Here is a 62361-nt window from a genome sequence, read left to right as displayed (position 1 = left end):
CTATAAAATGCCTGACCAGTCCTCTTCAGAATGTTAAAAGTCATCAAAGACAAAGAAAGTCTGGGAAACTGTTGCAGCCCAGAGGAATCTTAGGAGATGTGATGACCAAGTGTACTTGGGAATTGTGGATGGGATCCTGGGCAGAAAAAAGATATATGAGAGGAAAAGCAAAGAAATCTGAATCAACTGTGGGATTTAGTTAAAATAATATATCAGTATTGGTTCATGAGTTGTATAGCAAGGTACTACACTAATGTAAGATGTTAAAAATAGAAAAATGGTGTGCATGGAAGTATATAAAAAAAAAACCTATATTCTCTTTTCAGTTGTCTTGTAAACCAAAAACTGTTCTTAAAAATAAAGCAATAAAAATTGCTTCAGTGGAAGGATGCTGTAGCCAAGGAAGGGATTCTAAGTGTCAAAAGTTCAAGCAGTGGACTTGTAAACTCCTAGCTTCCAAGGTGATCTCACCAGGGCATACAAGATGATGTCAATTAGATGTAAATGTTTAAATTTAGTACACCCATGCTCACAGCAGCCCTACTCAATGTATCCTACAAATGGAAGGGTTAACAATGACTCATTAAACAAGAGAAATATCATTGAAATTAAGAGCTAGCTCTTTGAAAAGTAAACAAAATACTTGCAGCTAGATTCACCAGGAAAAAGAGAGAGAGAGAGAGAGAAGACTAAAATAAATAACATCAGAAATGTAAGAGGAGCCATTACAACAGGTTCCACAGAAATACAAAGGATCATAAAAGGGCTCAAAAACAACTTACCCCATGCTGATGGATTGGAAAAATTAATATTATTAAAATTTCCACATTACCCAAAGCCATTTATAGACTCAGTGCACTCCCTATCAAAATTACAATGGTATTTTTCAAAGAAATATAAAAAATAATTCTAAAATTTGTATGGAACCACAAAAGACCCCACATAACCAAAGAAATCTCAAGAAAAGAAAAAGAACAGGGGCGCCTGGGTGGCGCAGTCGGTTAAGCGTCCGACTTCAGCCAGGTCACGATCTCGCGGTCCGTGAGTTCGAGCCCCGCGTCAGGCTCTGGGCTGATGGCTCAGAGCCTGGAGCCTGTTTCGGATTCTGTGTCTCCCTCTCTCTCTGCCCCTCCCCCGTTCACGCTCTGTCTCTCTCTGTCCCAAAAATAAATAAACGTTGGAAAAAAAAAAAAAGAAAAAGAACAATGCTGCAGGCATCATACTTCCTGATTTCAAACTATATTACAAAGCTATAGCCAACAAAACAGTAAGGTATTGGCATGAAAACAGACACATCAATCAATGGAACAGAATAGTGTCCAGAAAAACATCCATGCGTATGGATTAACATGAATTAATCCATGATGAATGAGTCAAAAATATGCAATGCAGAAAAGACAATTGGTTTTGAGAAAACTGGACAGCCATGTGCAAAAGAATAAAACTGGACCTCTGTCTTATACCATACACAAAATCAACTCCAAATGGGTTAAAGACTGTTAAAGACCTGAAACCATAAAACTCCTAAAATAAAACATAGGGAATAAACTACTTGACACTGGTCTTAGCAGGAATTTTTGGATTTGCAGCTTTTAAAATTTTTCCGAAAGTAAAACATGCCCAGTGGAAAAAAATCCCAACAGGGCAGAAGAATATAAAGTAAAATAAAACAACAACAACAATAAAAGCCTGATATTTTCCCTCCCTTGAACTACCTTTTAAAAGGACCACTGTTGGCCATTTGGCAATATATCCTTCCAGATTGCTTGCTAGTATATCTGAGTTTCAAGAGGACAGCACAGCTGAGTATGGGAAGGATAGCCATTCTGACAGGTGTGAGGGGTATCTCTGGTGGTTTTGATTTTGATTTCCCTGATGATGAGTGATGTTGAGCATCTTTTACATACCTACTGACTACCTGTATGTTTTCTTTGGCAAAATGTCTAGTCAGGTTTTCTGCCCATATTTTAATTGGATTACTTCTTGTTTTCACTGTTGAGTTGTATGAGTTCTTTATATATTTTGAATATTAATCCTTTCAGATATATAGTTTACAAGTATTTTTCTCCCATTTGCTAGGTTGCCATTTCATTTTTGTTGATGGTTTCCTTTTCTGTGCAGAAGCTTTTTACCTTGAGATAGTCCCATTGGCTTCCTTTTGCTTTTGTTGCCTTTGCCTTTGGTGGCAACTGTTCAAGGTTTTAATCTATTTTGAGTTGATTTTTGTGTATGGTTGCAGGTTACGGGCCCAGTTTCATTCTTTTGGCCCAGCAAGACCCATCTCAGACGCTGACTTTCAGAACCATAAGATTGCAAACTTATGTTGTTTTATGCCACAAGGTTGGTGATTATTCATTACAGCAACCCTAGAAAACCATACATGTCCTCTCCTTTGCCATAATGGTTGGGATTCCACTTTCTCACTAGCTCCTGCTCCCCTCCCCCCTTGGCTCCCTTCTCTGATCTGACTCCCTTGTCTCAAAATTCTGCTGACTCCATGGGGAGCCTGGGTGGTTCATTCTGTTGGGCATCCAACTCTTGGTTTCAGCTCACCTCATGATCTTGAAGTTCATGAGATCAAGTTCTCTGTCAGTCTCTGGGCTGGCAGCACAGAGCCTGCTTGGGATTCTCTCCTCTCTTTCTACCACTACCCTGCTCATGCTCTCTCTCAAAATAAATAAATGAACATTTAAAGTTACAACATTCATCTCTTGCACTTTCCACCTCTTAAAAAAAAAAAAAAATTCTGCTGGTTCTATCATGCAGAGTACCTGAATTCTGCCCTTATTGATATCCAGGGAACTTTATATTGCTCAACAATCACCAAAGACTATATAACAGGACTCGTCAAGAGGTTTTCATAAACAAAGACATTGTCATCCACTTTCGGAAAGGAATTGTATCACTCTAACTTGAAAGCTCATGTCAGGACATGAGCCCCATGATGGCAGATATAGAAAGGGCTCTTAATGTATTGTGAACTAGAAAATGAGGCTAGAAGCAAGTTAGGCAGATCTTTGAATACCAGGCTAAGAACTAAGGATTTATTGCCTCAGCAAGAGGGAATAATTGAAGAGGCACCTGACTGAACTTGCAGTTTTAAGAGATCATTCCAGGAACCTTCTACACAATCTTCCCCACCCCAAGACTAGATCACATTCTCTCCTTCTGCACCCCTGGTACTTTCCTTCACCGTGCTGTCCACAAATAACAGCTATCCATGGGGAGATTGGCTGACTCTCCATCAGGACCAGGGTAGCCTTGTTTACTTCAGGCATTAGAGTATCTGTGGTTTGGCAGGCAAATAAGGATAATAATGATAGGGAAAAAAAGGTAAATATTGGTGGGGCGCCTGGGTGGCTCAGTCGGTTAAGCGTCCGACTTCGGCTCAGGTCATGATCTCACGGTCCGTGAGTTCGAGCCCCGCGTCGGACTCTGGGCTGATGGCTCAGAGCCTGGAGCCTGCTTCCGATTCTGTGTCTCCCTCTCTCTCTGCCCCTCCCCCATTCATGCTCTGTCTCTCTCTGTCTCAAAAATAAATAAAAACGTTAAAAAAAATTTAAAAAAAAAAGGATAAGTATTGGTGAAAGAAAAGAAAAAAGGAAGACTCAACATCATTAGTTGTGAGGGAAGTATGAATCGTGACCACAATGAGAGAGCACTACACACCCCCAGGATGGCTGTAATCAAAAAGGCAGACAATAAAAAATGCTGGCAAGGATGGAGGGCAATTGGAACCAGGATGTTTAACTTCAGGTGTCCACATGACCCACACACCTGGTTAGGCATGAGGTCAGGGTATGTCTGTGAGGGTGTTTCTGGAAGAGCTTAACATTTGAATTTGTAAACTCAGAAGAAAGCACTACCCTCCCTGATGAGGGTGGGCCTCATCCAACCCACCAAGGGCCTGAATAGACCGAAAGCAGAGAAGGGGAGCTAGGACATTGAGCTGGGACACTGGTCTTCTCCTGCCCTTGGACTGTGATGTCCATCAGCTCCCCTGGTTCTCAAGCCTTTGACTTGGACTCGAATTACACCAACTCACCAAGCTCTCTTCGGCCTCAAGCATGTGCACAGGTGGCAGATCGGGGGACATACACTTGTGAGCCAATTCCTCATACTCTACCTCTTTACAGATGTGTATCTCCTGTTGGCTGTTTCTCTGGAGAACCCTGACCTTGACTAACAAAGGAACCCTCATACATCGCTGGTGGGATTCTAAAACGGGTTAGCGTCCGGGGGAAAACTGCCCAGCCGTTCCTCAAAAAGTAACATAGAGCTGCCACATGACCTAGCAGTTTCACTCCTAGGTATGTACCCAACAGAAATAAAAACATACATCCTCACAAAGCTTGTACACAGATGTTCACTACAACATTATTCAAAATAGCCCCAAGTTGAAACAACCCAAACGTCCATCAACAGACGAATGGATAAACAAATGTGGTATTGATATGATGGAATATTATTTGGCAGTTAAGGAATGAAACACTGATACATGTTACACCATGAATGAACCTTAGAAAGACCACACAAAGTGAGAGAAGTCAGACGCAAAATGATTCTACTTTGTGATTCCATTTTATGGGATTCTGTTTCTATGAAATATCCATGATAGAAAAACATGTAGAGACAGAAAATAGATTAGTGGTTGCATTAGTAACCATTCTTCAGAGAAACAGAATCAATGGGATGCACAAAAATGGAGAGATTTATTATGAGGAATTAGCTTACGTAATCGTGGCGTTGCACAAGTCTTAAGAGCTGCAGTGGGCAAGCTGGAGACCACGGAGTATCAATGGTATAAAATAGTCCAAAGTCCCACAGGCTCACACCCATCCAAAGAACCAGGCTTCCTGTTTGAGTATGAAGGCATGAACAAAAACATCCAGGCTCAAAGGCAGTCATGCAGGAGGAATTTCTTTTTCCTCCATCTTTCTGTTCTACTCAGGTTTTAACTGATTGGCTGAGGCCCATCCACATTAGGAAGTCATGACTCCAGCATTCTCTGTGGTGGTGGTGGTGATGGTGGTTGTCAACATTTTGTTTCTAAGTAAAATCTCTACACCCAACGTGGGCCTTGAACTCCCAATCCCGAGATCCAGTCATGTGTTCCCCCAGCCGAGCCAGCCAGGAGTCCCGGATTTCAACATTCTCTGTGTGCCCCTTCGGACGGAGGATGACAAAAGCCAGAGAGTCTGTCAATCTGAGAAGGAAAACCTGTATCTTTTTCAAATTCCCCAAATACTGACTCAAAGACCATGCCAGTTTGGGCGTCTAACCTGAATTTCCCCCAGACCTCATCAGCCCTAGGACCTAAATGAAACTATTTGAACAAAGATAGCTCAGATTTCCCCCTTGGGGCAACCACATCCTTCAGTATGATGCAAGACACCAGAGTCCCACATTCTGCATTTCTTTGCATCTGGGGGTTTGGCATGTGTTCGGGGACCGAAATGCACCTGTGACACTATCAGTTTCTTGGTGAGCACATCAAGGTCCAGAGGCATTAAGACCTTTAACTAAAGCCCCTGAGGCTTAAATCTATCAGACAGTGAGATCTCCCCCACAACACTGGGTTCTAGGAGAAGGTGGCAGGCTTGTTCAGCCTTAGCAAAAACTGATCCGTTAATTTCTTTTTTCACTCTCCACCTGTTCCCCATTGGGATCACACAAGACCCCAGAGAAGGCAAAAATCCATGCTGGCAGATCTGGGGCAGACACTTCTTTTCTCCTACCCCAAGATCACATTCCAGTTGTATGGTTCTTTTCTCCCTTAAAATCACCTCTATACTGGAAGGACTCTTCATTATTGTTATGCAAATAGGCCTAGATAGATGGTGCTCCGTGACTCTGGAGACAAGCCCAGACATGCCTGGGCTTTCTTTAGCTTGAACTGCCATCTGGACTCCCAGGCTCAAACACAAACTGAAAACACACATAACATCCACACCCTCCTCCTCATATGCATATAGCCTTTCATAAGGCCCTGGGAGGGCTCCAACCCTATAAGGTTTGATGCTTGCCTAATATAGATATGTAACAAAAATTGTCAGCAAGAAAAATAACTTAAGATGATGGTTAACTTTGTTTAATTTTGTTTTAAGTTTTTATTTATTTAAGTCATCTCCACACTCAACGTGGGGCCAAATTCAGGACGCAGAGATCAAGAGTCACATGCTCCACCAACTGAGCCAGCCCGCAGCCCCAGCTTTGTTCAATGTTTAATGAAGTTTCGGTAAGTCATCTAAACATAATTGTTAAGAACAACTGAATTAAAGAAATGTGAGATGAAAGTTTATAAATGAACTTTTCAACAATGATTATGTTTAATAAGTGTGTGTACTTGAAATTTTTTTAATGTTTATTAATTTTTGAGAGAGAGAGAGAGAGAAAAAAAAAAAGCATGAGTGGGGGAGGGCCAGAGAGAGAGAGAGGGAGACACAGAATCTGACGCAGACTCCAGGCCCTGGAAGCTGTCAGCAGAGCCCGATGGGGGGGCTCAAACACACAAATAGTGAGATCATGACCTGAGCCAAAGTCAGACGCTCAACCAACTGAGCCACCCAAGCACCCCTAAAGTGTGTCCACTTTAAAATAGTTTCCAAAATATTTTTGGTACCTTTAAATCTTACAGTTCTACCAAGTAAAAGTGGAATGATTGGGGTGCCTGGGTGGCTCAGTCGGCTAAGCATGGCTAAGCATCCGACTTTGGCTCAGGTCATGATCTCATGGCTTGTGAGTTCAAGCCCCATGTCAGGCTCTGTGCTGGCAGCTTGGAGCCTGGAGCCTGCTTTGGATTCTGTGTCTCCCTCTCTCTCTGCTCCTCCCCTGCTCAAGCTCTGTTTCTCTCTCCTTCAAAAATAAATAAACATTTAAAAAAAAATTTTAAGTGAAACGATGGGTATTAATTGAATATCTAGATTATTTACAAATCAGTACCTGCTTTTGGCTTTCTATTTAAATGAAAGAATTTTGGAGTCTGTTAGTAAACATGTCTTGTGCCACATTGAAAATTGTGGAAAATAGATGCTTCTAGAAATAATGAAATAGTATATTCATGAATTTGCCAATCAATAAGATGTTGGTATATAACAGTTCATAACTGCTTGCTTTTTAGTTTTCACTAAGAAAGTAAGATTTCTAAGAGATAAGAATTCCAACTAATGTATATAATTAAAACTACTAGTAATAATTCCCCAAACAGGGTAGAGCAATTGTTTCCTCCCCTGCACCATGTATGTCCGGCCATTACTCTGTCCAATAAAAAGCAAATCCAGACTCAGTAAGGAGAGACTTTATTCAAAAGGAGTCTTACAAGGGGGCAGGGAAAGATACTTGAAATTGGTCAGGGGGACTGTTGCAAGAAGAGAACACCATGAGTATAAAGTCTTCAAGCATCTCAAGATTTAAGGGGGAAATTTTTTTTTCTTTTGTAGAAAGGAATAAACAATGCTAGAAAGAACTGAGCTTTCTAGCACTGGGAAGGTGGGATGAAAAGGCAGTGAAAGGGGATAATGGATCAGAGGAAGTTTTACTCTAGAGGAGCTTAACCAAAGTTTGGTTAACAAGCATTGTGCTTCAATGGATCAGCCGGGACAAGCAGTTCAGCTGAGCACTTCTGAGGCAAAGAACGAGGGTTTGGAGGGTCTGTGTCTGGCCTTACTATAGATAAATGAGGGGGACATCTGTGAGTCTTATCTATGTCATATGGTGAGGGGTTGCTCCTTGCAGTAAGCAATTTTCTGAAACAGAAAGGTATAGGGATTTCTTAACCTACAGTTAATCAACATTGCCAATTCATAGCAGCAGATACATAAGAAACCTTTAAGAACCTGCAACTTGAGTGCCTGAATGTGTCTTTTGGTTTCTTCATTCTACAAAGGTCTAATGAGGACCTGCTATGTACTACTATGTATCTGCCGGGGATACAGGAAACTATATCCCATAATGCTCCCTGCCTCTACAGTATCAGTCAGGTCCGGCCTGAAAACAAATAGCACACTCACTGTGATCGGTAAAGGGACCATGTTCAACAATGTAGAGAGGGTCAGGGGAACCCACCAGGAAAGATGTGGATCCCCAGGGCTAGCCACAGCTCTCACAGGCCAGAGGAGGAAGCAATTACAGGAACCCAGAAGGATAACCCTAGTTGTTAGCCAAAGGCTACAGAAAACCTCTGGCCTTTAGTGAAGTTCAAAAAATATAAACCACAGTCTTTATGCAAATAAAATGAACATGTGCCAAAGAGTTTATTCAGTTCATTCACTAAGGAAAGAATTGGTAAGATAGTAGGGCAGGTTCAAATTCAGGAAACATAACTTATATAGTCAGTCAAAGAACATCTGAAGTGAATTTGCTAATATATACGAAACTGATTAATGCTTTCATACAGATGTCTGTAGCAGATTGTTCATAATAACCAAAAAGTGGAAATAATCCAACACCCATCAATTGATGAATGGACAGACAAAATGTGCTACATCCACACAGTGTAAAATTCTCAGGACAAGTGACCCCAATCAACAGGTTCACCACATAGAAATAAGTAGGTTTATTAGTCACCTAGAGCTATATAATGAATTGCCACAAACTTAGTGGTTTAAAACAACACTCATTTATTAACTCATGGTGTCCGTAGAGGGGGCAGTCCAGACAAGGCTCTGTGGGATTCTGTGCTCAGCGTTTCACAATGGAGGTGTTAACAAGCTGTGTTCTCACCTGGAGGCTGGACTAGAGAAGAATCATGTCCAAGTTCATTTGTGTTGTTGGCACAATTTAGTTCCTTGCAGTTGGAGGATTGAGGTCTCCACTTTCTCACTTATTATTGGCCAGGAGTCACTCTCAGCTCGAAGATGTGCGCAGGCTCTTGCCACAGGATTCCCTCCATCTTCAAAGCCAGCAAGGACAGGTTGACTCCTTCTCCAGTTGTGAATCTCTGGCCTCTAACGTTCTCCACCTCTCACTTCTAGATCCAGAGTTAGAGTTTGTGTAGGGACGCCTGGGGTGGCTCAGTCAGTTAAGCATCCAACTTTGGCTCAGGTCATGATCTCACAGTTTGTGGGTTCAAGCCCCACATTGGGCTCTGTGCTGACAGCTTGAATCCTGGAGCCTGCTTCAGATTCTGTGTCTCCTTCTCTCTCTGCCCCTCCCCCGCTCACACTCTTTCTTTCTCTCAAAAATAAACATTTAAAATTTTTTTAAAAAAAGAAGAGTTTGTATAAAAAGCCCAGGCCCACCCGAATAATCTCTTTTGATTAACTCAAAGTCAACTAGGCAAAACCTGCAAAATCCCTTTTGCTGTATAACATAATCATGGAAGTGATATCCTGTCCTTTTCACAGGGAAGGAAGTTATATAAGGGCAGGGGTCATTGGAGTTAGTCTTCAATTCTGCCAACCATATACCAATATTGTTAAAATACATATTATTGGGCCTCACATCTAGAAATTCCAATGCAGTCAGTCTCAGATGGTCCTAAGGCTCAGTGTTATTTAAAGCTTTTGAGATGATGCTGAGAAACAGCCCCCTTGCAGGTATGTCTCACAAACCTGGAATAGTTATAACACGTGTTCAATTTTCTCCAGAACATCTGAATCAGAGATAGGACAGGTGAAAGAGAAAAAACAAAAAATGGACAGAATATGTTAGAGTTCTGGGGGTGCCTGGGTGGCTCAGTCGATTAAGCATCTAACTCTTGATCTCTGGTCGGGTCTTGACCCCAAGGTCTTGAGTTCATGCCCCGCGTTGGGCTCTGCACTGGGCATGAAGCCTACTTAAAAAAAGAGAAAGAGGGAGATAAACTTACAGAGAAGTGCTGAAAAGGAAAAAAGAGAGAGTTCCAAAAAAACACTCAAAAAGAAAAAAAGCTGTTCAAAATCACTTTCAGGCTTTCACAGTTTCTAGGTCATTCCCAGAAAGTTCATGCTACCAGAAAAAGAAATATAAATGCGAAGGGGGGCAGAATTAAAACAGTCCTGCGGTGGGAATGCAAACTGGTGCAGCCACTCTGGAAAACAGTATGGAGGTTCCTCAAAAAACTAAAAATAGAACTACCCTACGACCCAGCAGTTGCACTACTAGGCATTTATCCAAGGGATACGGGTGTGCTGTTTTGAAGGGACACATGCACCCCAGTGTTTATAGCAGCCCTATCGGCAATAGCCAAAGTATGGAAAGAGCCCAAATGTCCATCGACGGATGAATGGATAAAGAAGATGTGGTCTGTATATACAATGGAGTATTACTCGGCAATCAAAAAGAATGCAATCTTGCCATTTGCAACTACATGGATGGAACTGGAGGGGATTATGCTTAGCGAAATTAGTCGCTCAGAGAAAGACAAATATCATATGACCTCACTCATATGAGGACTTTAAGACACAGAACAGGGGTGCCTGGGTGGCTCAGTCGGCTAAGCCTCCGACTTCAGCTCAGGTCACAATCTCATAGTTCGTAGGTTCGAGCCCCGCGTCGGGCTCTGTGCTGACAGCTCAGAGCCTGGAGCCTGTTTCAGATTCTGTGTCTCCCTCTCTCTCTGACCCACCCCGTTCATGCTCTATCTCTCTCTATCTCAAAAATAAATAAACGTTAAAAAAAGTTAAAAAAAAAAAAAAAGACACAGAACAGATGAACACAAGGGAAGGGAAGCAAAAATAATATAAAAACAGGATGGGGGACAAAACAGAAGAGACTCATAAATATGGAGAACAAACTGAGGGTTACGGGAGGGGTTGTGGGAGGGGGGATGGGCTAAATGGGTCAGGGGCATTAAGGAATCTACTCCTAAAATCATTGTTGCACTATATGTTAACTAGTTTGGATGTAAATTTCAAAAAATAAAAAATAAAATTAAAAAAAAACAGTCCTGCAGATGAGTAATGGAGAATGGTCACACAACAATGTGAATGTACCTAATGCCCTTGCACTGCACACTTTAACACGATTAAGATGTTAAATATTAGGTACATTTTACAAGATTAAAAAAAAATTTTTTAGCGAGATGTATTGAATTATCATGTGGTTGCATAAAAATGGTAACATATGGGTACCACGTTTTGTAACTGATGTGCAAACACACGTATGTGTTTTCAAGTTTCTGTTTCTATCTTGATTTTTATATTGCTATTTAAAAATATATATATGGTAAGAGCCTTGTAAAATTAAATGTGTACCAACACTGTAACTAATCAGTTCACTTCTAGGTGTTTCCCTGATAACGATGAACATATGTTAACCGACAGGTGCCCAGTGCTGTTTGTAGCCACATTATTCATAATAAGCAAAACCGGGAAACAACCCAAATGTCCGTCAACTAGGGAACAGATTTCTAAAGAACAAAAATTCAATGGAATAAATTTAACAATCCATCAGTTCGGGAGCATCCCTTCCAGAAAATGGCACTCTATGGAACGGTATAAAACAAAGTTTTTCTGAGCGAGAGAGTGGAGCAAAGAAGTTATTACAAAACAAAAGAAAAGACTGTTTCAGGGGCACCTTGGTGACTCAGTCCGTTAAGTGTCTAACTCTTGGTCTCTTGGTTTCTGCTCAGGTCACAATCTCACGGTCGTGGGATCCAGCCCTGCTTGAGACTCTCTCTCTCCCTCTGCCCTTCTTCCTTGTTTGTGGTCTCTTTCTGTAAAAAAAAAAAAAAAAATGTTCAGGCTAAGCCCCATTCATTCTACAGAAGAGGAAGAGGAAACAGAAATGATCTTAGTTCATGCATTACCTCATTAGCACTGATCAGGACCTTTCAGGTTGACTGTTCAAAAATCACGTTTTGGGGAGGTTGAGGCTGCCATCATGTCTTGGCTTGCCATCGTGGGAGCAAATGACTCCATTCAGGGTCGTTGTTTCTTTTCCAACAGGATAAGCAAACTGAGCTCCATTTGTACAATGAAATGTTACTCAACAAAGAAGAAGGAATGAACTGCTGATACACAGAACATGGCTGAACTTCAGAAACCTTATTTTGAGTGAAAGATGCCAGACACCAACAAACACACTCTATATACTTCTACATATCAGACGTTCAGGAACAATTTTATGCCTCGTAATGAGTGTCAGAACAATGGTTACAACAACACGACAATGGTTACAACCCTGTTGTGTTGACTTGGGAAGGACACATAGGACATTTCTGGAGTGATGGAAATGGTCCGAATCTTGGAAGGAATGTGGGTTACCGAGATAAAAGCGTCGGTCAATATCATTGCAATGCTATGCTTGTAATTATGTAAATTCTATGTCCATTAAAAACCCTGTGATTTGGGGGTGCCTGGGTGGCTCAGTCAGTTAAGAGTCCAACTCTTTGTTGTTGTTGTTGTTTGTTGTTGTTAAGCGTCCAACTCTTGATCTCAGCTCAGGTTGTGAGCTCAAGCCCCACGTTGGATGTGAAGCCTACTTAAAAATAAATAAAGAAATAAAAATAAATTAAAGCCCTGGGATTTGGGTTTCATAATTAACATAATTCATCTCACAGGCGCTCACCAATTTTCTGAAATTTCTTGTGTTTAAAATCTTTTTCTTCTGGGGTGCCTGGGTGGCTGTCAGATAAGTGTCTAACTTTGGCTCAGGTCATGATCTCACAGTTCATGGGATCAAGCCCCCATTGGGCTCCAGGCTGACAGAGCAGAGCCTGCTTGGGATTCTGTCTCTCTTTCCCTCTCTCTCTGCCCCTCCCCTGTCTCTCAAAATAAATAAATAAACTTAAAAAAAGTATTTTTCTTCTAACGAATTGGAAGCCAAGTAGTCCCCAAACTATCCTCCTGCACAAGAAATAAAATGGAGAGTCCACTGAGAGGGAAATCATAAACACCAGAAGTAAAAACCACGGGGAGTCATAGGCTAGTAGAACAGCCAGGTAAGAACTTAGCTGAAGCACCAACTGGGGGTTGCGGTACCCATGTTATAGATGGAATGTGTCCCCCAAATTTCTCAAGTTGAAGTCTTATACCCCAATGTAATGGTATTTGGAGATGGGGCCATTGGAAGGTGATATTGCATATAATATATATTTTTATTTATTTATAATATATATTATATATACTATATATACTAAAAATATGTATTTATATAGTTATATATATTTATAATATTGTAAATATAATAATATATATATTTGGTCTTGTCTCCAGTCCCTGACACAGAGCTCCTAGCTCCTAAAATCCTGTAATCTCCTTTCATTATTCATAACAAGCCCCTTTTTAAACTCAACCGTGCCTGAGTTTGTGTTAACGAAGTGACTTTTGGAAAGCCCCTAAGGATGGGGGAGCTGGTTGCCACGGAACGAAAGTAATTTAGAGGGTTCGAACTTTCAGCCCCACCCCCTCATAGTCTACGTGGGAAGAGGGACTGGAAATTGAGCTCAGCACTAATGGCCAATGATTTAACCGTGCCTACATAACGAAAGCTCTGACCCGAAGGCGTTTTCGGAGGGCAGGGTGTCTGTCTGGACAGGGCGCAGAGGCCCGACCCCTCTCCAAACATGGCCCCATGTGTCTCTTCCATCTGGCCATTGCTGACTTGTATCCTCTTATATCAAACAGGTAATCAATCTAGTTAGTAGACTGTTTTCCTGAATTCTGTGACTTTGGGATTGCAAATTATCAACCCGAGGAGTTGTGGAAACCTGCTACTCACAGCCGGTTGGTCAGAGACCCAGACATGGTTGGCACCTGAAAGGGGGGGGGGGGGCAGTCTGGTGGGACCGAGCCCTTAACTGGTGGGATCTCCCACTAACTCCAGATAGATGATGGGGGGATTGAATCATAGGATGCCCAGCTGGGGTCAGAGAATTGGCCAGTGTGGGGGGAAAAACCCACACATACGGTGTCAAAAGTGATCGATGAGGGCACCTTGGTGGCTCAGTCTGTTGAACGTCAGAATCGTGGTTTTGGCTCTGGTTATGATCTCACGGTTGGGGGGTTAGAGCCCCACATAGGGCTCCATGCAGAGAGTGCAGAATCTGCTTGGGATTCTCTCTCTCTCCCTCTTTCTGCCCCTCCCCTCCTCACCTCTCTGTCTCTCTCTCTTTCTCTTTCTCTCCCCAGCCCCCCGCCCACTACCATGTAAGGACACAGCAAAGCAGGATGCAGCTGTTTGCCAGCCAGGAGGAGAGTAGTTGCCAGAACCTGACCCTGCTGGGCCTTACTCTTGGACTTCCCAGCCTCCAGAACTGTGAGAAAATAAAGGTCTGTTGTCTACACTGCCCCCTCCCCGAGTCTGTAGTATTTTATTACGTCAGCTCAAGCTGACTAGGACAGCCTTCCTGGAGCTGGGTGCTACACTTCAGGAAGGGATCTTTACTCCAGACCTGCACGCAGCCAATGCGTGATACAGAGCATCTCGTAAGCAGAATAACCAGACTCTGAGGTCTAGAGAAGGCTTTCCCAGACTCAGTGCTATTGACACTTGGAGCTGGGTGTTTCTCCATGGTGGGGGCATCCTGGGCACTTCGAGGTGTTGAGCAGCATCCCTGCCCACACCCACCTGATGCCAGGAGTTTTCCTCCCACCATGTGATAACCATACATATCTGTAGACATTGCCTGGTGTCCCTGGCAGGGGGCTGGGGGGGCGGGCAGAGTCATCCCCAGTTGAGAACCATTAGTCTAGGTTTGGGGTAAGCACAATAATAAGCCTGGAAATTCAACTGTCTGGGTACAAGCCCTAAGCCCCCCTCCTTAGGTAAATTACTTCAAGCGCTAGCCTCAGCTGCTTTGTTGCTAGAATCAGAATGATACCCCATCACCACCGTTTTGGCTGGAATGGGGCAGCAAGCTGCCCCAAAAAAGTACTGGCTTTTATTTTGCTTAAAATTGTAAGAGTCAGGAATTAAAAAAGGGTTTGTTGGGGTGGTTGCTCTGTGATCCAAGCGGTACCTGCTGGGGCAGCTGGGTCTAGAGAATCCAATTCCGAAGTGACCCCATCACTCACAGGTCTGTGCCCTGGTCCGGTCTCTCCTCAGCCCCCTTGCTCCTTTCCAGCCTCTCCCACCTCACAAGGCACAGCCAAGATTCAGCACATTTATTTACTCAACACACACACACATATATATATATATATTTTTTTTAGGAGAGTACCACAATCACCCTTTATGTAGTCCCAAGGAAAGAAGAGTCCTGAGGTTTGGGATGGAGGGGGCTGTCAGTGGGTAGTTATCCTTTTCTTTACCTTTTTAATGTTTATTTATTGATTTTAAGACAGACAGGGAGAATGCCCGTGCATGATCGGGGGAGGGGCGCAGAGAGAGAGAGAGATCCCAAGCAGACTCCCCAATGTCAGCACAGAGCCCGACGTGGGGCTCCCCCTCATGAACCCTTAGATCATGACCTGAACCAAAACCATGAGCTGAAGAACCACCCAAGTGCCCTGGTAGTTATCTGTTTCTGGACCAAGATTTAGTCGCCTTTTTTATAGTTTTGCTTGCCTTTATGACGGAAAATGATATGGTTTCAGTTGGTTCTCAAAGCCCCATTGAAACAGACATGATGTGGATTACAGGAATTTCATACCTGGTCTCTGCATCGGTACACATCCCTCACACCTGACTTCTTTTGAATCCATTAAGGGGAGCATGTATCTTAAAAGAATAAATTATTTTACATTTATTTACATTTCACAAATTATTTACATTTATATTTACAATGATTTACATTTTTAAAATGTCATTATATTGGAAATCAATATATTTACCTAGACAGACAACGCTGACCAGAACAAAGAAAAAATTGTTTTCTGCTACATCTTTGATCATAAATGGGTTTGTGGGGGCGCCTGGGTGGCGCAGTCGGTTAAGCGTCCGACTTCAGCCAGGTCACAATCTCGCGGTCCGTGAGTTCGAGCCCCGCGTCGGGCTCTGGGCTGATGGCTCAGAGCCTGGAGCCTGTTTCCGATTCTGTGTCTCCCTCTCTCTCTGCCCCTCCCCCGTTCATGCTCTGTCTCTCTCTGTCCCCCAAAAAATAAATAAACGTTGAAAAAAAATTAAAAAAAAATAAAATAAAATAAATGGGTTTGTGAGTAGTTATCAATAGCAGCATATTCTGAAACTCTTTTTCCCCCCAAATATGAAAAAATTCAAAAAGTAAAATTCATCATCTTTGGTAATCTCCAAAATAGCGGCTGACTCCTTTCTTTCCTTTTAAACAAGTTTAGATAATCCCAAATAACAGTTTAAGTGATAGTTTCTGTGGAATCAGTGCCTGTGATCACATCCAAGTACATGATTCTGAGATCAGGAATTAACATCAAGTTTCCGTTTCATAAGATACAATAAACAGTATGCAGCATGCAAATACTTCTGACCAGAAATTTTTAAGTACCAAAATATGGCTTTTTACCTATACAACTAAAAATATTTATAATTCTGATATTTTCCATGGCAAAAACAAGTCAAGTGCATCATGCTATAGATAGCACGAAGAACCAAGAAGCAAACATCATACAAGAGAGAATGGTTGCAGGAAATATTCTAGATGAAAGGCATACCAGATGTATTAACTAAGGGCCACCTGTGCCCCACTGCCACGAGGATATTCAAACCTCACTCCATCCCCCACATTCCTAATCACCTTTTTAGGGAGGGAAGCAGAAATGGAGGCAGGCAGCATGAAATGCCTAATGTCCAAATGAGTAACTGTGTTTAAAGGGACTCACCACCACCACCCCCAGCTTTATTGAGGTATAACTGATAAATACAATTGCATATATTTAAAGTGTACAACATGGGGCGCCTGGGTGGCTCAGTCAGTTGAGCATCTGACTTCCACTCAGGTCATGATCTCACGGTTTGCGTGAGTTTGAGCCCCGCATCCGGCTCTGTACTGACAGCTCAGAACCTGGAGCCTGCTTCGGGTTCTGTGTCTCCCTCTCTCTCTGCCCCTTCCCCACTGGCACTCGCTCTCTCTCTCTCTCTCAAAAATAAAAAAAATATAAAAATATAATAAAATAGAGTGTAAAACGTGATGAGTTGACATAACTATACATTGTGAAAGAATTACCACAATAAAGTCAGTTAACAATAAAGTCATTATACGTAGTTACCTTTTTGTGAGGTGTGGTGAGAAGGCTTAAAATTTACTCTCAACAAATTTCAATTATACAATAAAGTATAGTTACCGTGTTGTACATCAGATCCACAGAACTTGTTCATCCTTCTTTTCAAGTTTATTTATTTTGAGGGGGCGAGGGGCAAAGAGAGAGAGACATAACCCCAAGCAGGTTCTATACCATCGGTGCAGAGCCTGATGCAGGGCTCAAACTCACAAGCCATGAGATCATGACCTGAGCTAAAACCAAGAATCATACGCTTAACCCACTGAGCCACCCAGGTGTCCGAACTTGTTCACCTTATAAGGGAAAGTTTGTACCCTTTGGCCAATATCTCCCCATTTTCTCCACCCTCCAGACCCTGGTAACCATGGTCCTACTCTGTTACTATAAATTTGACCTTTCTTTTCCTGATTCTACTTATAAGGAATATGATACAGTATTTGTCTTTGTCTGGTTTATTTTACTTCAGGTTCATGCACGTTGTAGTAAATGGCAGGATTTCTACTGTTTTATGGCTCAACAATACTAATATATAAAAATACAGGAGCGCCTGAGTGGCTCAGTTGGTTAAGCATCTGAATTCGACTCAGATCATGATCTCACAGTTCATGCGCTTGAGCCCCACATCTGGCTCTGTGCTGACAGCTCAGAGCCTAGAGCCTGCTTCAGATTCTGTCTCCCTCTCTCTCTCGTTGTCCCTCCCAGCACCTCAAAAATAAATAAACATTAACAGAAAACCATCAAAATCCTGCAGGAGAAAACAGGTAACAACCTCTTCGACCTCAGCCACAGCAACTTCTTACTTGACACGTCTCCAAAGGCAAGAGAAATAAAAGCAAAAATGAACTATTGGGACCTCATGAAGATAAAAAGCTTCTGCACAGCAAAGGAAACAATCAACAAAACTAAAAGGCAACCGACAGAACAGAAGAAGATATTTGCAAATGACATATTGGGTAAAGGGTTAGTATCCAAAATCTATAAAGAACTTACCAAACTCAACACCTGAAAACCAAATAATCCAGTGAAGAAATGGGCAGAAGACATGAATAGACACTTTTCCAAAGAAGACATCCAGATGGCCAACAGACACATGAAAAGATGCTCAACGTCACTCCTCATCAGGGAAATACAAATCAAAACCACATTGAGATACCACCGCACACTGGCCAGAGTGGCTAAAATTAACAACTCAGGAAATAACAGATGTTATTGAGGATGAGGAGAAAGGGGAACCCTCTTGCACTGTTGGTGGGAATACAAACTGGTGCAGCCGCTCTGGAAAACAGTATGGAGGTTCCTCAAAAAATTAAAAATAGAACTACCCTACAACCCAGCAATTGTACCACTAGGAATTTATCCAAAGGACACAGGAGTGCTGATTCATAGGGGCACTTGTACCTCAATGTTTATAGCAGCTCTTTCAACAATAGCCAAATTATGGAAAGAGCCCAAATGTCCATCCACTGACGAACAGATAAAGAAGATGCGGTTTATATATACAATGGAATACTACTTGGCAATAAGAAAGAATGAAATCCTGCCATTTACAACAACATGGATGGAACTGGAGGGTATTAATGCTAAGTGAAATAAGTCGGTCAGAGAAAGACAGATATCATATGTTTTCACCCATATGTGGAATTTGAGAAACTTAACAGAAGACCATGGGGGAAGGGAAGGGGAAAAAAATAGTTTCAAACAGAGAGGGAGGCAAACCCATAAGGCACTCTTAAATACAGAGAACAAACTGAGGGTTGATGGGGAGGTGGGGGAGAGGGAATGGGTGATGGGCATTGAGGAGGGCACTTGTTGGGATGAGCACTGGGTGTTGTATGTAAGCGAGGAATCACAGGAATCTACCCCCAAAACCAAGAGCGCACTGTATATAGTGTATGATAGCTAACTTGACAGTAAATTATATATATATATTTTTTTCAACGTTTATTTATTTTTGGGACAGAGAGAGACAGAGCACGAACGGGGGAGGGGCAGAGAGAGAGGGAGACACAGAATCAGAAACAGGCTCCAGGCTCTGAGCCATCAGCCCAGAGCCTGACGCGGGGCTCGAACTCACGGACCGCGAGATCGTGACCTGGCTGAAGTCGGACGCTTAACCGACTGCGCCACCCAGGCGCCCCAATAAATTATATTTTTAAAAAGAAAAATATATATGTATATAATATCAATATATTATCAACATAACATATTAGTATCCATTTATCAATACTAATTAATCTATAATTATATAATTCATACATATTAACATATTAATCACATATTTCATTAAATGATATTATATTTATATATTTATAAATATATCCATTTATATATCATATATAAATAATATATACAACATAAATATCATAATATATAATTCCATATATAATAGCATTCTATTTATAATAAAAGAAGTATATATATAACACATTTTCTTTTTTTAATAGTTTCTATTTTATTTATTTTTTCTTTTTACTTATTTATTTTTTTTAACTTACATCCAATTAGTTAGCATCTAGTGCAACAATGATTTCAGGAGTAGATTCCTTAATGCCCCTTACCCATTTAGCCCATCTCCCCTTCCACAACCCCTCCAGTAACCCTCTGTTTGTTCTCCATATTTAAGAGTCTCTTGTGTTTTGTCCTCCTCCCTGTTTTTATATTATTTTTGCTTCCCTTTCCCTATGTTCATCTGTTTTGTACCTTAAAGTCCTCGTGAGTGAAGTCCTATGATATTTGTCTTTCTCTGACTAATTTTGCTTAGCATAATACCCTCTGGTTCCATCCACGTAGTTGCAAATGGCAAGCTTTCATTCTTTTTGATTGCCGAGTAATGCTCCACTGTATATATACACCACATCTTCTTTATCCATTCATCCGTCGATGGACATTTGGGCTCTCTCCATACTTTGGCTATTGTTGACAGTGCTGCTATAAACATTGGGGTGCATGTGTCCCTTCGAAATAGCATACATGTATCCCTTGGATAAATACCTAGTAGTGCAATTGCTGGGTTGTAGGGTAGTTCTATTTTTAATATTTTGAGGAACCTCCAGACTATTTCCTAGAGTGGCTGCACCAGGTTGCATTTCCACCAGCAGTGCAAAAGAGATCCTCTTTCTCCGCATCCTTGCCAACATCTGTTGTTGCCTGAGTTGTTAATGTAACACATTTTCTTTATCCACACATCTAACAGTGAACACTTAGATGATTTCCACATCTTGCCTATTGTGAGTAATGCTACAATTAACACGAGAGTGCCAATATCTCTTCAAGGCACTGATTTTGTTTTCTTCAGATACATACCAGGAAGTGAGATTGCTGGATCATAAAGTAGTTCTATTTTTTATTTTTTTGAGAAACCCTATATCATTTACCACAATGGCTGCACCAATTTACATTCCCAGCAACAGTGCCTATGGGTTCCCTTTTCTCCGCTTCCTTGCCAACAATTGTTATTTTGGGAGTTTTTTTGATAAAAGCCTTTCTACCAGGTATGAAGTAACATCTATTATGGTTTTGATTTCCATTTCCCTGATGCTGAGTGATGTTGAGCACCTTTTCATGTACCTGTTGGCCATTTGTATCTCTTCTTTGGAAAAGTTTACTTGGGTCCTTTGCTCATTTTTTCTTTGGATTATTTGTTTTTGTTGTTGCTGTGGTTGTTGTTTGTTTGTTTGTTTGTTTGTTTGTTATAGGGTTGTGTGAGTCCCTTATATATTTTGAAGACTAACTCTTTATCAGATAAATGGCTTGCAAATATTTTCTTCCATTCAGTGGGTTGCCTTTTCACTTGGTTGATGGTTTCCTTTGCTGTGCAGAGAAGTTTTTGGGTTTGGCTTGGTCGTGTTTGTTCATGTTTGTTTTTGTTGTCTTTGCTTTTGAAGTTGGTTCCAAAAAATCATCACCAAGATCTATGTCAAGGAGCTTACTGTTTTCTTCTAGAGGTTTTATGGTTTCAGGTCTTACATTCAAGTCTTTAATCCATTTTGAGTTAATTTTTGTGTGTGGTGTAAGATAGGGGTCTAGTTTCGTTCCTTCGCACATGGCCACCCAGTTGTCCCAAAATCAGTTGTTGAAAAGATGGTTATTTTCCCATCATATACTCTTGCTTCATTTGTCATAAATTAATTGCCCATATGCACAGGTCTATTTATGGGCTCTCTATTGTGTTCCACTGATTTGTGTCTGCTTTAATGCCAGTACCGTACTGTTTTCATCACTTGTTATGTCCTTGTCCAGCTTTAGTATCCAGGAAATACTGGCCTCATAAAATGAATTTGGGAGAGTTCTCCCCTCTTTTGTTATTTGGAAGAGTTTGAGGGAGACTGATACTAATTTTTGTTTAAGTGTATGGAAGAATTAACCAGTTAAGCCATCTGGTCCTGGACTTTCGTTTGTTGGGGGACTTTTGATTATTGGTTAAATTTCCTTACTAGTCATTTGTCTGTTCAGATTTTCTATTTCTTCATGATTTAATCTCAGCAGGTTGTAGATTTCTAGGAATTTCTTCTAACTTATCCATTTCTTCTATTTCTTCTAACTTATCCAACTGCTTTGCTACATTGCATAAGTTTGGGTATATAATATTCCCATCTTCATTGGCTCTGTGATGTGTTTTAATTTCCCTTTCGATTTCTTCTTTGCCCCATTGATTGTTCAGGAGTGTATTGATTAATTTCCACATATTCACGAATGTTTCCCTTTCTTTCCTGTTACTGATTTCTGGTTTCACATCACTGTGGTTAGAGAAGATAGTTGGTTTGGTTCCAATCTTCTTAAATTTGTTTTGTAGCCTAACATATGATCTATCCCAAGGAGTGTCCCATGTGTACCAAAAGATGTGTATTCAGCTGGTGTTGGATGAAATGTCCTCTATCCTGTTAGGTCTGTTCAGCCTAAAGGACAGTTCAAGTCCAATGTTTCCTTATTGGGTTTTTTGCCTGGCTAATCTACCCACCATTGAAGTGGGGTATTAAAGTCCTCTATTATTATTACATGACTGTTTATGTCTCCCTTCAGATTTTCTGATGTTTGCATAACATATCCTTGTGTTCCAGTGCTGGAGGTACATATATGTTATATCCTCTTGATGAAGTGACTCCTTTATCGTTATATAATGAACTTGTCTCTTGTTACAGTTTTTATTTAAAGTCTATTTTGTCTGATAAAAGCGTAGTTGCCCCTGCTGTCTTTTGGCTTCCATTGGTATGGAATGTCTTCCTCTATCCCTTCACTTTGAGCCTTTTCGTGTTCTTAAGGCTGATGTGTGCCTCCTGTAGGCAACATATAGTTGTGTCTTGGGCTTTTTTTTAAATCCATTCATCCACTCAATGTTTTTTTTGTTTTGTTTTGTTTTGTTTTGTTTTGTTTTGTTTTGTTTTGAGATGGAGAGAGAGAAACCGTGCAAGCAGGGGAGGGGGCAGACAAAGAGAGAGAGAATCTCAAGTAGACTCCATGCTCAGTGCAGACCCTAACACAGGGTTCAATGTACCCTGACATGAGCCAAAGTCAAGATTCAGATGCTTGACCGACTGAGCCACCTCAGTGCCCCTCCACTCTATGTCTTTTGATTGGAGAATTTAATCCATTCACAGTTGAAGTAACTACTGGTAGGTAAGGACATCCTATTGCCATCTTATCAATTGTTTTCTGGATGTTTGTAACTCCTTTGTTCCTTTCGTTCTTTCTTGCTGCCCTCCTTTTTGATTTGACGATTTTCCATAGCGATATGCTTTGATTCTTTTCTCTTTATCTTTTTTGTATCTACTGTCAGTTTTTGTTCTGTGGACATGAGGCTTATGTAAAACACCCCATAGTTAGAACAGTCTTTTTAAAGCTGATTACAGCTTAATTTCAACCACATAAAATAACTCTACCCTCTTACATCCCCCTCATCATAGTTAAGTTTCTTTGGGTTAATTACTGAAACATTGTGTTTCGTTGGCAGTGTCTTATTTTCTTGATTTTTCATGTTCCTTGAAGTCTTGCATTGCTGTCTTCAGATTTGAAGAATGTTTCGTGTCTTTCAGTCTTTATTGATTGGCTGCAGGAGGGAGATGGCTTCACCAGTCAGCACTACTAGGGATTCTGAGGCTCTCAGACCTTCCCTAGGATGTACCCACTGCACAATTCCTCTTCCCTCTTGGGAAGGCATTCTTAAGATTGTAAGACTTCTATGGATCCTATGAAGCCTGACCAAGTGCTGAGAACCTCCTTTTTGCTTTTCCCCCATGGCGGTGCCCTGAAATGCTCAATTTTGTACGTTTCCTCCTTACTCACCCATGTTTGCTGATTGCCTAATGTATCGGGCACTGTTCTCAATACCTGGAATTCATCAGTAAATTTCAAACTTTTGCTATCATGGAGCTCATACTTTGGCAAATCAAAGCTGGGTCTCTGTCATCTGCACCTCATCCTACGTACTGGACTCTACCATTTCCCGAAACAGGAAGCCTTCTCTCTGGTTGCTAAAGTTGCATCATTTTATTAAATCCTCCTAATAAGCCATCAAAGTGGTGTGGCAGATGGTGTGTTCCAAAGATGAGTGTCCTAACATCTCCCATTCCAATGGGCTTTTATGCAGTTGGAACTTGCACCTCCAAAGTCATTTTCTCTACCTGCTTAAATTTGGGTGGGCTCTAAGGAAAGAATGGCAGATGACACAAGTGACTCTCAGGTATAGTGTTGAATTGTCCTGGCAGCCTCCATTTCTGCACTCCCTGCCTCTTGGAATCCAGCCACCATGTGAGCCTGCCATGCTGCGAGAAGCCCAAGCCACATAGAAAGGACAAGTATAGGGGCGCCTTGGTGGCTCAGGTGGTTAATCAACCAACTTGGGCTCAGGTCATGATCTCACGGTTGGTGGATTCAGGGTCCCATGTCAGACTGTGCCGACAGCTCAGAGCCTAGAGCCTGCTTTGGATTCTGTGTCTCCCTCTCTCTCTCTGCCTCTCCCCCGATCTCTCTCTCTCTCTCTCTGTCTCGCTCTCTCTCTCTCAGAAATAAACATTAAAACAATTTTAAGGAAAGACGAGGGTATGTGCATGGTTTGAGAGTCCCGAATGAACTTTGACAAGCATCCAGAGGATTCTTAATAACCAACTCACGGTTATTTAAGTCATCTCCAACCATTTGAATCTTCCCAGTTGAGCCATAGGCACTGTAGACAGGAAAATAAGTCATTTCCACTACACCCTGCCATGACTGTTGACTCGCTGAAGCCAGGAGTGTAATAAAATGGTTGTTGTTTTGTGCCACTAACTTTGGGGGATTTATTATGCCGTGTTGGATAACAAAATAAAACAGGGTCAATGATAAATAGTGAATTGGCCAGGGGTGCTCTTTTTAATGGAATGTCAGGTAAGGAGATGGCTTTGGATCTGAGCACTGAATGGTGACCAAGAATCTACACGGGAAGACCTGGGAGAGGAGACTTCCAGGCAGAAGGAACAGCCAGAGCAAAGGCCCTGAGGCAGGACTGTGCCTGACGTGCGCGGGAACAGCTAGGAAGCCCACTGTGGCGGGAACAGAGGGGGCAGGTGGACGGTGAGATGCGGGAGGTAACAGGAGCACATTGGGCAGGATCTGATGAGTCAGTGTGAATAGCTGGGGGTTTGGGGTAGTGGTTAATAGAAAGCCACTTGAGGTCACTGAAATAGCACCAAATCCCAGTCAGTGCAGCCTACGCTTCTCCACTTCTATCTAGCTCCACAATCCCCATCCTCGCCCAAGCCAACCCTAGAGGCCTCTGCCAGCTTCCCAGTCACGTTCCTCCTTCCAATTTCTACACCACAATCATAGCTTAAAATCTTCCCCTGACTTTATCCTGAAGACAGAAAAATGTCCAATCCCCAAATGTGCACGGGAGGCCTTCATAATTTCTCTAACCTCATTCCCTACCACTGTCTGCCTCACTAGTCCCCTCCAACCACACTGGTCCTCCCTGGGGTGCAAACACACCTGGACTGTTCCCACCTCGGGGCCTTTTGCACCTGCTGTGCCCTCTGTCTGGAATGTCTTCCTCCCAGATATCCTTGAGGCTGGATTTTTGTTAGCATTCAAATTTCACCACATGTGCTACCTTCTAAGAGAAGATATCCATGACCACCACTTAAAAATAGACACGCCCCCACCAGGGGTGCCTGGGGTGCTCAGTTGGTTAAGTGTCTGACACTTGGTTTCAGTTCAGATCATAATCTCACGGCTCATGAGATGAAGCCTGGCGTTGGGCTCTGCACTGACAGCACAGAGCCTGCTTGGGATTCTCTCTCTCCTTCTCTCTGCCCCTCTCCTGTCCACACTCTCTGCCTCTCAAAATAAATAAATAAAAATTTAAAAAATAGACCCCCCCATTGTCTAGAACATCTCCCACATATTTCTTTCACAACATTTGTAATGGTTAATTTTGTATGTCAACTTGGCTAAGCCACAGTCCCCAGATATTTGGCCACACATCAGTCTAAATTTTGCTGTGAAGGTATTCTTTTAGATGACTCATGTTTAAACTAGTAGCAGATTTTGAACAAAGCATATTGCCCCCCGTAATGTGGTTGGGCCTCATCCAATCAGTTGATGTCCTTCAGGGAAAAAGACTGAAGTTCCTCAGAGGTAGAAGGAATTCTGCCCCAAGAATGCCTTCAGGGCGGCACCTGAGTTGTGTGAGCCATCTCCTCAAAATAAATCTCTCTACACATACATGCTTATCCCATGGGTTCTGTTTCTCTGCAGAACTCTGACTAATATTTAGTTATTTAGAATAATATTTAAATAAAATATTATTTAATTATTATTTATTTAATTTATATTAAATTAATTAATATTTATTTAAATATTTAAATATAATTAATTAATATTTAAATATAATTAATTAATATTATATTAATATTTAAATATAATTAATTAATATTATATTAATATTTAAATATAATTAATTAATATTTATTTAAATATTATTTAATTATTAATTATTTAATATTATTTAAATAATATTTAGTTATTTAGAAGGGAGATGAGTAGTATTTTCTGTAAAGGTCCAGACAATAAATATTTTAGGTTTCATGGGCTATATGGCCTCCGTCACAGCTGCTCAACTCCACTGCTGGGCCATGAGAGCAACTATTCACGATACATAAACAAATGCTCATTCATGGCCATGTTCCAATAAGGCTTCACTTGCAGAAACAGGTGATGGGCTGCCGACCCCTGATCTAGAATACAAGCAGAACCCCAGCCTCTCTTCCTTACCCTGTGTCCCCAGTACCTAGAAACATGCTGACAGATTAAAAACCTCCAGTAAATATTTGTTGAGTAAATAAATGAGCGAATGAAAAGGTGTTGTCCCATCTCACTCTGGTAAGTCTTAACAGCCTAACTTTAATCAGCAACAATGTGTAATCTTTAAGCTTTAATATCTCCCTGAAAGATTGATAATGGAGGGTTTTACTCGATCTGAGGGAGTGTTCTTATAGATTTTATTAGTCATGTATTTAAATATCAAATCAAAAATTTGCTAAAGCCTTTCTAGGGAAATGATTTAGACTAATTCTCGAGTCTTTTGTTTGTTCTCTTAGCTCTGAATCTTTAGGTATTGGTTCTTTTCTGCTGATGTGGAGTTCGGGGTATGTCTCTCATAGCGTTGATTTTTTTGGTCTCATGCCCCGTGATTCTTAGTTGTCTGTTCAGCTTTGAGTTTGAAAATTACAATTCTCCTGGGGCACCTGTGGTCTCAGACAGCGGAGCATTGCAACTCTTGATCTCAGGGTGTCATAAGTCTTGAGTCCTGCGTTGGGAATAGAGACTACTTAAAAATAAATAAATAAATAAACTTAAAAAAAAAAAACAATTCTCCTGCCTGTTCTATTTGCTATAACTTGACTCAGGAGAGGAGTGATAAGTTACATCCACTGATGTAGCCTAAGGATAAATTATATCATTGGGTTTGCTCAGTATGTGGATCAGAAGAGAAGGTAGGGCTAACGCAGCTAGTTTCCATGTGTGTCTTTCTTTCCTTCTTTCTTTCTTTCCTTCTTTCTTTCTTTCTTTCTTTCCTTCTTTCTTTCCTTCTTTCCTTCTTTCTTTGTTTCCTTCCTTCCTTTCTTCCTTCTTTCTTCTTCCTTTCTTCCTCCCTTCCTTCTTTCTTTCTTTCTCTTTCCTTCTTTCTCTTTCCTTCCTTCCTTTCTTCTTCTTTCTCTCTTCTTCCTTCCTTCCTTCCTTTCTTTCTTCTTCCTTCTTTCCTTCCTTCTTTCCTTCCTTTATTCCTTCCTTCCTTCTTTCTTTCTTTCTTTCTTTCTATTCATGCTTTCCTTCCTTCTTTCCCTCCTTCCTTCCTTTCTTTCTTCTTCCTTCTTTCCTTCCTTCTTTCCTTCTTTCTTTCCTTCCTTCCTTTCTTCTTTCTCTTTCTTTCTTTCTTTCTTTCTTCTTCCTTCTTTCTTTCCTTTCTTCCTTCCTTCCTTTCTTTCTCTTTCTTTCTTTCTTCTTCCTTCCTTCCTTCCTTCCTTCTTTCTTTCTCCTTTCTTTTTCTCTTTCTCTTTCTTGAGTATAGTTGACACCCAATGTTACACTAGTTTCAGATGCACAACATAGTGATGCAATAAGTCTGTGTCTTACACTTTGCTCAGCACAAGTGCAGCCACCCCCTGTCAGCATGCAATGCTATCACAACAACATTGACAATATTCTTTATGCTGTGCTTTTCATCCCCACAATTTATTCATTCCATAACTGGAAACCTCCATCTCCCACTGCTCTTCCTCCATTTTGTCCAATCCCCTCACCCTCTTGTGTTTCTTTCTAAGTAATCACCTTGATAAATACCCCAAAACTTCCTCCTATTTCTTGAATCCACTCACACCACATTTGGAATTTCCTAGAACTGCCCCAGCCTTTGGGGTTTTGGTTTCCTCTGGGTTTGTTTCTTAATAATCTTGTTCTTGTCTGACTCATCTTAAATAAATACTTACAGTTTATATTCTCGTATAGGGGCCGGGGTGGGGAGCGAATGGTGAAGAAAATGGGACAAAATGTTAACAACGGATGCATCTGGATGAAGGGTATGTGGTTGTTCTTTCTACCCTTTTTATTCATGTAACTTTTCTTGAAATCTGAAATTATTCCCAAACACTCTTTCTTCTATTATGGAATGCTTCTCGAATTTGCACATCCCCGTTACACAGGCTGCATGCCAGTCTTCTCTGTTTCCTTCCAGTTTTAGTGTCTATGCTGCCAAAGTGAGCTCCAAATACTCACTCCTTTAAATTTTTTAATGTTTATTTACTTTTGAGACAGAGAGAGACAGAGCATGAGCAGGGGAGGGGCAGAGAGAGAAGGAGACACAGAATCCGAAGCAGGCTCCAGGCTCTGAGCTGTCAGCACAGAGCCCGACGCGGGGCTCAAACCCACAAACCGTGAGATCATGACCTGAGCTAAAGTCAGGCACTTAACCGACTGAGCCACCCAGGCGCCCCAAATACTTACTTCTTTAAGAGAAGTTGCCTGTAGAGACCATCTCAAAGTCTTAGCTTGTCACTAATTTCTCAAGCCACTCTGATGCAACTTGATTCATTCATTTATGCCCTTGAGAAGAGTTAACCACTCATGATTTTGATGATTCAAACTCTGGAGGATATTTTTGGTTCTCATCTTAGCGGACTTTTTGCAGTATCAGATATCATTGAGCACAACTTCCTCCTTTGAAGCACATTCCTTGGGATCTTGACTTTCCTCTTTCTTGTCTGGCTGCTCCTCTCGCTGGCTTTTGTGTACATCTGACCACCTACTGAACCATTACATCAAGCACCTCTCAGTGCTTGATCTGAGACCCTCTTTTCTGCCACCTCTTCACTTGTTATTCTAAGACATCTCATCCTTGCCCCGAACATCCTTTATACAAATATACCAACAACTCTTAAATCTCCATCCTAGCCAAAGAGCTTGCATAGCCGCAGAACCAACTTAATATTCCCACATGGCCACCTCAGAGGCACGTGGAAATTCCATTCATCCCAAAGTGAACTAAGAGTTTCCAGGGCCCCCAAATCCCTAAATACCTCTTAGTTGCACGAGCCACAAGTCTTGGCTTCTCTTCCTCCTCCCTCTCGCCCATATTCAAAGCTTTGGCAACTCCTGTTCCTTTCTGTCTCTCTCTTATATGCACACACTCCCTCTCCATCTTCAGACCTAACACTCCATCCCAAACCTCCTGCTCTCTCTCGGCCGAGTAATCCCATGGGCCTCCTTGCCTCTACTCTCTGCTTTTCATTGTAATTTGACATCCCTGCCACAGAGATCTAGTCAAAAAGCTAATCTGACCTCTTGTATTCCTAACAGTCCATTATGCTCAGGGTAAAACTGGCTGGCATCCTCGAGCTGGTATGGTCTAATCCCTTCCCCCCATTTCACACTGTTGTGGTCACTCTCCTACCTCTGGCTTTTGTATATGCTGCCCTGCCCACCTGGAACTCACTTCCTCAAACCTTCTCTTTGCCTGATGCACCTGGGACCTTTGATATCGTCTCTCTGTGACCCAACTGATAATAGCTTCCATATTTTGAGTGAAGTACAAGGCACTATGCTATTAAGCCCATTCACTGACTGAATACTCCCAAATGCCCATGAGACACAAAATGTTTTCCAATTTTACAGGTGAAGACACACTAGGCACAGAGAGGTCAATGCACTTGCACAAGGGTGCACAGCTTAGCCAGCACTGGCAGAATGAGGGCTTGAACTCAGCTCTGTGTGAGTCTAAAAATGCACACTCTGTATGACCCAGCAAGTCCACTTCCTGGTATATATCCAAGAGAGTTGAAATCAGGATTCCCCAAGAAATATCTACAGTCTCATGTTCACCGAAGCATCATTCACAATGGCCAAGATCTGGGAACAACCTAAATGACTCCTGACAGATAATGAAAATGTGGTGTAGCCATATCATGGGATACCACTCAGCCCTAAAAGAGAAGGAGGGGCACCTGGGTGGCTCCACTGGCTAAGCATCTGACTTGGGCTCAGGTCATGATCTCATCGTTTGTGGGTACAAGCCCCGTGTCGGGCTCTGCGCTGAACTGACCGCTCGGAGCCTGGAATCTGCCTCGGATTCTGTGTCTCCCTCTCTCTCTGCCCCTCCATACTCGTACTCTGTCTCTCAAAAAAAAAAAAAAAAAAAAGTTAACAATTTTTTAAAAAGAAAAGGAAACCCTGCCCCTTGCAGCAACACAGATGAACCTGGAAGACGTTATACTAAGTGAAGTAAGACAGACACAGACTGTGAGACAAATACCGAAGATTTTCTTGGTACGTGGTATCTAAAGTCGTCAGATTCGTAGAAATCTGACCCCAGGGGCAACCGGGTAATTGTTCACATTCAGTGGGGGCAGAGGGTCTGTAATGCAAGACGAAGATGTTGTAGACTTCCCCTGTACAATGTTATGCCTGTAGCTGACAAGGGGAAGTGTTGTGCACTTCTGATATTGTTAACAGGGTAGCTCTCACGTTAAGTATTCTGAACATCATTTTCAAAAATGCTCTGTGACCCATCTCTGCTCCTTCCTCACCATACTGCTCCCAGCACATGCACACACACACACACACACACACACACGGGAAGCTGCTGCAAGGCTTCAGGCTTTCCACTCAGCTTCCATCACTGGAAATTCATCCCACAACGCTGCTGGTGGGGAGGTGGGAGGGTGCAGGGTCTCTGCTCAGTGTCTTCAGACCCACACCCATCCTGGGTAGCAGAGGTTTCCTGGCAGACTGAGTCAGAGACTGAGGGAAGCAAGAGAGGGATGAGAAGAGCCTTGACTCTTCGCAGAGAGGTTGGAAACTGCACTTGAAAAGTCTGAGAACCCTCAGCCAGGAAACCCCCCTCCAAAGGGTCCTGCCCCTGGGATGGTGTGGGTGGGCCATCACCACTTTGTACGTCCCACCTCTTGTGAAGGGTCTGGATTTACATCCCACTCTCTCATACAACGCCACAATCCCTGGTCCCAAACCCTAGAAGTCAAATATGTTTTGGAATCCAGTATTTACACTGGTAATAGATAGATAGATAGAGATATAGACAGATATCTAGATATCTATCTCTATATATCTGACCTCACCCCCAACACAGGGCTAGTAAACTCTAGTAAATTCCTAAAATAAAACACTAGCAGCATCTTTGTTCTATGAGGTGACTCCGGGGGGTGGGGGAAGGGGACTCTGATGACTCCTTGCTGGTGGCTGAGAATTGCTTATTGGTGTCAGGAAAAGCCTCCACAGATTTGGTGGCCAGAAGAATCAGCAGTGGTTTTGTGTGAGTAATAAAGCAGACTCGTACCATATATATTACATCATATTAAAGGGGACTCATACAGTATATATTATACATATATTACCACCACATACCACAGGCTTCTGGAACAGCACCCATTAATCAAGCATACTAACATCCCTGTTATAGGAATATTTGAGCTAAGGAATAAGTAAAAATCATAAACACATTCACATGAGTTCAGTCCATTTGGGCTGCTGAAGGAGTTTACGAAGATTTTTCTGTTTGGGGATTTTATAGTTGTGGATGCAGGACTATGAATCCATGGTCGTCTTTTTTTTTGTTTTTTTAGGCTTTTTTATTTTTGTTTTTATTTTATTTTTTGAGAGAGAGAGAGAGAGAGAGAGAGAGAGTAGGGGAGCAGCAGAGGGAGAGAGAGAATCTTAAGCAGGCTCCACACTCAACGCAGAGCCCAACATGGGGCTAGATTGCACAACCAACCAAGAGATCATCAAGACGGGAGCCCTGACTGAGCCACCCAGGCGCCCCTCTGTGGTTGTCTTTGCAACACCACATCTTTCTAGAATTGCCTTTGTAACTTTATAACCCCTATCTTGGCAAGGGTGTCTTTTTGACATCACAGATGTGCCATTGTACCCCCTCTCCTTTGTTGTTTTCTTTTTAAGCTTATTTTTGAAAGAGAGAGAGAGAGAGAGAGAGTAGGGGAGCAGCAGAGGGAGAGAGAGAATCCCAAGCAGGCTCCACACTGTCAGCACAGAGCCCAATGAAGGGGTCTATTTCATGAACCATGAGCTCATGACCTGAGCCGAAATCAAGAGTTGGACGCTTAATGGACTGAGCCACTCAAGCATTCCATTGTTTCTTTGTCACACACCCATATGTCACTGTAGAATGCCATGTGTGAGTTGGTGTGAAATGTATCGAGTGCTTATCAAGAGCCTGGCACTGTGCATTAAGTGTCTCTTAAATGCAACGGAATCCTGTAACCATCTGTATCAGTTGGCTAAGGCTATCACAACAAAGTAGCACAAACTGGGTGTCTTAAACAAAATATGTATTCTCTCACGGTTCCGGAGACCAAAAGTCCAAAATCAAAGTGTGGTCAGGACTGGTTCTCTCTGAGGCTGCAAGGGAGGGGTCTGTCCCAGGCCTTGGTTTATCGATGTGCCTCCTCACCATCACATGGCATTCTCCCTGTGTGTGCGTGTGTCTATCTCCAGACTTCCCCTTTCTACAAGGATGCCAGTCATACTGGATTAGGGCCAGGCCTAATGACCTCCTTTTAACACAATTACCTCTGTAAAGACCCTACCTCCAAATACAGTCACATTCTGAGGTCCTGAGCAGGTAGGGCTTCCACATATGAATGGGGGGGGGAGGGGGAACACTATTCGACCCCAACTTTTCTGTATTCTATGAGGTCACTTGGAAGTGACTAGGGCTCCAGGAAGCCTGGTTCTACAACTCACTCTGTTATTAGCTGTGTGATCTTGGGCTAACCTCCCTCGGCCTTCGTTTCTTTGCCTGTAAAATGAGAATTAAAATAAAATAGTAGCTTCCTGCCAGAGTCTTTGCAAAGCAATTAGTGCCTGGGAACAGTAAGCATTAATAAATGTCAGCTGTAATTACTGTCACTGTTGTCGAATTCCATCTGTATACCTTGGGTATTGGTAACATCCTACGACATTATGCGGCCTAAGTATCCTTGTCGTGGGACACGCCCAGACCCAAAGAACCCAGGAAGTAGGACAGACTCTCAGACCCCAAAACTACCAAGAAAGGCACCAACAACCTTGAAGGCCTGCATCCTCGAGCAGCATGGAACAGAACCCACCCCAGAAGGAAATTCATGGGAGGGCACCCAAGTTTCTCAGGCTGCTAAGGGTAGACACTAAATGTACTAGGTTGAATAATGTCGCCCACCCCCACCCCCGCCGCGGGGTGGGGTGGGGTGGGGTGTGGGGTGTTCGTGTCCTTTCTGGAACCTGAGAGTGTGACCTTATTTGGATATAGGGTCTTTGCAGATATTACCAGTTAAATTAAGATGAGGTTATACTGAAGTAGGAAGTTGGACGCTCTCCATCCAGTAAGAGCAGTGTCCTTATGCAAACAGAAGAGAAACAGGAGACACACAGAAGGGAAACAGTCATGCCACAATGGAGGCAGAGATGAGAGTAACGTCAGTAGCCAGGAAAGGAACGCAAAGGAGGGCCAGCACCCACCAGAAGCTGGAAGAGGCAGGGCTGTTGGAGAGAGCCTGGCCCTGCCAACACCTCGAATTCGGACTTCTGGCCTCCAGGACTGGCAGACAATAATTATCTGGTGCTTTAAGCCACCCAGTTTATGGCACTTTGTTGGAGCAGCCCCAGCAAACTAACGCCACTAGGGTTTCCCCACATCACCTGGAAGAAACAAGTAGGGAACCTAGGTAGCTCCTCTGTCTCTCTAGGGCTCTTTGGTCTCATCTGCGAATCCCCATACATCTTCCTTCCCCCTTTCTGTGTCTGCACGTGGCTCCCTCCATGCTTCTGTCTCACGTACAGCTTCCGATTCCTGATCAATACCCTCGGTAGAGCCAGGCCTGCCCCTGTTCCTGTGCAAGGGGACGTGATTGGCCCAGCTCAAGTCATGTGTCCACTCTGGTCCAATCAGCTTTCCCAGAGGACTTGCGTCACCGGGTGCTACTCAAAATAGGCAACAACCGGGCTTCCAGGGTAGCCTGGACCAAGGGTTCTGGGAACGCCCTTCCTCCAACAACCCTGGAGGTGCACCAAGGGCAAGGTTTTGGACAGCAAGGGCAGAAGTCCAGAGGAAGCATCTAGCAATGGGGGCAGGCGGTAACAGGCATTTGCCAGCGTGTGACCCAGACTAAAGCGATCTTGGACAAACGGCCACAATGATCACTCTGAAGTGCGGCACCACACACACACACACACACACACACACACACACACACACATTCTTTCCCTTTTACTTAACCACACCCTTGAGTATGGGAGGTCCTTGATCGGCTCTGGTGCATGACTCAAACACCCTCCTCCTGAGTGCCCCCCCCCCCCCCCACTGTGGACTCCCAGCCTCCAGCAGGTCTGACAGGAGGTGGGGGTTTCCAGAGCCACTCCAAACGGGCTTCTGCCTGTAAGCCCCCTTAATAAACCCCCTTAATAAACCGTTTCTCATGGAGCTGGACTGGCAGACCTTTTTCTCCCGTCTTAACAGCTCCTTGGGCCTTTAGAGGTCATTTTGCACTTGCTTCCTTTTCACAGAACAATCAATTCGTTTGATAATTTCATTGCCAATATGGGGGGAGGTGGGGGACATTCACAGGTGTCAGCTCAATGCCAGTTCTGTCCACTCAGGAGGGACTCTTTGAGAACGGGTAGAAGTGAGTCAGGCAAACGGCATTCGCCTCCACATCCGCAGCCTCACTGCCCATCCCACAATCCCTGTCTGGCCAGTGCAGGCCACTCTCCCAACTCTGCCTCCCTCATTCCCTTACCTCCTCCTAAGGCCCCTCCAGGTCATCTGCTCTGTGGGGACTTCTCTGCCCACCCCAGCCCCTTTCGTCCTGAATAAGAAGCCAAGATTTAGGGGTGCCTGGGTGGCTCTGTCAGTTAAGCGTCGGACTTCAGCTCAGGTCATGATCTCACAGTTGATGGGTTCAAGCCCCGCATGGGACTCTGTGCTGACAGCTCAGAGCCAGGAGCCTGCTTCAGATTGTGTCTCCCTCTCTGCCCTTCCCCAGCTTGCTCTCTCTCTCTCTCTCTCTCAAAAATAAAGACATTAAAAAAATAAATAAGAAATTTAAAAAAATAAAAAACAAGCCAAGATCCAGCTGGTTTGTGTTGACCAGCAGGCAGACCTACATGGTGGGGACGTTATGGGGCTGGGGGAGCTGGCCTGGCCCGGAGACACTGGTGTGCTAGCAAATGCCTAACAACCAGCTCTCCAGAGGGGGGAAAATGACTATGTGCATTTATTATCAATTTTGTTGGCAAAAATGTGCAGCACAGAATCTGCGAAATACATATATAAAATACTTTTCATTGCAAATTCCATAGTCAATTCTGATTACCTCCCTTGATTTTTCCCACTCCTGTCCCCAGAGCCACCCAGGATTCCAAGTGACAACTGAATATTGGTTGATCCTGTTCCTTTAAAGACGCAGATGGCCTGGGATGACAAAGATGTCCACGCTCACTGGCTTGCCAGTCATGTTGAGCAACATCTTTGCTAAATCCGATAAATGGTCCAAAAACACAAGACTTCCTCAATTTTCCGTGTGCTATTCACAACGCAACAGGCCAAGACAAGACACACTTTTAAGCATAATCTACATGTTTAACATCATTTTCTCCATCGCTGTCTTAAACAGATGATCCACACACAATACATGAAGCCGACCTGAAGCATTTGCAGGCAGATGCCTCTTGGCTGATTTTAAGTTACCAGCGTGAGGTCACGGAACACAGTCGGCAAGCCAGGTCCTGCAGAATGGCGTTCCACGACACCTCCGCCACAGATACAAGAAGTAGGTGACTTCAGGAGCCCAAATAATAAGAAGATGGGAAAGAAATCCCTAAAGTATAGGATAGTTAGGTCTCACAGAAGGTAACTCACGCTGCCTGGCATGCAACAAAGCCTCAATATTTCGTAGTCATTAAGTTTGTAAGTATTGTTTAACCCTGTGCCACGCCCCACCTCACGCCCCCCGCGTGGTCTGGCCATACAGGGTCGCACGCAGTCATGGTTAACAGGGTCAAGCAGGCATACCTGACGGCCAGCTTGGCAAAAGCTGGGCTATCTGGCCTGCTCAGGGCTGTGTCCCCAACATCTCAAACAGTGCCTGACGACACAGGAGATGCTCAAAACAAACTCCATGCGTGAAGGTCACACAGCGTAGTCACACAGACCCCCAAAGACTAGCCCCTCGAAAGCCGCAGCAGGGCTGTGGATGAGTCTTTATTTCTCACATATTGACATAAATAGTTGTTTTTTGTTTTGTTTTGTTTTTTCCTGTTGTTTGCTGCTCTGTCTCCAGCCCTGCACAGGGCCTGGCATATAGAAGATGCTCAATAAATATACATTGAATGGATTAATACAGTGGACTAATATAAAGTACGCCGTTGAGCTCAGGCTCAGAATAAATACCAAAAGTTCGACTTGAGGCAGGAGTGGGAGAGAGTCCCATTGGAGAGTCCTCGAGGAGGGGGTCAGCAGCGGGGACCCCTGCCAAGCCGGGTGAGGTAGAGTGGCCGGGCGTCACCAACAGCCCCGGTGAAAGAAGGCAGCATTCATTCTCTGTCCGGCGGGGGGTACCCGGGCCCAGTGTCAATGGGCCATGGAGGCAGGGAGAGTCCAGCAGGGACTTTGGTGGCCACTCGGAAGAGGCCCAGGATCGTGGCGCCCTGCGCAAGCTGCCAGGCAGGGTGTGCCCCCGCCTCTGCGCGCAGGTGAACGCCCAGGCGCTGGCCTGCGCCCAGGTGCAGCAGGCTGCTTCGGAAACCAGAGGCTGAGTCCGGGGCTTTGGAGGATGGAGGCGGCAGGTCCAAGGTCAGGGCCAGGGCCGCAGCCCCAGCGCCCAGGGGCTGCAGGTGCAGGGCAACGGAGACAGAGCCCGAGCCGAAGCTGGATACCACCCGCTGCAGCTTCAGGTGCAAGAAAACATAGTAGACGCCAGGCTCTGCCACCATCAGCTCCCGCGAGTGCTGGTCGTAGCTCAGGCCGGGCCCCAGGAACACCCCTGCCAGGCCTGGGTCGCTGTACCAGCGCAGGGGCCCTTCAGTCAGCTGTACTGAAGGAGGGAGGAAGAAGAGGGGAGGTTGGCTGAGCACTGCTGGGGGGCAGAGGTGCAGGCCTGGGGAGGGGCGCTGGGGAGGTCTTGGAAGGAAGAGGTTCCCAGAGGGAGGTGAGGCTGGTAAGGGAAGGAAGGGGTTTGGCCAGGGAGGGCGGGGGGATCTGAGGGGCAGGGGGAGGCGCCTCAGAGAGGGAGGAGGTGGAGGGAGAGGTGGTGGGGGGAGGGTCTCAGGAAGCGGGAGAAGACAGAGGGGGAAGGGTGAGGAGGAGAGTCTGAAAGGGGGAGGGGAAAGGGAAGGGGGAGGGAGGGGAGAATAGGGAGGAAGCGTCTGGAAGGGGAAAGAGGTTAGAAGGAGGTCTCCAGAAGCAGCAAAGGGAACCGGGGGCGAAGGAGAGGAAAGTCCGGACCTCGGGGAACCCAGTGGGAGAGACAAGAGCAGGCTGGAGTCTGTGGGATCAAGCCACAGGTGCCAGGGCAGGGGTGGGGGTGGGGGCGTCTGAGGTAGGCACATTTGGAGGTCAGAAGAAGAAAAGCGGCACCCAGAGAGGGTCATGGGAAGGTCAGAAAGACAGAGAAGGTTCAAAGCGGTGAGGGGACAGCTCTTAGAGAGTGGGAGAAAGAGGGCCAGATGGGGGGAGTGGAGGCCTCCCTCTCCCGAGGGTTCCTCAGCCTCGTGGCCACCCCCGGCCCCCACGCCCCCCCCCCAAGGGAATGACGCAGGACACTCACCATCTTGGGCCACCAGCTGCGCGAACACGGCCTGCGAAGAGGAAAGGCGGAAAGTGGGATGCAGGCCCCCCCCTCCCGCTGCCGCAGTCCCGGGAGAGCGGGGGAGGGGGGGTCCCCGGGGTCCGCGCAGGCCTTGAGCCCCCCCGCCCCCGCCCCGCCGCGGGCTCCAAACGTTCAGCAGGAGCGCACACGCACACCCCAGGCTGGTGGCTCAAGCTGGCCCCAAGCCCTCGGGTCTGCCAGGGCAGAACCTCGTGGTTCAGTAAGGAGGAGAGGAACCCTCCGGGGGCCCCCTGGGGAGGGACAGGGGGACACCCCAAGGGTGCGGGAGAAAAACCGAGGTCCTCCGGAAGCTGAGAAAGAACCTCGAGTCCCCTCAGCGGTTCGAGATGACTAGCCCTCGGGGTCCGGGGCCCGGGATGCAGACGGGGTGCCGCCGGGAGGGGCCCTGCATAAGCAAGGGGTGCGCTCGGGGGCCCCGGGGCTGGGGCGCATCTCACCTGCGGAGAGTCGGGGAGGCGGGCGCGGGCGTCGGGCGGCTGCTCGGGGACGCGGGGGAGGCTGGGGCCCGGCGCCGCGGAGGCCGCGGGCGCGACCCAGGCGCTGAGCCAGCAGGCGGCGCAGGTGCCGGCGAGCAGCAGCAGCGCGACGCTGAGGGCCCAGGGCAGCGGGCGGCAGGCGGGGCCGGGGGGCGCGGGCGGCCGCTGGGCCTCGGGGTCCGGGACGGCGTCGGCGCGGGGGCACATGGCCGGCGGCGAGCGGCTGCAGCCGGGCCCGGGGCGCCGCGCTTTATAGCGACCCTCCGGAAGCCGCGTTTTCCGGGGCGGGGCGAGTGGGGATCCCGGCGTCCCGCCCCCCTCGGCCTTCCGTGCGAAGTTTCCCTAACTTTCTCTTCTCTGAATCTCCACTCTCCTTCTCCTTTCTCGCCCTCCGAGGGCCAGCCCACCGTTTCCTCTGCGTCCCTACTTGTCTCCCGTGCCTCCCGGCGATCTCTCTCCGCCTCTCTGTCTCTCTGGGTGTCTCTTAGTACCTCTGCACCGCCTCTTTTCCCTGTGCCTCGCTCGCTCGCTCTTTATCTGACCACTGTCTCCGTAGGAGGTCGCGCGGGATCTTTCCGTCTCTCGGCCTCATTATTTCCGTGCGTCTGCTTCTGTCTCCCCGTGACTCCTCCTGTCTCTCTAGGCCTCTGCCTCTCTGATTTTCTGTTTCTCAGTCTCTGTCTCTTTCCCTTCCTTCTTGCCACTCCCTAGCCCCCCGCCCCGCAGCGCTCCCCTAAATCCAGCATATCTGCGGAGGGGTCAGAGGACAGCCAGGCCTCAGCCCCCTTCGGCCCTCCCCCCCCCCCCAACCCTCCCTCACCTTCCCGGGGAGCCTTGGGCCTTCCCCATCTTGCCCCCACCCACCCACCCACCTGGGCGCTTCCCGGCAGGGGCCCCCTCTGGACCCCACAGGCAGAAGGCTGGAGAGTCCAGGTAGAGAAATCCCCCTTGTAGGGAAGAGCCAGCCCTGGCTAAAGCAGAGGAAACTCAAATTTCCCATTCGCTGTCCCTGGTAGAGGCGGAGGCGGAGGCGGGAGGAGGAGCGGAGCAGGGGCCAAAACTCGGCCCCAAAAGAGGAAGCCACCGTTCATTAAGAGACGGGCGGCCCTGGAAAAGTCCTGAGCTCCTACAAAAGCCCTGCTCTGCCCTGACCGGCCCGGCCGGGTGGCCACGCCAATCCTCTGACCCTCTGCAGGCCTCACTTTCCCTGTGGAAACTGGCGGGGCCCGCAGGACACCTGATCTCGGCCCTGCTTGGGCAGCCAGGAAATGCAGGGGGTGGGAAGGGGGGTTATGTTGGTTCAGCTAAGTATAGGATGGCACGCCCCTGCGTTCTACCTTGTTGTATTGGACCTCCCTGGGGAATTAGGGGAAGAAAACAATGATGACACTGGCCGTTGTTGGTGCACAGGTGCTAAGTGCTTCCGGTGTGAGTGGTTTATAAGGTGTGATACCCGAACCAACAGCAGCAGCAGCACCTGGGGATGTTAGTTATGCAAATTCTAGCACCACAAGCTAGACCTGCTGACGCTCTGGGAGCGTAAACTCTGGAGTCTCTGAGGAGTCTCCGTGGGGATGAGCCCTCCAGGCCACCGCATTGTGCCGGGCACTTGCCGCCCTGAATGTTCTTTCCCCAGACCGGCAGGCAGGGGACACCTTCTTGACGCTCACTTTCCGTTCCAGCGTCACTCTGGGCAGAGATGATGAGCCCAGCACCGGGTACACTGTGCTTTTTCCCGAAACCCCAGCGCGGTCACAGCTAGAGCAGTTGTTTTTGAAAACTGAGCCAAAATTGTCAGCCGGCGGGCTGGGGAGCCAAAATGATCTCTCTGGCACAATGCCGCCATCACCATCCCCCAAGGCACGGTGGTTGGTGGCCACCCCACCCCCCAGGGCTCCGAAAGAGAGTGCGGTGGGTGGCAGCTAAGGTCCAAGAGTCACCCTGGACATCAGAGCGTTAAGTACATCGGTGCCCCTGAATGCAGGAGCTGAAATGTCCCCACCGCAGCCCTCACCACCCCCACTCAGCACCCAGGACTGGGAAGATGCGACAGTAAAAGGCCCATCTCCTAGGAACGTGACCAACCAGGAAGGAAGATACACAGATACCGAGGCCAAAGGGCCCTCTTCTGATGGCATCACTCAGCCAAGAAGCTCACAGGCCATGGGCCAGTCTGGTTTTGTTTCGTTTTTTAAGGTTTTTTTTTAAATGTTGGGTCGCCTCGGTGGCTCAGTCGGTTGAGCATCTGTCTTCGGCTCAGGTCATGATCTCACAGCTCCTGGGTTCAAGCCCTGCATCAGCCTCTGTGCTGACAGCTCAGAGCCTGGAGCCTGCTTCGGATTCTGTGTCTCCCTCTCTCTCTGCCCCTTCCCCATTCACAGCCTCTCTCTCTCTCTCTCTCTCTCAATAAATAAAAACCAAAAGATTTTTTTTAATGTGTTTTATTTATTTTTGAGAGAGGGCACACAAGTGGGGGAGGGAGAGAGAAAATCCCAAGCAGGTTCCACATCGTCAGCACAGAGCCCCATGTAGTGAGAACAAGACTGGGCTGAAATCAAGAGTCAGAAGCTCAACCAACTGAGCCACCGGGGGCCCCTTGGGCCAGTCTGTTTATTATTAAGTCCTACCCCCACAGTAGGCCCACAGCCAAGGATTGCCTCCGCTGACAACAATGGTATTTGGGGGACCACAAGCATCACCTTCTCCAATGACCTGCATGAAAGTGTCCCCCCCTGGGGTCCCGGGTGACACTGCCCCTGCTGAGTTTCCTTGAGAGCATTTCCACCATCTGAAATATTCTTATTTCTTTATTTCCTTGCTGGTTTTGCCTACAAAATTGTTATCTCCTGAAGAGAAGCATTTCATCTGCTTTGTGACCCTTCTGCCTCCAGTGCCCAGAAAATGGCAAGCCTCCGTAATATTCATTGAATGAATGAATGAATGAACGAGTGAAGTCTAGCATGACAGTTACCTACACAGGCTCTAGAGGTCAAGAAACCACAGTCCACGAGCTACAAAATTTTCGTTCCATTTTTTTCCGGTTTTGAGTGGCCGGGGAAAGTCAAAAGAAGAATTATTTCATGGCAAATGTGCAAATTACATGAAAGTCAAATGTGAGTGTCCACAAATAAAGTTCTGTTGGCACGTGGCCACGCCCATTCATTTGAGGGTTGCCTATGACCATATTTCCAATACTACAGCAGAGCTGAGCAGTTGCGACCGAGTCTGGCCCACAAAGCCCAAGGTATTTACTCTCTCTTGTCCATTTCAGGAAAAAAAAAAAAAAAAAAAGTTGCTATCTCTGCTCTTGAGTTTGGAATTTCAGCTCTCAAAGTTCTTGCTGTGTGATCTCAGGCAGCCTGCTTCACCTCCCTGAGCCTCATTTTTCCTATATGTTGAAGGGAATAAAAGTACGTCTCAAAGGCTAGTTGAGAGCTTGCCGTGAGCAGTGCTAGGCACAGAGTAAATGCTCAATAAAGGCGGGCTGGCATATATGATCACTGAATCTCTTACAGCCCCAGTACAACGTCAGCCCCGATATGTAGATGCAGAAACCAAGACTCCAACAGAACATTGAAGTCGATGAGCCTCAGTGACTCACGATGACTGTTCTGAACTCCTCCCTGCACCAAGGCACTTGGAAGAGTCCTATACACTACCCCCCAAGGAGAGGAAACAAAGCCCAGCAGACCGGGGAAGGATCAGGCCACAGCCAGGGAGTGCCATGACGCGCTGCTGTGGTCGGGACATCTGAGCCAGGCAGCCCTGCCCACCGTGAGGCTCTCACCATCACCCTGCTGGCATCCCACGTTCGCTGGAGTAGCACCTCTGTGTTCAGCTGTCTCCCCAAGGCGAGCGTGGGCCCAGTTTTCCTTGCCTTTAGGGGTAGGACCTGACTCCTCACCCTTATCATCACAGCGTTTAAGGGGGGGGGGGGGTGGCGCTGGGCAGGAAGTAGTTGGAGGGAGGAGTACCATGCCTTCCCCCTAGGAAGCCCGGTGAACAGGTACCTCCCCAGGAGGTATGCCTTGATTTTTCTTAGCAAAATTCAGTTCCTGATCTCTGGGTTCTACACTGCTCCCCAGCCCCTGCAGGTGGCCGTCCCCCCAGCCTGTGTCAACTTCTAGCTGGCCTGGATCCTCTGTCTCCCCTAGGGCAGAGGCAAAGCGTAACAGAGACTGTTAGTGATTGATGTCCGCTGAGCAAGTACACGAGGGAGAGAGCAAGCAAATGGGGGGGGGGGGGAGGGGTGTGGTAAACAAGAAGGAGAAAAAAGGGAAGAATCAAATCAAAGAGAGTTGGTCTTGAGCCATGGCAATGTTAACATGTGTGGAAGGAGGAAAGAGACACAGAAGGGGGACTCGTGTTATACAAGTTAGCCAAGTCTCTGGAAAAGCTAGGTTCGGGTCTCTGTAGCCCTAGATAGGACGGAAAAACATAGGGCCCCATACGTGAGCGTGTGTATCTGTGGTGTTGTGTCAGCACTACAATGCATGGTCGTGCAAAGCAATTCAGCCTTGTGGAGTTGGAGTGCGTGACCAGCTACTCCAGAATCATGTGTTTCCAATGTGACGTTGCACACTTAGGAATGAGGAAAGGGTATGGGGGGGAAGGGGGTCCCGTATATGCACAGCTATGTCCCTGCTTGAGAAACAGCACTAGCACACGATCCAAACTGCTCAGCTTCTAAGCCCAGCTCTGCCTCTTGCTAGTTGCATGATCTTGAGCAAATTCCTTCCCCTCTCTGTGCCTCGGTTTTCCCATCTGGGAAGTGTGGCTACCACCAGTGACCACCTCGTAAGATTATTGTCCAGGACTGGGAGCCAGAACAGCGCCCGGCCTGGCATATAAGGTGCTCCACACAGTTAGCCATCATTGTTACCAGTGGGGCTGACAGTCTGGTTCTCCTCGTGAACATACCACCAGGGTCCAAAACCTAGTGTGGACATCTGAACAGAGAGGCAGACAGGCAGGAATGTCTGTTGCAAAAGTGTTGGGATTGCAAACGGCCAAAGCAGCCGTTGAAAAAGAAATGGACAGATTACTCTTCATAGAATCAATTTGGTAATCAAGCTGTGCATGAGGTTGAGTCACCTCCTTGGGGCTCGAGAGAGATCTCTAGGGGCTAGGAAAACTAATTAAGCTGCAGGATGCCTTGTACTGAAATACGTGTTTTGCTTTAGAGCGGAGATATATTTGCACAGCACATTTCTAGAAGGTATATATATAAAAAAAAAAAAAAAAAAAAAAAACAGAGGAATCTGCGGTGAGCAAATGTGGCTCTTTCACTGTATATGCTTTCGCCCACCTGCATTTTCCATGTGCTACTGTTTTGCTTTGTTTTGTTTTGTTTTGTTTTTATGTTAAGCACGGAATTGTGGTCAGGTGTGCACACACGTAGAAAGAAACCAGTAGCCCGAGCTGAAGAAGGGAAAATTTAGCACCAATGACATCAAGGGCAGGAAATGGTGTTTCCCTGCTAAGGGCAGTAGAAGGACACAGGGATGGGGAAGGCCCAGGCAGACCAGGGCCAGCCCCCAGGACCCCTCAGAGGGGCCTGGCATGAGAAGCCAGATCATTCTGCTGGGAAGCAAGCCCAACTGCCCCAGGAAGGAAGTCCCAGGAGGGCCACCACCTGGAAGGGACTCTCCAACTTGCTCAGGGAGGCAGCCACAAAGCAGATAGACAAAGGGGTACCACAGACACCTCCATTCAAGTCATACACAATCACACGAAACAAGACACACACACACACACACACACACACACACACACACACACACACACACATTGAGACTCATACCTGGACACATACTCGTAGATACACAAGAGCAGCCATCAAATCTATACACATACCCACTAACACATAAACAGCGTCAAAGAGACTCAAACCCCCTGGGATATACAATCAGAGACACACAGTATCAGACACCCAGAGACCACCGGAGGCACATAAGTCACACACTGGCGCAAGCTGACCTAGAGAGACACGCAAGACACTTGGAACAAAGACGCAAAGTACAAGGGAACAAACCCAAAGGAACCCAGGCCCATCCTTCAAATCGCCCAAGATCCACCCCCCTCCTAAGTGGGGACCCAGGCTCTCCCGGGGCCCTGTCTTACACTTCCTTGAGGAATCTGTAGGTCCCTTTCCTTGGCAGCGGCACCCAATGTAGGCCGCGGGCGACCCCTGGTGGATCAGGAGCCTCAACCCCCGACTGCAAAGCGAGTGGGCGTAGGGGGACGGTCTACCTGAGGGTAGAGAGAAGGTGCTTCTAGGTCTTTGGTCTCAGTGCAAAGGCGGGTGAGGAAGGGGCGTGGCGACGGGGGAGCGGGGAGACGGGCGGCCGGAGCCCGATCAGTCAGGCCTTGAGCCCGGAAACAGAGCCGGGAAGCTGCAGTGGGACGGAAGACCCTCAACCGCCCGGCCCCAACGACCTAGCCCCGCGCCCCTGCCCTGCGCTGCCCGCGGTACCTCGGAACACCCAGTGAGCCGGGAGGCGGATTCCCATTGGTCCGCGGCCGACCAATGAGACGCGTCTAGGGTGCTCGGCAGGGCGGGGCGATCGGTAGCGCTGAGGGAGGGGTGCTCGCCCGCCCCGCCTGGCTCTCGGCCAGAAAATGACCACCAAAGACTCGTCCAAGTTCTGGAATGTCCAGGGCAGAGGCCGCTGGTGCGAGAGAATTACCAGCCATCGCCGACGTGACTTTGACCCTAAGAAAGGTGGGTCGGCCCCTTCCAGGTCTGACCCTTCTCCCAAGCCCTGACCATTCTCCAGCCCCGCCCACTTATGTGTCATTATCCCCCAGGCCCCGCCCACTTCCCCCTGCCGTCAGCCACCCGGGCCCCGCCTATTCCCACTCCGAGTCCCGCCCACATCCTCCCATCCCCTTCCCAGGCCTAGTCCCACTCCCCAGTCCCACCCACTTCCCAAACATCCCCCCCCAACCCTCGCCCCAAGTCCCGCCTACTACTCCGTCATTCTCCCTGGGCTCCGCCCAGTTGTCCAGCCATCAGCCTCCCCATCCCGCCCACTTCTCTGTCATTCTCCCCAGGCCTCGCCCACTTCCCCCAGCTCTTGACTTCCAGGCCCTGCTTACCCCCCCACACCCCCCCTCGGTCTCGTCCACCTCGGGTCATTCTCACCAGATTCTGCCCACTTCCCAGCCATCAGCCTCCAGGCCCTCTGCCCACTCGCCTGCCCCACTTACTTTGGTACCTCTCTTAGTCCAGAACCACCCTCTTCCCAGGCCCCGTCCTTCTGTTTCCTATCTAAAGTCCTCTCCCCTTTCCTGGTTCCACCTTTCAGGAACTCTGCGTCCCCTTCTCAGGCCAAGCCTTCAAACCATTCCCATCCCTAGTCTGACTTCCTCGGGCGCTCTGTGGCCTGCGGGGCCTCTGGTCACTTTATCTAATTCCTTTAGGCCCCGCCCCTTTTGTTCCACCCTTCCTTCTTCCAGGCGCCCCCCCCCACACACACACACACACACGCTATCAAGGCCCTACCCCAAAGCCACCAAGTTCCTGGTGTGGGATGGAGGTGGAGGGGCTCCTCGCTACTGGAGCTAGGGAGGTCTCCGTTTCCCCAGCCCTGCCCTTCCTCTGGAAGGCCCTAACCCTTTGGCCATCTAAGTACCTGCCTGCAGTGGGATCCCACCCCTGCCAGAGTGCTATTCACTGTCCAGGCCCGTCTCTCCCCTCTGTGGCCCCGTCCAGCTCACAGGACACTAATTCCAGTCCAGACGGGTGTGCCCACCCTGTCGCCCCGCAGTTGATGAATTTACCACATACCATTTTGGCCTTGCCCCAGCTCGTGATCTGGTACCAGTGCCTGGTCTGGGGACCCATGCAGGACACTCTTGCCCCACCTCCTGCTGCACATCTGGACCTCTAGGATGTTGGTGGCTTTGGACATATTCTGTCTGCTGCTGGGTGAGCCCCCTCCCCACCAGCCTTGAGCACCCCCCAATCACAACACCCAAAGATCTGTGGAGGGGTCTATCTACCTGTCTTTATCCAAGGGTCCTTGGACTGTTGGCTGGCTGGCTGCCGTTGGGCGTGTACTTGGGTCACATGTCTTCATCAGTGTATTTCTGGGGTGACTGGGTCAATGGGTGTCTGTGTGCATGGAGGAGAAAGGGACTCTCTACAAGTATGACCTGTCTTCCTGGGTCTGTGTGCCCAGAACAGCATCCGGCTGTGCATTTTTTTTTTTCTTTTTTGTCAGTCTTGCATATGACTTTATTTACCCCCTTCAACAATTTTTTTTTCAGTCTCTCGTATGATTTTATTCACTGTATGTCTTTTTGAGTTGTGTATCTGTGTGTCTATGGCAGGGAGAGAGTCTGTACTGCGTATCTCTGTGTATGTTTGGCTGTGTGTATTTGTAAGTGAGTCTCTGAGCCTATCTGTGTATCTGAGATTGGTCTGTGAGGTACTTATATCCATGTGAATGTACGATTCCAGGTATATATGTTCACGCATGCATGTCACATACGTGTGTACGTCAGTCTGTTTCTACATCTGGCTACATCTGTGCTGAGGTGTGAGTGTAGAGCTCATCTGGGTGCATCTGACTCTGTGATATGTATGCGTGTCTCCGGGTCTCTGTGTCATATGTTATTGTGTTGTTGTGTTGGATTGGCTTAGAGAGGTGTGTTTATTGTGCGTGACTTCTATGATTGAGCCTGGGACTAGGAATCTGGGTTGGGATGGATCTGATGGTATTTGCGTAGCCTGGTGTGTGTCTGGGTCTAGATGGGCCTATATGTGTTGCGGATATATTGTCGCACAGTGTTTCTGTGTGTGTGTGTCTGGGTCAGACTGTGTAGTTGTATTGTGTAATTGTGTATGTCGGACTCTGTGTGTGGATGTACGTCTACGGCCTGAGCTTGCCTGGAGTCTAGATGTGTGGCTGACATATGCCAGCCCCCCCCCCCCAATTCCCCAGTGGGTAGAGCTGGTGACCAAAGCCCCTTTGCTGGGAAGAGGAGGGCAGGTTGGGACACTAGCTTTGCCCTCTTAGCCCAGGAAGGGAGCTGGGGGCTGTAGGAAGCTAGGTTCCAACTACCTAGCTTCACCAGACTTCAGTGGGCAACAGGACGAGAGGGTGGCAGGCCTGGGAGTAAGCCTTTAGGGTGGGTGGGCCTGACAGCCTAAGACAGACCCCCCTGCCCTGCCTGACTTCAGGATGTGGTGTCAGGTGAGGAGCCCCAGGCCCTGCTCACACACAGTATTCACACCATTATCACCCAGCTCAGACACAGAGCCATAGATATAGGCACGAACACACACACATACCACACTTCCATGAACACACATGCATAATCACACACACGCACATGCGCGCACAACCACTATTCACACAACACATGCATGGTGCATACGTGCACGCACCAAGATGCACACGTCTGCCTTCACTGACATCCCCAAGCACACAGGTGCACATACCAAAACACCCACGTACACACAAACACACTTCCAAAAACACATGGTTCCACGCCTACAAAGACAGAGACTCACGCTCACCAAGAAAGAAACAGAAGGAGATTCACAGCCAGGAGCTCCTGGGTGGCTCAGTAGGTTAAGCGTCCGACTTCAGCTCAGGTCACCATCTCATGGTTTGTGAGTTCGAGCCCTGGATTGGGCTCTCTGCTGTCACTGCAGAGCCTGCTTTGGATCCTCTGTTCCTCCCTTCCCCACTTGCACTCTCTCTCTCTCTCTCAAGAATGAATAAAACATTTTAAGAAAAGAAAAGAAAGGAACCCCCTTACCCTTGCCGCCTCATTATTCTAACCCCTTACCCACTTTGTGCACAGGACCCCACCCACGCGTGGGTCCCTGGAGCTCTGTCCTCCTCTGGCCTTCTGTCCAGACCATCTTCCCCACACAGCCTTCCCCACCCTGCCACCACGTCCAGGCTGTGGAGATGCAGGCAGGAGAGACTGGCCAGAAGGCCTAAGGAGAGTCAGCGTCAGGCCAACTGTCCGCCCCAGGCAGTCAGCATCCCCAGTGAGCCGAGCGAGAGCGGTTTGTTCTTACCCTATATGCAGGGCTTCTCCTGAGATGACACTACCACCAAATACCCCCGGGGGGCCCATTACACCATCGAGGACTCAGCATTCACCATCGTGGGCTTCTGACTCTGCCCCTTCAGGGTGAGGGGCTGGCCACTTTCCGCCCGTGCAGTGGTGACACGCCACAGGCCAGCTTCCCCCCTTTTTTCTGGCAAAGCGTAAGCCGAAGGCAGGGGCAGGTACCAACTCTGCTCCCAACGAGATGGGAAATCGCGCTGCTCGACGGCACAGAACCCCTCTCTTTGAGGAACCACATGGTAAGGCTCACCCTTTGTTAACACAGAATAGAGGAAACGCCTGCCTCGGTGCCTTAGGCACAGAGGAAGCACAGCCCCGGTCCCCCCAACACACAGGGAAGCCCACCGCTCATACTGATAAAGCAGGATGCGGTGCTGCCCCTCTTCTGGGGAGCTGGGAAACCTCTTTCAAACATAGAGGGGACATCCTGCCTCTTTCTCCTGGTGAAAAGGAAAGTCGTTCCCCCCCACCCCCATTTTCTGACATTTGGGAGGAAGCCCACACGTTTCTCCTGGTGTAGCAGGAAGTCCCGCCCCTTCCGGATGTGGGACTCCCGCCCAAGTCTGACATAAAATAGGGGGATGCCCACCCTCCTTCTTGGTGACACGGGAAGCGATGCCCTTCTGCCTGGCTTGGTGGGAACCCAGCCCCTCCTGTCCCCATGACAGGGAGAAATGCAGATTGTCTGAGACACAGGCTTGGGGAGCTCCCACTCGTGCTGCACCCCTGCCCCCGGTGGTGACCCCTCCCCACTCCAGTGTGGCCCGCAGACCAGCCTGGGAGAGGTGGTCCGGGTCCAGGGCCTGCAGGTAAGCTTGCCAACCCTCACGAAGAGCCCTCACGTGGCCGTGGTCTCCAAGCATCTGGCACCTTCGTGTTTGGTGGCACAGGATGACCACAAGTCTCTTAAGGCCCCGCTTCCTGGCACGGTCCCTGCCCAACCCAGCTTCCTTCAGCTATGAGAGCAGCTACATCGCCGACACCTGCACCAGGCACCCCGAGAGTGTCCTCGATGCCAGGCGAGCGGGCGGGCATTGAGGGGAACCCAGGAAGCAGCCCCTGCCACACCCCAGCCGCATCTGAGGTCAGCAGGTGTCAGCCCTCCTCCGCCCCTCCCCCACCGGTCTCCCAGAAAATCTTTCGATTCTGAGCACGCCTCCTCGGGGATGTACTCCAAGGCGTATCTGGCGGCGAGTGTTAGTGGGAGGCGGGCCATCCACCGGGCAAGGCCAGAGAATGCTCCGTTGTCCCCCACCCCCACCAGCGCCAGGCACGGCTTCCACAGAGCTGGTGTATGCCCCTGGACTTGGGAGGGCTAGAATGGGGAGGGCCTATCTCCTCTTAAGGCTCATTCAGCATCCCTGTCCTGCAACAGCAATTTCCAGAACTCTCCGTCTCCCCCTCTCTGCAGCTGGAGAGGGCCCGTGCCAGGCTGGGTTCATGCCCAGGGCTGGACTCCGCCGGGGGCAGGGGGAAGGGAATTCGGGCCCAGTGGAGGTGGAGGTCTAAGGTCTGGGCGGAGAGGTGACAGGAGGAGCTGGGGAGAAGGGAAACCTCCGGAAAGGAGTCAATGACCCAGGGGACAAAGAGAGCACAGACTTGGGTGGTGGCATGAGATCTCGCACAGCGGAGCCAGCCCACAGCACTCAGGGAGCATGGTGGGCAGACACAATGGCACAGAGGCCAGGCCACGGAGCACGTGACAGTCACACGGCTCACACCAGCTACTGGTCACACCGGCAACATTTTCCTCCTGAAAGACGCCCATTTGACTGACAGCCTTCCCCTCCCCTCCCCCTTTTTTTAAAGACCAAGTAACCAAATAACTACCACCTCCCACAGTGATAAAAGATCAGGGGCTTGGGACCTGGAATGTATGGACTTTATTCCCAGCCTCAACTGTGTGTGAAATCCTCAACCTCCCAGGGCCTCCATTTCCCCACCTGTGAAATGGGCATATAAACAGCCTCTGCCTCCTAGGGTTGTGGTTTCACGAGCTGAAGCACAAATGAGCTGACACACTCAAAGCACTTAAACAGGATTTGGCTAAAATATCACCATTATCATTAATAATAGGCAAAACAGACTCCACCCCCGCCCCGAGGTGGACTGGGAGTTGGGGTGCATGTCAATGCCTTGAGACTCACAGATGGGGTGGCAGTGTGGCCCCCACACGGTGGACAGATCACACACAATTAGAAGGCAGGCCTTTCCTGGGTTTTGCAGACCTCAGAAAGGGTGGTCCGTTTAGTGAGCGGAATGTTCTGGGTCTCTGGGAATCCCCCCCACCTCACGAGTATTCCCCAAGTGCTGATGCCTGATTTCTCCTGAAATGCCCAGCAGCCGCTTCCCTGTGCTTTGCTGCTCATTCCGAGGTAGTAACTTAACCTGGTGTTTTAAAATGGGATTTTGCTTTCTGTGTTCCGTTGCAAAATCAGGAGCCCATCCTCTGCTCTTTCGGGGCTCCCCGATGACGCCAACCCGGTTCGATCGGGGCTGTGACCCCCAGCAAGAGGTGGGGGTACTGTGAGCTTCCCCACAGGGTCTCACCAGACTGCATGGGAAACCCTCTCTTCGGCATCCTACATGTCTCCCAACACTGGCGTGTGGTTCACAGCATAGAGCTAGCTCGCTTACAGTGCTGGTTTTGGGGGGGGGGGGGGGGGCAGAGCCAATAACCTCTTTAGAGGCTGAAATCCATTTCCATACAAAACTGGCAAGATAGAATGTCCTGCCTCACACTATGGCTGCCCAGGGCCGGGCAGGCAGATGGGTGCAAAACTGCAGTGGGGAGTCCTTCTGCATACCCGCTCCTGGGGCTTGAGACCCTGCGCAGCTGCCCCCAGCTCTGCGGGCAGACCCGCTCCTGAAGCCAAAAAAAAAAAACCAAAAAACAAAACCACACACAGGCTCTTAACAGCCCGTCATCCAGCTCCTTTTCGTTTCCCTGGCTCTATTCACTGGCCACGTCCGGATCTTGGACTCTCGGCACCACCGGTATAAATCTGGTCTTCGGATTCCCGCAGGGAGAGCCTTGATGGCTTTCTGGGTGGTAGGCGAAAGCATGCTACCAGGGAGGGTCGGCTTGCCTGGGGGCCTGGCACGTTTTACCTCCCAGGGTGGGGCAGCCATGGGATACAAGTGACATCAGCCCACCCCAACCCCCTCTGCCTTCATCCCTACAGGCTTTCTTCGTCTCTGGCTTCCTCACATCTCAGGCATTGCCAGCCAGGTCCCAGCAACCCCAGGGGCTGGAAGACCACCCTGACTCTCCATTCTCTTCCCCCTTGCCCTCCCTCTGCTCTCCTGAGGACCACCAGGGAGGCCCTGATGCAGACAGACATAGAGGACACCACAGAGCCCATACTCTCTAGAGACCGTCCCTTCCCAGGTACACTTCCCAGCAGGACGCCCTGCTCTCTGGGGCTCAATCCATGACCCAGATCAGCCCTGCCCTGGCGGAGTGACCCAGGGCATCCATTTTTCTGGGGCTGAGCCCCAAGTCAGCCCCTCCCAGCAGGGCCACTTCCATTTTTATATTTTTTATGACTCTTGCTATATGAAAAAATTACAGGGGCGCCTGGGTGGCGCCGTCGGTTAAGCGTCCGACTTCAGCCAGGTCACGATTTCGCGGTCCGGGAGTTCGAGCCCCGCGTCGGGCTCTGGGCTGATGGCTCAGAGCCTGGAGCCTGTTTCCGATTCTGTGTCTCCCTCTCTCTCTGCCCCTCCCCCGTTCATGCTCTGTCTCTCTCTGTCCCAAAAATAAATAAACGTTGAAAAAAAAATAAAAAAAAAATTACAAAATGCCAACGCGGAACTTTCGAGACATATTAACATGGGTCAGTGGAAATCCATGTCTCAGGGGTCAGTTATGACACACTGGGTTGTAACCTCAAAAGTCTAAATTGGGGTTTCTCCACTTTGGCGTTATTGACATTTGGAGTTTGGATAATTCTTTGCATTGTAGAGTGTTGGGTGGCATCCCTGGGCTCCACCCACTGGATGCCAGTAGCACCTCCAGGTCGTAATAAGCAAAAATGTCTCCAGACATTGGGAAGCGTCCCCTGGGGGAGCACAGCACCGCAGCTGAGACCCCCTGGGTTACAGGATCTCGCTGACACCACCCCTAAGAAATTCTGCCTTCATAATCATCTGACCTACTGTGAGCCCTGCACACATTTAAATACAAAACTTGGCGGGGGGGGGGCGGGTAGGCAAGAGGAAGTGACCCACAGATACGGGGGTGGGGGTCACCCTGGTTTAAACCATAAAACAGCTGTCTAACCCATCAGAAACCTATTGTGTCTAATGAGAGCTTGGGGGTCTCCATTTTTTTCCCCAATTAATAACACAAGGTTTCTCAGGCCTATTGCCATTTGGTGCCAGATCATTCTTGAGGCTGGGGGGGAGGGGGGAGGGATTAAACTGTGCGTTGTAGAATGTTTGGCAACATTCACCACTAGATGGCAGGACCACACACACCCCCTGTCTGGACATGACATGGCCAAGTGTCCCCCTGTTGAGAACCACGGGTCAAAACCAGAAGCCACGGCAAATGTGAGGTCCCAGCCATGTAGCCAACCTGACTAACCTCCCCCCCCCCCAATAGCTGGAGGCCACAGGGGATGCAGAGGAGGTGAGGAGGAGGCTTCTGCCCATGGCACAGCTAGAGGTCAGCAGAAGGTGGCCCCAAGGGGTCTGGCCTCCACTGGAGGCTCAGCACAGAAAGTCTTGTCCAGCCCCTGATAATAATTGTAATACCAACAGCTACAATGTATTGTTTACTCTGTGCAGAGAAAGTCGGGCCTGGCTTGTTAACTGGGCCATCTCATCAGACCCTCCCCATGGCCCTAGAGGGCAGGCATTGACCGCCCCATCTTGCAGATAAGGAAATTCAGCCAAAGACAAGCAAAGTGACCGTGCAAGGTCATTCAGCTAACAAGAAATGCCAAGGTAAGGCGAAGAGAGGTGCCTATTGGGGGGGGGGGGGGGGAGGAGGGTGGCAAGGCAGTCCCAGGGGCTATCTATCCATCCCATGTATAATCCAGCTGTAAATCTTACTCCTTGAGGTTCAACCCCAGGCAAGGCTGGAGTTGGCCGCACCTGCCAAGGACCCAAAGCCCAACAGAGGTGTCCAGGGGGAGCGCACTGTCCCCCACAACCTCCATCAGCGTCCACAAGCATCCCCAGCCAAACATGGAAGAAAAATCGTGGTGTCACTTACTATGCGGCTCCAGGACAAGTCCTCCAGGAACCGCCCGCCCCCCGCCCCCCAAAACAGACCGCAGCTCCGGAGCCCCCAGCTCGCCCCACTAGGGGTCCTCTCGGTTGTCGCAAGGGTTCTGGCAAAGGAGACCTACACGGAAGGAGGAGGCAGGCTACGGATGAGAAACTGAGGCAGGGCCGCCCGGGGGTGGGGGGGGGGGGCGTGGAGGATGGGGGAGAGACGGGATCGATCCGCAGCTCGTTTACTCGGCGCTCTCCCTTCCCCGCCCCATCCCCGCAAGACCCCGGTCGCCAGGCCCGGCTGGGAGCCGGGTGGAGCGGGTGGGGGAGGAAATGTTTAGGTGGAGCTCGAGGGGCCTCACCCCACGGCCCCGGCGTGCCCCAGCCTGGGTCCCCGGAGGTCTCCCAGCCGCGGGGGAGGGAGATCCCTCCACCCCGGCACCCTCCGTCCCGGGGCGGGACCAGGGGGCGGGGCGGGCCGGTGACCGGCCGTGACGCGGGCCCCGCCCGCTCATATAGAGGCGCCCCGGGGGCGCAGGGACCTTGCTTCGCCGCCGCCGCTGCCGCCGCCGCCGCGTCCACCTCCCGTCCCGCCGCCGCAGCTCCCAGCGCCAGCGCCGCCGCCGCGTCCACCGTCAGCACCAGCGCCATGCGGGAAATCGTGCACCTGCAGGCCGGCCAGTGCGGCAACCAGATCGGAGCCAAGGTGCGCGGGGGCTGGGGCCCCGGAGGCGGCCGAGAGGAGCCGAGCAGGTCCAAGGGCTCCGCAGAGCTCCCCCACCTGGGGCCTCTCGGAGGGATGGGGTCCCCGGGAGGCCAGGACCCCGGGGACGGTTAGGGGAGGGGGGGGGCGGGGGCAGGGCCAGGCTGGGAACAAAGAGGCCTGTGGGGGTGGGGCCCAGCCTTCCGTCCGCTGACCACAGCTGGCTGCACAGCTGGCCCACTGTCCTCTCCACGCGCACAAAGGGACCCTGCCCCTCCCCGCACGCTGCAGCCTGGGCGAGCTGACACCGGCAGGCTCGGCCGAGGTGGTGACTCGGCTCCACCCCCGCCCCCACCTCTCCCTTCTTGCTGCCTCATGCCTGCCCTCCCCACCATGCCTCTAGGTCCCCCCTTCGCCTTGCTGGGGGACAGGTGGCAGCTAGGAAGGCGGTTGGAGGTCGTGGGCCCGGAGAGGCAGGGACAGGTCTGGCCGCCCGCTTCTCCGCCCTCTGCCCTTACCCGTCCCTCCCCCCCTCCACCCCCGCCATCCCTCTAGTTTTGGGAGGTGATCAGTGATGAGCACGGCATCGACCCCACCGGCACATACCACGGAGACAGTGACCTGCAGCTGGAGAGAATCAACGTGTACTACAATGAGGCCACAGGTAGGGGCCCGGGGGCACCTGCGGAAGTGGGGGTGGGGAGGCTGGGAGGGGGCAGGATGCTGGTTCCTGGCACTCCCGCAACCCCCAGCCGCCCTCCATCTGCTTCCCTGCAGGAGGAAATTATGTTCCCAGAGCCGTGCTGGTGGACCTGGAGCCGGGCACCATGGACTCTGTCCGCTCTGGCCCCTTCGGCCAGATTTTCCGGCCCGACAACTTTGTTTTTGGTGAGTTCCAGGCACGGGAAGCCCCCTTGCTCCTTTCACTTCCAAATGCTTGGTGAAAAATCCCCCCACTTGGCTCGGGAGACTCTGGTGGCCACGGGGTCCCACGGCCCCGCGGGGGAGGCGAACAGGGCAGTCAGGGTTGTGATGGAGGACACACAGGCCACCGTGAGAGCCCAGGACGGGCATCTGATAGGGAGGAGGGTGGAGAGAAGGCTTCCTGGAGGAGGTGGCATTTTAATTTAACAGCATGGACTGGAGCCAGACTGTCTGGGTGAAAATGCCAGTTCTGCCATTTCACGCATTCAACAAGTAACGTATTGAGCACCTACGGCATACCGGGCCCTGCCGTTACCCCAGAAGAACAAAGCAGACAAGATTCTCTACCCTATCGGAGCCGACCTCCCAGGGGAGGGATGTGCAACAGAGAAGCTAAATAAGCACAACTCAGCCACTGATTGAAAGTCAACTGGGTGACCGTAGACAGGCTCCTTCAGCTCTCTGTGCCTGTCTCCACACCTTTAAAGCAGAGATTATAAAAAAGACCTACTCATCATCACAATCGTGAGGCTTAAAGCCGTGAATATGCAGAGCACCCAGAACCGTATCTAACAGAGAGGAAAAAGCACATAAGCATTTGTACTTTTCATTATCACGATCACTGTTAATACCTGCAGCCTAAAATATGAGCAGGACCCAGACTGACCAGGAGGCATTGAAGGGAGGAAAGATGTGCAAGACCGAGGGAACAGCACATGTGAAGAGAGCAGACACATTTGTGGCGCTCAGGTTCCTGGGGCACACACGCTCTGTGAACATCCTTCAGTGACACTGTTCCTAGTGCCTCCCAGGTCAGGCTGGCTGCACACACCCACCCACCTGGCCTCAGACCCCGGGGCTCCACCCTCTCCCCCAGCACCCCGGGAACCTCTCTTCCTCAGAGCAGGGTGGTTTATGGAGTCTGAAGTCTACGCGTTGACAGGACAGGCTGTGTGACCTTGGACAAACAACTTCCCCTCTCTGGTCTGTGTGATGACTCAGCAAGATAACGATGCTCCCGTGTGGGTATGGCATACAATACGTCCTCGGGATATGGCTGTGGAAGGACTGAATAATGTTGACCAAAGGGTGTGAGGGAGTCTAGGAAAACTATGGGTGGCTCCATTGGGACCAATAGATTTGAAGGCTTCTGGGAGCCTGGGTGGGGAGGCAGTGTTAAAAGCGTGGAGTCAGGAGACAGACTGCCAGGCAATCCCGTTTCTCTCTGAGGAGGTGACATGGCACAAAGACCTGAAAGAAAAGTCAGCTATGTGAGTACCTGGGGGTAAGGGCATCCCAGTCAGAATGAACAGCAGGCGCAAAGGTCCTGGGGCAGCACCAGGCCTGGTGTGCTGGAGGAACTGCAAGGAGCCCGATGTGGTTAGAGCAGAGTGGACGAGGGAGAGAGAGGGAGGAGGTGAGTGCAGGCACGAGACAGGGTAGGGGCAGGTTGTTCAGGGCTCTGTGGGCTGCACGGAAGACCTGGGCTTGTACCCCCAGGGAAGTGGGAGCCCTGGAGGGTTGTGGGTAGGGGAGGGTGGGACATGATTCAGGTGCTCACAGACGCCCTCTGGCTGCTGGCAGGAGAACAGACTGTTCTGTAGAGGGTGGGGAGGCCGGTGGGAACCAGTCCAGAACAGGGTCGATGAGGTCAGACCAGGGTGGAGTCAAAGGAGGGAATGAGAAGAAATGTTAACCTTTTCACAAAAATACCGGCCCATCCACTAATACTAATCCTTGCCCTCCTGGAGGTCACATTTCCCGGTGAGATTACAGACAATGAACATGAGTAACAAGAACACGTAAGTTTGTCAGTGCTTCGGGGGGGAAAAAAAAAAAAAAAAAAGGCAAGGAAGAGGAATAAGAAATGGGAGGAAAGCCTCAGTGAGAGTGACCAAGCCCTGAAGGAGGTGAGAGAGCCATGCGGGTATCTGCGGGAAGACCATTTCGGGCAGAGGGAATGCATGTGCAAAGGCCCTGGGGCAGGACTGGGCCTGGGGTGTTGGAGGAACAGCAAGGAGGACCCTCTGGTTGGAGAAGAGTGAGCCAGAAAAGAGGAGACAGAGGAGGTGAGAGCAGGGAGAGGGGCTCGCAGGTCCTGCAGGGCCCTGTGGGCCGAGTCGGGGCGGAGAGGCTTGGGCTTTTATTCAAAGACCCAGCTGGTTTTTGAGCTTAAAGCAGGAGGCTTCTGGGCCAAAGCGGGACATGAATGGCTTCCGGCTTTCCCAGGATCCCCTCTGGCTGCTGGATGAGAAGCCAGCAAGGATAGAGGCAGACCGCAAGAACGACCCACAGTAACGCTAACACAGTAATAATTTCATTGCTGTTATTCGACTCCTGGGATGGCCGGGGTGAGGGGGAGCTCTCCCCGTAACCCCCCTGTGCGCTCTCCACCCCCACCCCCACCCCGTCCCGTCCCGTCGCGCCCCGTCCCCTTCCCTCTGCAGGCCAGTCGGGAGCCGGCAACAACTGGGCCAAGGGCCATTACACGGAGGGCGCCGAGCTGGTGGACGCCGTCCTGGACGTGGTGCGCAAGGAGGCCGAGAGTTGTGACTGCCTGCAGGGCTTCCAGCTGACCCACTCGCTGGGCGGGGGCACGGGGTCCGGGATGGGCACCCTCCTCATCAGCAAGATCCGCGAGGAGTTCCCCGACCGGATCATGAACACCTTCAGCGTGGTGCCGTCGCCCAAGGTGTCGGACACGGTGGTGGAGCCCTACAACGCCACGCTGTCGGTGCACCAGCTGGTGGAGAACACGGACGAGACGTACTGCATCGACAACGAGGCCCTGTACGACATCTGCTTCCGCACCCTGAAGCTGACCACGCCCACCTACGGCGACCTCAACCACCTGGTGTCGGCCACCATGAGCGGCGTCACCACCTGCCTGCGCTTCCCGGGCCAGCTGAACGCCGACCTGCGCAAGCTGGCCGTGAACATGGTGCCCTTCCCGCGCCTGCATTTCTTCATGCCGGGCTTCGCGCCGCTCACCAGCCGCGGCAGCCAGCAGTACCGCGCGCTCACGGTGCCCGAGCTGACCCAGCAGATGTTCGACGCCAAGAACATGATGGCCGCGTGCGACCCGCGCCACGGCCGCTACCTGACGGTGGCCGCCGTGTTCCGCGGCCGCATGTCCATGAAGGAGGTGGACGAGCAGATGCTGAGCGTGCAAAGCAAGAACAGCAGCTACTTCGTCGAGTGGATCCCCAACAACGTCAAGACCGCCGTGTGCGACATCCCGCCGCGCGGCCTCAAGATGGCCGCCACCTTCATCGGCAACAGCACGGCCATCCAGGAGCTGTTCAAGCGCATCTCGGAGCAGTTCACGGCCATGTTCCGGCGCAAGGCCTTCCTGCACTGGTACACGGGCGAGGGCATGGACGAGATGGAGTTCACCGAGGCCGAGAGCAACATGAACGACCTGGTGTCCGAGTACCAGCAGTACCAGGACGCCACGGCCGAGGAGGGCGAGTTCGAGGAGGAGGCGGAGGAGGAGGTGGCCTAGGCCCCGCCCCGCGCTGCGACCCGGCCTCGCCCCGCCTCTGGGCCCGCCCCTCCGAGCCTCGCGCTTCCCGGGTGACCTTTGACCCGCGGGCGCCGCTCTCCGGCCGACCCCCGTCCGCCCTCCCCGTAGCTCTTCCAACGTGGACGCACGCACCCCCTCGTGAGCCCCACCGTTAACTCTCCGGGAGCCTCCCTTCGCGCGGACCTCTCCTTCACCTTTGACCTCCCCCACGGACCCCACTGTGCTCCCAGTTTACTTTCCACCCCTCTGGCCTTGCCCCGCCTCCCCCAGGACTGCCTCGTCTCCCTCTGGCTCCCGCCCCTCCCCTCTCTCCCCGCCCCTCCCTCCCCTCGGCCCTAGCCAACCTCGGTTTGCCAGGGTGGTGGGGGGCTGGCTGCCGCCGCCCGAGGAAGAAGCCCTGGAGCATGTGAGCAAAAGGCGTTGCGCCCTCCAGCCTCCCCGGCCTCCTCCCCTCTGCTTCACCCGCAATAAATAAACCGGTGGCCTGCCAGGTGTCTGCCCCGTGCGTTGTATCATCTCCCTGCGGGAGGGTCAGCAAGGGAGCTTTATGGGATGGACCTGGGTGCTGAAGGGACATCTGATCTGGGGGTGCTGGGGAGGGCGGCAGAGATTTCGGAGAGGGACAGCGCAGGCTGTATCGCTAACTAACTGTGGTGGTGAGTAAGCCTCTTGTGGTCTCAGCCTCCCGTTTGTTCAGATGGGGTGGGTAGACGGAGGGCATCAGTACCCTTCCATAGTCAGCTGGGGCATCCTCACAGCATGGTGGCAGGTTCCCCGTGAGCAGACATCCCAGGAGAGCAGGGCAGACTACGTTGCCTTTTTCTGACCCAGCTGCAGAAGTCACATAGCGTCCTCTGGACTCCTGATCGACGGGGTCACAAAGGCCCACCCAGGCTCAAGGGGGTAGGATGTACCCCTTGAGGGTAGAGAAGAAAGATTCCAGAAGGGCATGTGGGATGGGAGACATCTCTGTGACCATCTTTGGAAATTGCGATTTGCTGCACAGTCTTGCCCAACGTCCCATGGCCATCAAGCAGTGAGGTTGGGGTTCTCGACACATTAAGTCTAGAATTCTGATTCCCCTTTGTCAGCCAGAGCTCAGGACAAGGACCATCATAGGCGTATTAAGCAGAAAGGGATTTAATACAAGGATTTGGGGGCTTCCGGCATTGTTAGAGGGACTAAGAGAGCGGACCACAGGCCAGTATTTCTTTTTAGTCAGTGTGCCGAAGAATCACCGGCAAGGGGTGCCAGACTGGCTCAGTCGGCACAGCATACCACCCTTGGCCTCAGGCTTGTCAGTTCAAGCCCGAAGTTGGGTGTAAAGCTTACATTAAAAAAAATAATGGGGGGGGGGGCGCCTGGGTGGCTCAGTTAGGCGTCCAAATCTTGATTTCAGCTCCGGTCATAATCTCGCGGTTCATGAGTTCAAGCCCCATTTCGGGCTCTGGGCTGACTATATGGAGACTTCTTGGGATATTCTCTCTCTCCCTCTCTCTCTGCCCCTTCCCTGCTTTCACACTCTCTCTCTCAAAATAAATTTTAAAAAAATAATGAAAAGTAAAAGAAAAAGAAAGGAAGGAAGGAAGGAAGAAAGAAAGAAAGAAAAAGAAAGAATCAATGAATCACCAGGAAAACTTGGCCAGAGCACAGCTTCCTGAGTCCCACCCTAGACTTCCTGGTTTAATAGGTTTTGGGGAGTAGGGCCCAAGACTTTACATTTTTTAAGATTTTATTTTTAAATAATCTCTACACCCAACATGGGGCTCAAACCCACAACCAAGAGTTGCACGCTCCACCAACTAAGCCAGCCAGGTGCCTCAGCCCTTGCATTTTTAAAAAACATTTTTAAAGTTTAGTTTACTTATTTCAAGGAGAGAGAGAGAGAGATCATGGGAGGGGCAGAGAGAGTGGGAGAGAGAGAGAGAGAGAGAGAGAGAGAATCCCAAGCAGGCTCCGCACTGTCAGCTCAGAGTCCGATGTGGGGTTTGAACTCATGAACCACGAGATCATGACCAGAACTGAAATCAAGAGTGTCTAACCGACTGAGCCACTCAGATGCCCCCAGACCTTGCATTTCTAACAAGCTCCCAGGTGATGCTGGGTGAGGCTACTGCCTCTGAGGCCACGTTCTGAGTAGCCCTGGAACAGGTCACAACACCACAGAGCTGAGCCACCGGGGAACTGCTTCCTCTGCTCGGTGGGAAAGGCACCGCCACCAGAATTACAGAATCCAAGCACACCTCCCGACGCCGCACAACGCTGGAAATAGGTACAAACGCACAGAGTTCTGCTTTCGCTTCTGCCTTGCAAATCTCTTGTGAGCATTTCTGGTTAGCAGAACCTCACGTGCTTCCAGAACCAGAGCGGCAAAGAAGTCTAGGAAATGCTTTGGCTTGTTGTGGGGTTTTGTGTTTTTGTGTCTTTCTGTTTTTTAATTTTCTGGCTTCTGCAATACCGAGGGAGGCAAACCAGGAGGAAGAGAAAGAAGGAGGAGAGTTGCTGAGAGCCAATCTGGTACGTCCACCCCACTCTGTGCTAGGCCACCGGACCCGGACTGGGGTTCCAGACCCCTGACTAACCGGGTCCCCCTGCAGCCTCGAGGAAGGAGTGTAGGGAACACAGCCTGGATGCCAGTCCCCAGCAACCCGCGTTTCAGCGAGCGCAGCACAGAGCTGGGTGGTAGATCAGAAAGACAATGGACTGACCAGGCAGTGAACGTGGCTCTCTTTACCCTCTCAGACCTAATGCGGCCGCAAAAGAACTCCCCGTTCTACTCCCAAAGCATCCCCTTCTCTGACAAATGGCAGCGTGCAGTGGCTCAGACCCCAAATCTGAATCAGCCTTGATTCCCTGTTTCCTGTGCCCAACACGCTCTTCCTACCTCTTGCTGAGTCTGGTTGTCTCTGTCTCCAAAAGACACCCCAAATTTGACCCCTTCTCTCCACTTGGCTGGACCCTGGTCTCAGCCTCCATTATTGCGCATCCAGACAACCCCCCTCCCGATCGCTTCCCTGGACCCCCTGCTGCCACCCCTGTCCCTTTAAAGTGTGTTCTTCATCCACATCAGCCGGAGAGGAGCCTTTGTATGCAAATAGCATGTGCGAAGCCTGCCCCTCCCTTGTTCAAAACCTTGCCACTCACACTCAGACTGAAACTCAAACTCTCACCTTGCTCTCCACCGGCCCCCTGCTGACTACCTCTCCATCATCCTCCCCCCTCACTCAACTAACTTGAAACTGCAGTGACCTTCTTTTTGTGGTCAATCAAATCAAGCTCGATTGAACCTCAGGGCCTTTGCACATGCTATTCTGCTACTTTGGTCTGCAGGCTTCAGTTCCAATGTCACTTCTCGGAGCGGCCTTCCCTGGCGAATCTAAAATTAGCACCCAGTCACTCTCCATTAACTATCTTGTTTCATTAACTCCTCATGCCTATTGCTAACTCCAATGATCTCGTCTTGTTTCTTGTCTGTCCTCTTCCTTGCCTACTGGAA

The 62361-nt window shown here is 49.0% G+C and overlaps 2 protein-coding genes and 2 long non-coding RNA genes across 4 annotated transcripts; 3 read left to right on the top strand and 1 right to left on the bottom strand.

The window, feature by feature from the left end:
- Nucleotides 1–5909: 5909 nt before the first annotated feature.
- LOC123605200 lies at nucleotides 5910–14210 on the top strand. The gene is made up of 3 exons (XR_006715646.1): nucleotides 5910–6013; nucleotides 6108–6238; nucleotides 14052–14210. It is a non-coding gene; the product is annotated as an uncharacterized LOC123605200 (long non-coding RNA).
- Nucleotides 14211–36269: 22059 nt separating this feature from the next.
- Nucleotides 36270–39151, bottom strand: TNFSF9 (TNF superfamily member 9). The gene is made up of 3 exons (XM_045491746.1): nucleotides 38353–39151; nucleotides 37853–37883; nucleotides 36270–37120 (listed from the first exon to the last, which is right to left on the bottom strand). Exons 1-3 carry the CDS (start codon nucleotides 38596–38598, stop codon nucleotides 36621–36623), a joined length of 777 nt encoding a protein of 258 aa, XP_045347702.1. The 5' UTR covers nucleotides 38599–39151; the 3' UTR covers nucleotides 36270–36620.
- An 8922-nt stretch (nucleotides 39152–48073) lies between these two features.
- LOC123605198 lies at nucleotides 48074–53903 on the top strand. The gene is made up of 3 exons (XR_006715645.1): nucleotides 48074–48725; nucleotides 53281–53439; nucleotides 53556–53903. It is a non-coding gene; the product is annotated as an uncharacterized LOC123605198 (long non-coding RNA).
- A 351-nt stretch (nucleotides 53904–54254) lies between these two features.
- TUBB4A (tubulin beta 4A class IVa) lies at nucleotides 54255–59355 on the top strand. The gene is made up of 4 exons (XM_045491744.1): nucleotides 54255–54418; nucleotides 54971–55079; nucleotides 55193–55303; nucleotides 57787–59355. The coding sequence occupies exons 1-4, from the start codon at nucleotides 54362–54364 to the stop codon at nucleotides 58842–58844; spliced, it is 1335 nt and encodes a 444-aa protein (XP_045347700.1). The 5' UTR covers nucleotides 54255–54361; the 3' UTR covers nucleotides 58845–59355.
- The last annotated feature ends 3006 nt before the right edge of the window (nucleotides 59356–62361 follow it).

The sequence above is a fragment of the Leopardus geoffroyi genome, chromosome A2 (assembly GCF_018350155.1).
Source record: "Leopardus geoffroyi isolate Oge1 chromosome A2, O.geoffroyi_Oge1_pat1.0, whole genome shotgun sequence".
Lineage (NCBI taxonomy): Eukaryota > Metazoa > Chordata > Mammalia > Carnivora > Felidae > Leopardus > Leopardus geoffroyi.
This window is presented reverse-complemented; position numbering and strand designations above follow the sequence as displayed.

Coding starts and splice junctions, on each gene's coding strand:
- TUBB4A (XM_045491744.1), top strand. CDS start 54,362: ATGCGGGAAATCGTGCACCTGCAGGCCGGCCAGTGCGGCAACCAGATC. Junction 54,419..54,970: donor GCAACCAGATCGGAGCCAAG/GTGCGCGGGGGC, acceptor CCATCCCTCTAG/TTTTGGGAGGTGATCAGTGA. Junction 55,304..57,786: donor GCCCGACAACTTTGTTTTTG/GTGAGTTCCAGG, acceptor TTCCCTCTGCAG/GCCAGTCGGGAGCCGGCAAC.
- TNFSF9 (XM_045491746.1), bottom strand. CDS start 38,598: ATGTGCCCCCGCGCCGACGCCGTCCCGGACCCCGAGGCCCAGCGGCCG. Junction 37,884..38,352: donor GCCTCCCCGACTCTCCGCAG/GTGAGATGCGCC, acceptor TCCTCTTCGCAG/GCCGTGTTCGCGCAGCTGGT. Junction 37,121..37,852: donor GCAGCTGGTGGCCCAAGATG/GTGAGTGTCCTG, acceptor TCCCTCCTTCAG/TACAGCTGACTGAAGGGCCC.